The sequence below is a fragment of the Choristoneura fumiferana genome, chromosome 18, assembly GCF_025370935.1.
Source record: "Choristoneura fumiferana chromosome 18, NRCan_CFum_1, whole genome shotgun sequence".
In the NCBI taxonomy this organism is placed as follows: domain Eukaryota; kingdom Metazoa; phylum Arthropoda; class Insecta; order Lepidoptera; family Tortricidae; genus Choristoneura; species Choristoneura fumiferana.
This window is the reverse complement of record NC_133489.1, coordinates 2775267-2847355: the sequence shown is the minus strand read 5'-3', so window position 1 is coordinate 2847355 and position 72089 is coordinate 2775267. Positions and strand designations below refer to the sequence as shown.

Here is a 72089-nt window from a genome sequence, read left to right as displayed (position 1 = left end):
AAACCAAATTCAGTACTCAATCAAATGAATGCAAAATGTATTTCGTTTCGTTATTTACTTAGGCGTTTACCCGCGGTTCGCACGCGTAAATCATTCGATACAGCAGTTGAATTAAAATTCCGGGATTTTATTAAATTCTCGTGGGAATTCCCTAAAATTACATCGTGGTTTTCATTGACGTTAAATTAAAACAACCATGCCAAATTCCACGACTTTAAACCCAGCGGTTGTTATTTCGAGATTTTATCCCTATCTCGTGGGAATATTGGGATAAAAAGTAGTCTATGTGTTATTCCAGATGTCCAGCTATCTTCATACCAAATTTCATGACTCTAAGCCCAGGGGTTAGTTCGAGATTTTATCCCTATCCCGTAGGAACATCAGGATAAAAAGTAGCCTATGTGTTATTCCAGACGTCCAGCTACCTACATACCAAATTTCATGACTGTAAGGCCAGAGGTTGTTTTTTAGAGATTTTATCCCTATCCCGTGGGAATATTGGGACAAAAAGTATCCAATGTTGTAATCCAGGTTATAAACTAACTTTTTGCCGAATTACATCCAAATCCGGTGAAATTACTGGCACTTGAGGTATCCCATCTTAGACCTCTAGGTTGGCAACGCATCTGCAATACCCCTGGTGTTGCAGATGTTTATGGGCGGTAGTGATCTCTTGATCAGGAGACCCACTTGCTCGTTTGCCATCCAGTCGAATAAACAAAAACCGTCCAGCGGTTTCAGCGTGAAGAAGTAAACATACTCACTCACTCACTCACAAACTTTCACATTTATATTATTTATATAGTAGGAAGTAGGATTGTACAGTGCTGATATTTTTTTTTCACTTCTCATGCTCGTAAAGTTAAAGGCGACATAAAATGACTATTTTAGGTCACAGCTCAATACATTTTATAAATGCCACAAATGTATTGTAGGCAGACGTAGTTATTATGATACAGCGATCCGGAGCATTCATTGCCAACAAAATAAATAACTATCATGGGACACTTGACACCAATTGATCTAGTCCCAAACTAAGCAAAGCTTGTAGGTACTATGGATGGCAACGGATAAACATACTTCAGATTATAAGATCAATACATACTTAAATACATATTAAATATCCAAGACCCGAGAACAAACATTCGTATTATTCATACAAATATCTGCCTTACTGCCGGGACCTTAAGCTTCGTAGTCACGTTCTCTAACCACTTGGCCACCCGGTCGTCACCACTTGGCCACCCGGTTGTCACCACTTGGCCATCCAGTCGTCAAAATACAGAACAAGTAGAACAACACTACAGCAACAACAACAAAAGCATTAAAAATCAAAACAATTGAAAACGTAATAATAATAATATTATTATTTTTTTTTTATTCGACTGGATGGCAAACGAGCAAGTGGGTCTCCTGATGGTAAGAGATCACCACTGCCCATAGACACTCGCAACACCAGGGGGATTGCAGATGCGTTGCCAACCTAGAGGCCTAAGATGGGATACCTCAAGTGCCAGTAATTTCACCGGCTGTCTTACTCTCCACGCCGAAACACAACAGTGCAAGCACTGCTGCTTCACGGCAGGATTAGCGAGCAAGATGGTGGTAGCAATCCGGGCGGACCTTGCACAAGGTCCTACCACCTGCCAGGTTGCCTGCCAATTATGCCAGGCGGGCCTTCATATGCGAACACGAACTAAGGCGAAGCGTTGGCAGGCCTCCCACCAGGTGGACTGACGACATCGTGTGAGTTGCGGGGAACCGGTGGATGCAAGTGGCGAGTTGTCGTTCATTGTGGCGTTCTAAGGGGGAGGCCTTTGTTCAGCAGTGGACGTCTTCCGGCTGATGATGATGATGATAATATTGGACCCTCATAGAAGCTTGGTGGGCCAAATGCGGCCCGTGGGCCGCAGGTGTAGTATAGCTGGTTGATATTATAATTCATATTTTCCATTGATTAAAAGATAACTTTTGGGTAGGTAAACATTTTTATATTGTTTGGTGATTCGGTTTTAGTGAGTCACTTTTAGTGAGTCACTTTTATTATTTTGAAATCCAATATAATTATTTGATGATTGATATTCATCATCATCATCCCAGCCTATATACGTCCCACTGCAGGGCACAGGCCTCCCCTCAGAATGAGAGGGCTTGGGCAGTAGTTCCCACGCGGGCCCAGTGCAGATTGGGAACTTCACACACATCATTGAATTGCTTCGCAGGTTTGTGCAGGTTTCCTCACGATGTATTCCTTCACCGTAAAACTCGTGGTAAATTCCAAATATAATTATCCGCACATGAATTTCGAGAAATTCAGAGGTGCGAGCCGGGGTTTGAACCCACGATCCTCGGCTTGAGAAGCCATAGGTCAAACCACTAGGCCACCACGGCTTCATGATTGATATAATTTCCAAGTAATTTTTAATTCATATTTAGGTAAGCGTGTTAATATTATTCGGTGATTCAATTCAGGTGACAGATACTATTTTAGGAACAAATATTATTTATTTATTATCAGTGTTAGTGGAATATTTTGTTTTCATGTTTGGTTCACGTTATCATGGAAAAAGCGGCTCCCAAAGTTAACTGGACAGTGAAGCATCATCAAAGGTAACTGAATTCGGTTTTTTTTTTGGCGTAGAAACAGCGAGTGCTCTCCCATATGGCCATACTCACCAACGATCACGCGTTACAATAAGTACCTACCTGAGCTTGCTCGAACTAAAACTCGACAATAAGCGTTTTCTCGAACGCTAGATACGCTAAGCGATAGCTCGACGATAAGACCAAGCTAGATCGATTTGTCATCCTCGAAAACCCCTACATGCCAAATTTCATCTAAATCGTTGGAGCCATTTCCGGGATTCTGATTATATATGTAGAATTATGTAGAAGTAGTATGGCCCTTGTATGGTCATTACCATGCGTGGTTTATTAAGGATTGGCATTATAGCACTTACGAAACGCCAGTGTTGCCATGCGTGGCGCGCTTGACAGAGCCTGAGATCTGGACGCGGGAAAAGCGATCGTCAATTGTCAGTTTGTAAAAGAAGTCTGGCCCGAGTCGACAGTCTCAGGAACTGTTACGCGTTTCTTTATTATTAACTAAGCTTTTCCTTAAGTTACTGTGAATCGGTAGTTGCATTTCTAAGATTTCAGTGAATGAGTGTCGTATTGTTTTGGTTTTATCTTGACCACAATTAGTGGACTTTTGTTAGTTCTTCAAAATTGTTTCATTCTCTGCCCGAATCCCACTTATTATGCCCACATTGATCATGTCAGGGCCGGATCCCGACTCCCTAAGTCATATCTTACGACATAATATACAAGAATGGTACTATCGAACCGATCTGATGATGGAGCTGGAAGCTAGACAATGGATCTCAAAAGCCCTGTTTGTGATTTTTAGAATACTCCTAGGCTACACTTTGACAAAGAGTGATATCCAGGGTCTGCCGATGGAACAGTCAGCCAGGTTTACTATTTTAAGACTTTGCTCAGTTGCATCTGAGTCACCTTCTCTTAATCAGGGATCATAAAATGCGGGCAAAATTCCTGTTCCTGTTCAAAATTCCAACAAAACAAATAGAGACGGCATCACATTTAACCGTCAGTTAACTCTAATCAATGGATGGTGAAACAGCCCCCAAATCTAACCAACTGCAAAAACGAAACTTTCGTGTCGAAATGAATGAATCCAATAACACAAATAGGTAGAGATTTGTTCAAATTTCTAATTTAGTCATTTCCCTGCAACTTATACTCAGCCTGCAAGCCTTTCTTTCCTGGTCTCTACAGTAATGTACTATTATTCAATTTAAGCTATATGTTCACCTAATATCGTTATGTTTAATTGCATGTTACGAATATATTGCATCCTAATACCTATACCGTATAGGTAATATGCTTCCCTGTATTATAGTGTTGAATTTTCATCGCTAATTCATCCTCCGTTATCATCCCCCCAATGGTTTTAAAATATCTATCAAACGATACCCCACACTATAGGGTGTCGAGAAAAAAAATCACCCCCATTTTAGTCTATAGGAGACATCCTAAAATTTGTTTTTTATTATTTTTTAATTTACCACTTTGTCGGCGTGACTGATATGTATAATATTCATGCCAAATTACAGCTTTCTAGTACTAATGGTCTCTAAGCATAGCCGCGGACAGACAGACGGACGACATGGCGAAACTATAAGGGTTCCTAGTTGACTACGGAACCCTCAAAAAAATCTACCATCAAAAATCCATCTCCTCCAGAACCAGTCTGGCAAAACCATTACATTTCCTTTGGCCTATTATGAGTGCAACTTCCATACGTATTTAGTACTATTATTTATTCTGTGGGTATGCGGTGACCTTATTAGCTCTCTGACGTATTCATATCTTCCTAATTCGATCTCCCTAGTAAATATACGAGCACAGCCCTCATAGCATAGGATTTTCATGGAGTGCACAAAATCTGGGGCCCACCCAAATACACTTGGGAAGTTGGGACCCACCAGGATCACGACAAGTTTGAGAAATGCTGCAATAAATTAACTACTGCGTCATTATTATCAGGGCAAAATAATTGCTATTTATATGAGGCGTAACACAAATTATAACATTCGACTGCTGACTCTTCAAATGAAAAGACAAATACTTTTTAGTTTCAAAAGTTGTGTACATTTTCTAAAGTTATTATGAAGTTTTTCATGCTGATCATGGCTCTAGCCATCAACACTGGTAAGTGGGCATATATAATATATTTTATTATGTATATATATTCAAAGGTCTCGGCCTTGAATTCAACTTTGTTCTATTTGGGGTATTCGGGGGTGGGGCAGCACGGAACGCTGAGGACCTGGGTTCGATTCCCAGTGCTGGTCTCTTTTTCTGGTTTTTCTGTGCATCCATGTCTCAGTTTGTATTTACGATATAGTTTCACGGGATACCCGTAAAAGTAACAAATTTGGAGTTGAAATAAAAAATACAAAATGACTCCAAAAAACAATCATAATTTGATTGCTTAGTAGCGACATCTCTTGTCGTAAGCGGTTTGTTCTGAAAGAATGTGAGGTCTGTCGACGCAACATAGATGTCGCTAGTGCTGCTGCTTAAGTTGCATAGTAGAAATAAGCAACCTGAGATATGTAACATAGGAAAAATTCGTGTCTAGATTCCTGTCCAGTAGTGGTGTAGGGGTTATAGCACGCAGCACGGAATGCTGAGGACCTGGGTTCGATTCCCAGTGTTGGTGTCTTGTTCTGGTTTTTCTGTGCATCCATGTCTCAGTTTGTATTTACGATATTGAGACATTAGGTCCGTGGGGACCAGCGCAAAAATTGGTTATAAAGAACTTACAAAACGGTTGTCGGATACCACAGGGGACCGAAGAGCTGACAGCTTCCTCGGACACCGTATCAGCATTGCAATACAGCGAGGAAATGCTGCCAGCATCTTTGGGTCCATGCCGCGGGCGGGTCGGGTAAAAATTAGTATCCTCCTTTACCAACTTTTAACGAAGGAGGTTTATGTTTTACGAGCGTGGACATGTATGTATGTATTGGTATGTAAGTTCTGCTGGATAGATTTTAGCATATGAGGTATCATTAGATTCGTCATAACTGTCGGAGTGACATAGAGTATATTATAATACTACGAATAAATAACAAGTTAGGAAGCGTAACTCAAAGCAAATTCTACACAAAAAGCGTCCTTTAAACCAAAACGCCTTATGATTCAAATACGAATCATTTTCGAGGTTGCAAATTGCTTGTTGATTGGTTAAAATTCAGAAAGAAAGCAGGGATTGGTTTGCGCGCGTGATCACAGTAGGTACCTAATTATATAAGCTAAAGCAGTAGGGAAGCTACGAACAAATCGATCGAAACGAGACACTCACACAGACGCGCGCTCTACACGGCCCCGAAGGGGGGTCTCGCGGTACTGCAGTCGCGGGTGACGCGTCGAGACGAGTGGCCGTGCGCTCAGCTCAGCGTTGTTTCCATTTCGTGCGCCCCAGACAGGCCGCGATATTAAAAACCATGTCTTACCACACAGTGACATGTTCCTTTTTTTTGTCAAAATCATTTTATTGCTAGAATAAAAGCGTGTTATATTACGTTGTGCAAGCGAACGTTTTCCTTTCAAATTGTAACCGTAACCTTATTTCAAGTTGCTCCAGCAGGGCTACTACGAAACTCGAAACTCGAAGTTCGTGTCGTGCGGTCTCTCTGACACTTATACTGTTTAATACGAGAGCGAAAAGGACCGCACGACACGAACTTCGAGTTTCGTAGTAGCCCTGCTGCACAACACAATACACGTTGAAATGATAATTTAGAGAAATGTCCATAAAAACATTTGTAATCTATTATACCTGCCGTATTTCAGATTAACTGATTATTTTCTCAAATGTTTTTCATTGTCAACAGTATCTTCTGATGGCACGTGTACAAGCACGAACTCTCAGATCAGCCGAAACTCCAGGTGCGTTAAATCGACGGTGACCAACTGCTACATCGATAACAGCCAGGTCGACACCACTACCTGTACAGGGAGCCAATACAGCGGCGCCAATGTAATGACTGCAGTAACGACCAACTGCAACATTCGTAACAGCTATGCCTACAGCAATACCTGTACAAACAGCCAATACGACGGCATCTATATAACGTCTTCAACAACTACTGGTTCACGTATTTCAGGCCCTGGATGCTCAATTTCCCATTGCACTATCACCAGAGGTTCAGCTGCTCCAGCTCCTGCTTGCAAGATCTCTGGATGTACACTGAGTGCTAATTAGGCCATGAAAGTAGCCTGAGACTGACTTTGTCCATTTCGTGTGAAAGTAGTGTCCTGAAAAATCTAATGAGTCCCGTCAGTTAGAATATATTGAAAAAAATATTGGACATGTAATTATTCCATTACCTATCAATTAAACAAAAATCGGTCAAGTGCGAGTGCGAGCGACTCGGAAGTTCATGGAAGGGTTCCGCACCTCCGTACAATGTTTTAAAAACAAATAGTTCAGTAGTCATTTTTTGTAAAAAAATCCAATACAAACTTTTTTGTTGGCGGCACTTTTTGCACTTGGTTACGGTCAAGACGAATCAAATGAGACCAAAATCGATGCGGTCGTGTCGTTTTATTACAGAGTTCCTATGGCCAACATCTAACTTCATCATCAGAACAGCTCTACGTCATAATAATATTGCATTATCATCGGATTTATACACGGATGCAAAATTTCAGCTCAATCGGTTGAAGATATCCACTTCAAATTTAAGTTGAAATATTTAATATTTTATTTAAATTATTTAATTCCACCTGACAAACATATTTACATTACAAGTTAATAAAAACATATCAACAAAATGTAAGTACTAGGTGCAAGTATTTTGAATGAAGACCACTTAGATGAATGATTGGTCTCGCGCGCTCGCTCGACTACCTAGATACCGCGCGTACTTACCTACTTGTCAAATGCGGCAACAAATAGTACGCCTAATTCGGCGTACCCGAGCCCGAGTCGAGTCAGTCGCGTTGCAAACTGCGTAAGGTGCATGTACCGAATGTTTTGTTAAATTTTGGTTATAAACCGAAGTAAAATGCCAGTTTGCGCAGTGAAACTGTGTAAAAATAATACTCCAAGAAATAAGAAGGGCACTGGGATCACATACCATCAGTAAATATCGTATAATTTCGAAATTACAAAATAAAATAACATGAACCCTAAACGCCATTCTGTGTTGCCGCGCACACAAGAATCAAATTCCCCGTGGTTGAGATTTTAATAAATTGAATTTTATTGTTATCATCATTAAATGATGATAAATTTTAATAACTTGAAGTATCTAACGTACCTAGTTCTATATTATTTAATGTTTATCTTTGTGATATTATATACACTGAAGGTGTATAAATTGTTACCCGACACTATTTAATTAAGGGGTGAATGTGTCTTAAAATTAAAAATGTTTTTCGTCTTCCCATTCAAAAAGCCCAATCAGCTGATTAACTTAGGTATTATGGGAAACGAAAAATTTTTTTTTCTTATTTCTACCCATTTTCCTGAAATGTTAACTTTTTACCCGACTGCCCGAAGGAGGGTTACGTTTTTCAAGCGTATGTATGTAAGTATGTATGTATGCATGTATGTATGTATATTTTGTAAACATTTATTTATTTATTTTAGTCTTAATTAACCTGTACATCATGTTAAACCTAATGGTTTAACTATAGGTTCAACGTGTTATCTTAACTACGCAAAACTTCTTAGTTGGTGACTCAGTCCATGAATTTTTAGTAATAATTTGTAAATATTTAATGTCTTTAAATATATATTTTTTTAATTAAAAGTGAGGCCTGATCATTGATATACCTACATCATACCTTCCATATAAGTGCTTTATTGAAGTTGGCTTTTGTGAAGTGTGTGTAGTGTGTGTCGGAGGTTTGTGGATCATAAATTGTTATTTAGTTTTAATCACCATAATACTAACTGTGACGGATGCATGTAATATTATACTAAAATCCATTCTTTTTTTAAATGTTATGAACATATAGGTAGGTACTATCAGTGATTTAAAGTTGATAGGCTTTAAATTCAAAGAAATGTACATCCATCCTAAACATTTTTAGTTTAAGTTATACTTTCTTGTCTGCAATAATAAATTAAGTAGTTAAAACTACTAAAATACAAAAAAAAATGGGACACGTTTGTCAGAAGTGTTTTTATAAATCGATTAAAGACAATTCTGGTCCGACGAAGACGATCCTGGCCGGACTAGATTATTGTATTGTCACAAGATAAACATAAGTATGCCAAATCTACAGTCCTTAGGTTAATTAGTTTAGCTTGGTCATTTTAAGATTCAGTTAGTTTATAAAATTCTCTTTACCTAAACGTTTTACTTATCCCGTGGGAATTTGGGGAAATCTTGAAACAGTTTTTACCTGTTAGTTTTATCTACCTGCATACCAAATTTGAGGTCTCATATTTATAATTACGGAGTTAAGGCCGTTTTGAAGCGAAAATATAAATCCCATTTATTCGCTATCCCGTGGGAATTTCGAAAAATTCCTTTTTACCTACCTACCACTGTAACTCTCTAGAAAAAAAAAACGCTTATATAATCGTGTATAAAAGATAACCCAGGCCAATTTACGACTGATGACACCGTGATTTTCTGCATGGTTTGTGAAAATAAAATGTGAAAATAAACGTTAATTCTAATAATAAATGTTTTTTTGATTGTGCATATTTAGTGCATATTTCGTCCTTTTTAGTGCATATTTTGGCATTTTGATATAGTGCATATAATTCGATGCCTAATAATAAGCATCTTAAGCCCCGAGGATAAATTGGTCAAACGGTAACGAGTCGCAGTGGGTCAACGTCACAAATCACAGTCGGTCCGGTATCGGGCCGGGGCTGGTCGCCGGACATCCTGGGTTTCCCATACCGGGCTTCCTGGTGGATTTAATTTACCAACTGCACACTTGAAGTAGGTATCCATGCAGAACATTACCTAGGTATCTCTCTTTTAAACAATGTGAAAACAAGGTGGCCCGCGCCGCGCCGAATTTATTTGAAAATCGAACTTACTAAAATCGAGCTGGTCACGTCTCACATTAGAGCAACGCAGCTTCTTACCGGAAGGGAGTAGCCGAGTAGCCTTAGCGGTAGATTACCTTTAAAATAGTTCTGGCGCTTGTTGCGGGGGGAAATGTGCACACAAGTGCAGTTCCGCACACTTACGAGTACATGCAAAAACAAAACTGTCAACTGACTGTAATGACGACGTTAACACATAAATAATCCAACAATACACTAATAATTCGTGTAGGTACAGATGACTCAAAACTCACACATTGACAGTAACATCACTAAGTTGTTCATCGGCGAAAAGTCGGATTTAAATCCGTTTGATCGATCAGAAATTAGTACGGATTAGCGAATTCAATGTTGGTAAACGAATCCGACAAATAATCTTTTTGCAAGCTTGATGTCCCAGATCTCTTTTTACAGCAGAAAACCTGAACAATGCCGCATTTTTAGCACTGCCGCGTTCACTCGTGCGACTCGATTCGGTCTAGTGTGAAATCCGAGCGCGCCTTGTTTTATAAAATTCGTATGCCCAGTTGGGCTTGTACTTTGACAGAGGGGAACGCGGCGTATGGTTACTCCCTTCCGTAGGAAGCCCGCGTTGCTCTAAGCGTTTCACGCCACGGCAAACAAAATCTGCGATTTTAAGTATCAAAACTGCAAAAGAAGATAAAACATTAAGAAAATGTCGACTGACGAAAGTGATTTGACTCTGAAGTCCATTAAATTAGACTCCTTAGGCATTGTTAATAATCGAAAAATATAATATAATTAGAAATGAATATAGTATTTTAATAAGTATAATACATGGGTGACCGAAGTTTACTCGGGCTAAAACTCAATAATAGGTAAGCGTTTTCCCAGAAATAAGATCAATCTAAAACGATTTGTCATCCCCGATAACCCCCACATACCTACCAAATTTCATCGAAATCGTTGGAGCCGTTTCCAAGATTCTGATTATATATATGACGTAGCGTCGTTACACTGGCCACACCGGTGACTGTTGGAACAGCTGTTTATTTTAATTTAAGATCGAATTATCATTAGTCAACTTTGATGATTGTTTAATCACATTCATTTCAATTCAATTCAATTTTTAGAAAAAATATTCCGCCAATCGAGGTTGAAAAAGACACTATCGGTTGGCCGTTGTACGGTAGCTTCACAATCATTTAAATGCTTCTTAATTGTTGTTTTTTTTTTTCAAATATAGCTCTGTCCACTGGAGGACAATTTTGCCAGTGTCTAGTAGATTTTGCCGTTGTGCGGTAAAAAAAATCTATGAAACGAAATATGAGAGGTAATGGTGGATGAACTGATGTGCTTAATTATTATTGCTTAAATTTTGCAGGTGGTAGGACCTTGTGCAAGGTCCGCCCGGATTGCTACCACCATCTTGCTTGCTAATCCTGCCGTGAAGCAGCATTGCTTGCACTGTTGTGTTTCGACGTGGAGAGTAAGACAGCCGGTGAAATTACTGGCACTTGAGGTATCTCATAAAACTCTCTATAAAACTAGTCACGTTTACGTGTAGCTGTCTGATTTTCGTGAAACTAGTTCACGATGAGTGCAAAAAAATATTGCATTCATATTTATTTTATTTATATTTTCATATTCTGTACATAACAATTACACGAATTAACCCAATTCTGTTCGAAACCATATTAAGTGCGAGGGCAACAAAAGAACAGACGCGACCTTGTACAATTATTCATTTTGTGACCGTCAGAGATCGTAGGCGCGTCAATTTAAAAATGCTAGAAAACTAAATATTTGTCCGAATTTACTCTTAAGTTATACCTATGTTTTTATTGATTTACAGCCCTATCCTAAACCAAAACGTTGGTGCTGAATAATAACGACTTTCGCGCGCAGCACTAGAGTTCAATGTTGCTTGGTGGTGCGCGGTGATTTTGCTAATAAAAATTACGTAGGCATATAAAATGGCGGCTTTCGTCAACATCAGAAAAGAACACCTTCTGTACTTGTACTATTACTCATTCTGCGCCCGGAGAAGGACAAAAGATAGGTTTTATCCCGGAAAATTGCATAGTTCCCGCGAGATAACGATAAACGGATTCTGCGCGAACGGAGTCGCGGGTAACAGCTATGTTACGTCATTTATTAGAAGTGCAGAATAAATAATAGGATATTTTTTATCCTGAAAAAAAAATTGCCGTTCCCGAGGGATGACCAAAAGTTTGTTTTGTATTCTAACCGCTGACCGACCGATCAAGAATTATAAATGCGCATTGCACGAACGTTCTTCAAATACATAATGTGTTAAAAACGGGTTCTGGCTTGCACTATTTCTTGCAAATTCGCATGCTCACTTGCAAGCTTGCTTACTTGCATGCTTGCTTGCGTGCTTGCTTGCCTGCTTGCTTGCATGCTTGCTTGAATGCCTTCTCGCATGCTTGCTCTCATGCTTGCTCGCATACTTGCTTGCATGCTTGCTTACTTGCATGCTTGAATGTAGCTTTGCTTGCACTATTTCTTGCATAATTACATGCTTGCTTGTATGCTTGCTTGCATGCCTGAATGGATGCTTGCTTACACTATTTCTTACATAATAACAAGCTTGCTTGCTTGATTGCTTGCGTCTTTGAAATGTTTATGGTTTACGTGAGCGAAGATTATGAAAAGCATGTACCTACCATAGTAAAGCAATCTGTTCCATATTAGCTGGAGTTATATGGTTTCTCAGTTTGTACAAACCTCATTTATGTGTGGAGAATGATCTCTGTATATCCACTGATGTTAACGTAGTATGATTCAGAATTTGAGTATGTTTTCTATAATCAACCATGACTCTCACTTACCTACTTACTTAACTTGTTGGACTTCTATTTAATACACATTCAAACTTATTTTGTACAGATTAAACTCCATGATTTCCATGCGAGTTCAGTATACTTCTTACAATGCCACTTATTAGGAATGATTCACGGATCGAAATATGTGTACACTCTGCTTTATTGACTCTGGTATAATTTCATAGAAATCTTTAATGAAATTCAACATTTTTCAAATTTACATTGCCAAATAAAGCTGGGACTTCTATGTTAGCGATATCATCTCTACTCTTTAACCGCATCATAACTCAATGTTTTTTATGTCTTCAATGTTGGTAGCATTATAAAAATTAGCTGTAACCAGGTGCCCCATATAGTGATTACTGGTTCTGGTGGCGATGGTATGTTCAAAGCAAATTGCCTAAAGGGTGATATTTTACTATTCTGAAAATACAAACTGAAATATAGATGCACAGAAAAACCAGAAAAATTAGACCAGCACTGGGAATCGAACCCAGGTCCTCGGTATTCCGTACCGCGTGTTATACCGCTACACCACTGCTGGTCAACCATGCCACCACCAACCATGCTGGTGTGGATTTTGGTTTTACGGGATGACCGTAAAAGTAAAAATTTGGAATTGAAATAAAAAATACAAAAAGATTCCAAAAAACCAATCTTAATTTTACTATTCGTCAATGATATAAGAGATACAGGTACTTGGTCAGTCGAAAAAATCAAAATGTAATAAAATATTATAATTAGTAAATCAAACTCATATTTTTTACCAATTAGTCATTCGTTCAGTTATAAAAGTATATAATGGCGACTTCACTGCATTTCTTGTGCTAATGCCACGAGAAGCCTAACCCTATTATATAAGATAAAATGATAACAATAAAAATGTTTTACAAAATGTTATGTCTGTTGTTTATGATAGTTGCATACTTGGTAGTTCTAGGAGATTGATTCAACGAGTTCAAAACGCATGTGCTCGTTTTTGTTTCAAAGTCCCTCCTCGGTCCCATGTCACCCCGTACTTGAACGCTGCCGATCTGCTAAAAATGCACGCTCGCAGGCGCTTGCACCTTGCGACCCTTTTGTTTGGTGTAGTGCGGCACAAGACGCCTTCGTACCTCTTTGAAAAAATCACATGGTCAAAAAGTGTGCGCAGATCTAAGGCTATTGTGCCGCCGCACAGGACGGCGGCGTTTCGGGGCAGTTTCAGATTTGCAGCGTCTAAGTGCTGGAATGATATTCCCCCTCCCATCCTCGGAGTGACTAGCAGGTACACCTTTGGGCGAAAGCTTAAAGGCTATTTGTTGGCATTTCAAAAATCCTAATTCCTCTCCTTTCCAGCACTATTTCACAAAACTGCTTTTTTGTTTTTTCGATTTCTTTCTTTAATTTAATTTTTCTTTTTAGCCCGCGTTAGGGTGTATACTTGGCAAGTGAGTGCATAATAATAATAGTTAATTATGTATATCTACGTACCTAATACATTTATTTTTATGTTTTTAAAGTCACACAATAAATTAATTTTATAGTTTACAAAATATCTATTTATTTATGTAGTTTTATGTAGTTAATGGTGTGTAGTATGTCTTTATAACGGCCCGAGGGTTGCCGACGGTGCTGGCTGAAAATCAGCGCTGGGGTGTTTTTAACGCTTCAGCATTATGCTGAGCCAGTGTCCGATTCACAACCGCAATGACACATACCTTTGTGTTGTTTTTTTTTGTACATAATAATTTTGTTGTCTTGTGTTGTGAATAAATGTATTTTCTTTCTTTCTTTCTTTCTTAAAATTCTATGTGACACGTTTGCCTGCACTAGTGTACCTACTTGTGCTATTACTAATTCTGTGACTAGGGTTAAGTTAAGTACTAGAAAACTCTGTGTCGCGGCTTAAAAGAGCTAGCATAAAGTAATATACCACTAATAATATAAATGCGAGATTAGTAAGTCTGTCATTTTGTTTGTTTGCTAATTTATCACGTCTTAACTGCTGCACTGATTTAGATAAATTCGGTAAAAAATAACCTACTTTGAGTCCCGGAGGGTTGTTTTTATCCCGGGAAATTAGACAGTTCCCGCGGGATAATGATAACGGAATTCTAAGCGGACGGAATCGCGGGTAACGGTTAGGTAAAAATAATTATCTAAGCTTAACAGTGCAAATATGTAGATATTATGAAAGTATACAATATGTTACAATCCGTCCAGCCGTTCAGGCTGCAGCGAGGACCAAAGAAATGGACATACATACCCACATACATACATACATACATACGCTCGAAAAACATAACCCTCCTTCGGGCAGTCGGGTAAAAATGAAAACAGTAAAAAGGTAAAAAATAGTATCTATAATAGAAGAGGACACGACACCTGGAAGATTGACCTTTACCCATCTGATAACATAACCAAATGAAACATATTTTTGTATTAAGTAAATATTATTTATTTACGAACACGTGTATGATAGCTTGCTTATCTAAAAATAGCCATAGACTAGAGAGACTCCTTAACTCAAAAAAACTTTTTGTTTAAGATTAGAAGCTAAGGTTAATCAAGTTAATTATGCATTTTTTTTAAATAAACCTTTTTTCATATTAATTGATTCGATGAATATAAGTTTGTAACGTAAAAATCAATGCTTACGCCCCCTCGCGGCGAACCATTAGCATCACACGCGTAGTTTGGCGGTAGTAAAGTTCTTTTAATAATAAATCGATCCTCCTTCAAAAGCAATAGTTTCCTAAAATCGCCGCATATATACAGCGCCACCATCGAATTTCTGCATTGTCAACAGCGGCAGCCGAGAGCCAAGAATGCTCACCTCACCATACACAGATACGTTCTTATAACGATCATCATCATCATCATCATCATCAGCCCGAAGACGTCCACTGCTGGACAAAGGCCTCCCCCTTAGAAGGCCACAACGAACGACAACTTGCCACTTGCATCCACCGGTTTCCCGCCACTCTCACGATGTCGTCAGTCCACCTGGTGGGAGGCCTGCCAACGCTTCGTCTTCCGGTTCGTGGTCGCCACTCGAGGACTTTTCTCCCCCAGCGGTTATCTGTTCTTCGAGCGATGTGGGCTTATAACGATGGTTCTAAATAAAACCAACTTCAATTCTTGGGGTTTAGGGTAGGGTACAGCCTTCATAACATAGGACTTTCATGGCGTGGACAAAATCTGGGGCCCACCCAAATACCTACACGTGGGACACTCCACAGGGTGACGACATGTTTGAGAAATGCTGCGATAAATAAACTAGGTGCTGCGTAGTTATTATCAGGGCGAAAAATTGCTATTTATATGAGGCGTAACACAAAATATAACATTCGACTGCTGACTCTTCAAATGAAAAAGACATATTTTTCTTAGCTTCAAAAGTTGTGTATTTATATTTTTCTGAAGTATCATGAAGTGTTTGTTGCTGATCATGGCTCTAGCCATCATCAACACTGGTAAGTTGGCATATTTAATATATTTTTATATTTATATATTATTTGATATATTATATATATATTTTTTTAGGGTGGTCCTTATTTTTTCAAAGTGATAAATATCATCGGGGCACCCTCTTATGATGTTATCTGTGCTAATATGAATACAGATTTTTATTTATTTTTTTAATGACGCTTAGGGGTCGCGACCGACATTTCAAAATTAACTAACCTAACCAACTAAAAGTTGGAAAACTCTCGACTTTGTCAATTCAAAGTTCAATATCTAAAAAACGGCTAAACCGATTTTGATAAGACATGTCTAAGAACCATCGCTAGAAAACCTTTAAGAGTTACGGTGCCACAGACAGACACACATAGCGGTCGAACTTATAACACGCCTCTTTTTGCGTCTGGGGTTAATAAGTTGATCACCATTAATGAAGAGCAAAAGCAAAGAATTTAGAAAAAATATCCTTACACAACGAATAATACCAAAATTCAAGTCAATCTGATCACTGAGAGTGGATAAAAATTAATTTGCAAGATTTGAAACAAACACATAAAATTATACTGGATGAAGATTAATAATTGCTTGTGAAAAACACTTGAATGTTTTAGTGAAATTACAGATATCTGTGTTCTTGTCCGTGGAAAAAATCTATATATGTTTAGGAAATAATTTGACCCCTAGGTACTACTGCCGGTTATGTACTTGAATATTTTAGTGAAATTACAGATATCTGTTGTTCTTGTCCGTGGAAAAAATCTATATCCGTTTAGGAAATAATTTGACCCCTAGGTACTACTAAAGCGCGAAAGCGGCGAAGGGGAAGTATGTAGCGGAAATGAAGGTCTTGCGTAAGATCCTGGGACCTGTCAAGAGAGACGACGGCACGTGGAGGATCCGTAAAAACAGAGAGATCCAGGAGCTGGTGGCTGAACCCAACATCATCGGCGTAACAAAATCACACAGACTTCGCTGGTTCGGCCACCTACTACGAATGGGAGAGGATCGGGCTGCCAAAAGAGCGTACGTGGGACGACCGGCTGGTCGCCGCCCGGTTGGGCGACCCAGGTGCCGCTGGGAGGACAGTGTCCAGGCGGATCTGCGACGTCTCCAAGTCGAAGACTGGCAAGAGGCTGCGCACGATCGGGACCGATGGCATGCTCTCGTTTCGGAGGCCAAGACCCTCTTTGGGTCCCTGAGCCAAATTAGTTAGTTAGTTAGGTACTACTGCCAGTTATGTACTTGAATATTAATTTTATTTTAATTTAATTATACAAATAAATATTCTGCGAATATTTCAAACGTCTACCTGTTGCCGTTATTAATATCGAGCTAAAAACGACAAAAAAATCACGTCTTTTGTATAGGAACATGTGAGCCCCCCTTAAATATCTATTTTATTCTGTTTTGAGTATTTGTTGTTATAGCGGCCACAGTAATACATAATCTGTGAAAATTTCAAGTGCCTAGCTATTACGATTCAAGAAATAGAGCCCTGTGACAGACGGACGGACGGACAGACAGACACACAGCGGAGTCTCATTAATAGGTGTCCGTTGGCACCCTCTGGGTACGAAACCCTAAAAACACAGTGTGATGACAACAACTTCACTGTACAGCCATAATACCACACGTTACCGTACGTTAACACGTTCACTGCGTTGCAAAAAATGTTGCTTACTTTATACTAAGGTCTTTACGCCTTCACTGTACCATGTTAACGGTGCGGTTTGGGGCCTTAAGACCGTTCAAGCAATCGTGCACTTCAAATGCATTTTTTTCTGCGAAATTTTCAAATTTTCACATGAAACTTATATAATAGTATTGCTAATGGACTATCCTGTCTAGTTCTGGCGTCGCTCACGGTTCTGATGTCAGAATATGCCAAAATAGCAGAAAATAATTAGGAGGCATTTATAGCACAGAATTCAAGGTACATTTGTAGCTACTCCTAGTGATGTCTCTAACAAAAAGGCAATTTTATAGATAGTTTTATAAAAAAAACTTTTTTTGATTGAGTTGTTATATATAACCCGATAAGCCCGTACTACCTATATGAGGCTTGTAGACATCCTATCCGCACTGAACGATCACTTTTCACTCTCAGTGTGACGAGAGGCCTAAAATCTTCTTTCGAGTTTAAAAATCTTAAACAAATATACGTTTAAATAGAAATATAAATCGAACCATATAGTGGTCTCTTTTATAACTAGCATATTCTACAACCTACGAGCTCCGCACCTGAGTGAATCCACTATATTTTCACTCGCACAGCCCGGGAGTACTAGGAGGAGGCCTATAGACCCCTTATCGCAGCGAACGTGTTGTCGCTCGGGACTCGTCGGTTTTCTTCGTTTTCCTGAAGATTCAAGTGAGATAGAAAAAGAAAACCGACCTTTTGTTTCGAGCTCCGAAGTACATTAGAAAACTAAGTAGTTTAAGTGTACGTGGGTGATATATTGAAGTAACCCAACCATCTCCCTATTGTTTTGTGCTGTGCAATAAAAACATTTGTTATCTATTATATCTGCCGTATTTCAGATTAATTTTAAATCACATTATTTTCTCACGTGTTTTTTATTTTGTCCACAGTATCTTCTGATGGCACGTGTACAAAAACGAACTCTTGGATCAGCCCAAACTCCCAGTGCGTTAGATCGACGTTGACCAACTGCAACGTCGATAACAGCCAGGTCTACAGCACTACCTGTACAAACAGCCGATACAACGGCATCTATATAACGTCTTCAACAACTACTGGTTCACGTATTACAGGCCCTGGATGCTCAATTTCCCATTGCACTATCACCAGAGGTTCAGCTGCTCCAGCTCCTGCTTGCAAGATCTCTGGATGTACACTGAGTGCTAATTAGACCATGAAAGTTAGTCTGAGACTGAGTTTAGCCATTTCATGTGAAAGTAGTGTCCTGAAAAATGTAACAAGTCCCGTCAGTTAGAATATCACAAAAATTTTGGACATGTATTTATTCCATTATCAATTAAACAAAAAAATATGAAGATACAGCCAGTTGAAGTTCCGTCCGACGTCACACAGTGAGACACTAGCACGGCGTGACGTCACCGGCCCCCCGCTTCTGAACTTTGACGCGCTGCTTCCTTGTAATTTTTTGTTTGCATGATTTTAGAAAAAATATATGTGCAATATTAAAATTTTCTGATATTGTTCCTGGCGAACTTTTCCTCCCTGACGAGAGCTTTTCTGTTTTTTTGCAAATGCAATTTATTTAAGTTGATAATTGTAAAACCACGTCATTTTCTATGCTGGTTGCTCTTTAATTATATTGACGATGACGATTTCATTTCATTTCATTCCCGGCCGGGGCATATATTTGTATGAATAATACGAAACATTACGCTCTCGGGTCTTGGATGTTTTATAATATTTATTTTTGACGACCAGATGGCCTAGTGGTTAGAGAACCTGACTACGAAGCTTGAGGTCCCGGGTTCGATTCCCGTGTCGGGGCAGATATTTGTATGAAAAATACGAATGTTTGTTCTCAGGTCTTGGGTGTTTAATATGTATTTAAGTATGTATCTATCTATATAATTATATTTATCCGTTGCTTAGTACCCATAACACAAGCTTTGCTAAGCTTACTTTGGGACTATGTAGGTTAATTGGTGTGAATTGTCCCGTGATATTTATTTATTTATTTAAGTATTTATTTATCTATATAAGTATGCTTATCCGTTGCCTAGTATCTATAGTACAAGCTTTTCTTAGTTGCGTTAGGTCAATTCGTGTCATGTGTCCCATGATATTTCTTATTTAAACCTATTTAGAATTGTTTTATTTCAATTTTCGTCTTAGTCGGTGTGAAAAGTTGTGTGAGTCACTCGGGACTTTAACATAGTATAAAAAGAAACTATCTACCCAATTGTCACTGTACTGTTTTTAATTATTTTGAAATACAGAAATTGTAACCGTATAACCTGTATTTTGCTTTCCTCCATTGAGCTCATTATTATCCCTCTAGTGAGCCCATCCCTAAAAGTAAACTCGACAACCCGAGTTTTGCCAAAATTATACCAAACCAAAGAACCATGCAATTTAAAAAAGAAATAAATTAAAATTAAAACCAAATCCAGTGTTCAATCGCATGCAAAATGTATAATCGTTTTAAATTCAATTCCCCTACTGATGCTACAAATTTAAGATGCAGTCACATTGGCGCTGTAGGCGGTTGTTTACTTTGAGGTGGTGTCATCAGTACATCGGTACATTTTGCAGGTGGCAGAACCTTGTGCAAGGTCCGCCCAGATTGCTACCACCATCTTGCTCGCTAATCCTGCCGTGAAGCAGCAGTGCTTGCACTGTTGTGTTTCGGCGTGGAGAGTAAGACAGCCGGAGAAATTACTGGCACTTGAGGTATCCCATCTGAGATAATTTATTGAATCAGGCGTTACTTTGCGGAGTTCCATATCAATGAACAAAAAGAATTTCCTTGCTCACCCGCGACCTTACGATAGCTAAGCTTATGCAAAATATGCGTGTTCATGTAGTTCCTCCACCTCCACACTGTAAGAACACACACAAATCACACAAACCCATCTATCACCACCAGCACAAAAGATGAAGATGAGCTCTGGTTGAGTTCGAAACGCGTCAGTGTAGTGTGGTGGTGGTGATAGATGGGTTTGTGTGATTTGTGTGTGTTCTTACAGTGTGGAGGTGGAGGAACTGCATGAACACGCATATTTTGCATAAGCTTAGCTATCGTAAGGTCGCGGGTGAGCAAGGAAATTATTTTAGTTTATCCCATCTTAGGCCTCTAGGTTGGCAACTCATCTGCAATCCCCTGGTGTTGCAGGTGTCTATGGGCGGTGGTGATCTCTAACCATCCGGCCCAGCCTTACCAGCAGACCCACTGCTCGTTTAGCTTCCAGTCAAATAAAAAAAAAACATAGAGGTCAATGGCATTATTTCATGCTGTTTGTTTTCCTTAATAATAGTACATTACTGCAGAGGCCATGAAGTAAGGGATTGATGGACGAGATCGGGATAAAACGAGTCCAGCAATCCCTGTTCTGGCCGAGGTTTGTATAGTGCTTTTCTCACACAATGTGAGGAAATATTTCATCCATCCAATCCATCCATTCGAAACATGTCGGGCTAAGCTCGATTTAAGACGTGAGTTATTCGGGTCAATATATTTAATATGAACTCTACAATACCTGAATGATAGAGTGCTTGTGCCGTTATTTTTGACCACCTTGGCCACTCCGAAACGTTACCAAGACACAGAATAACTATCTAATAGTACCAAGGCAACAAGTTTGTAAGGAAAATTAAAGCTCATTTCTTATTTTAATACTAGCTTTTGCCCGCGACTTTGTCCGCGTGGAATAGTAACTTTGGGAAGTATTTAATTCATTTAGGATACCTATTCTGCCAATAATAGCACATAGAAAATTCTACGGTTTACTGAAAATAACCTATTTTAATACATTGCTATAAATATAAACTATCTCTTTTTGTTTTTCCATCCATCCAAGAACATGGAACATGGTAATACATAAATATTTTGCGGGTAGCCACATTTTAGCAATACGACGTGTATTCTACCCTGCCAACACAAAAGGACTAATTCTTCATAGTGAACTCTGGACACCTTACGTCCTTTATTTTAAGTTAGGAGGGTAGGATTATAATTAAGACGGCATCTTTACTAAGCATAGCTACACATATTTCCGATAAATATACTAACAGTAAATTTGTTTGAAATTCCTTACGAACTTTCATCCCCATACATATTATTTTCAAGTAAATAGGTCGAAAGTTAATAAGCGCCGGAACAAATGTTTTTTAGGGTTCCGTATCTCATAAGGAAAAAATGGAACCCTTATAGGATCACTCTGCTGTCCGTTCGTCTGTCTGTCTGTCAAGCGCGCGGAGTATCGGTATCGAGTTGAAATTAAAATCCCAAATCAGGTCAAGGTCCTGAAAGCTGTGAAAAAATAAAACTTCTAAATCAAGGCAATCAAAAGCTACATTCATTAAAAAGGTGTTTTTATCTTTGACAATGACGACCTTCCATATGAAGTTTCATCCCCTATTTCACCCCCTCACAGGAAGAATTTTAAAAATCGCGCGAACAAATATCCTATATATCTCTCACGTGCCCAAATGCCAAGTTTCATCAGGTTTTTCGATCCCATGGGAATTTTGAATTTTCCGAAAAAAAAAGTGGCCTATGTCAATCGAGGATAGTCATATTATATCATACTAGCTTATGCCCGCGACTTCGTCTGCGCGGACCTAGGTTATCACGCAGTGGCGCCCTCTACCAGAATAAAAAGTATCCTATGTTGATCCTTGGGGCTTAAACTATCTCGATACAAAATTTCATCAAAATCCGTTCAGCGGTTTCGACGTGAAAGCGTAACAGACAGACAGACAGACAGACAGAGTTACTTTCGCATTTATAATATTAGTATGGAAGTATGGATAGTATGGAAGTATGGATAGTATGGATTGATTGAATTTTTAAAAGCAGTGCCAAAGTTGAATTTACTTATTTCTATCTATTTTCAGTTTCCCGGAAAAAGTATCCTATGTCAATCAGGAATACTGTAGATTACTTTTGGTGAAAGAAATTTTCAAATCAGACCCGAAGTTGAATTCACTTATTTCTATCCCGCGGGAATTTTTGAATTTTCCAGAAGAATAGTAGTCAGGAATAGTGTAGCTTTCATTGGAGTAAGAATTTTTAAAATCAGCCCCGAAGTTGGATACAGTTTTTTCTATCCCATGGGAATTTTGTAATTTCCCGAAGAAAAAGTAGCCTTTGTCATTTGGGGATAGTCAGTCATATCACATAATATGTACGATTTTTTTAAATCAGCTCCCAAATTGTATTAATTTATTTCTGTCCCGAGGGAATTTTGCATTATCCCGGATAAAAAGAACAACGTAACCTAGCCGTGTTTGGGCTTTTTAGAGCCTCAGTATGATACTTTAACCAAGAATGGTATTCAAGGGTCTGATGATGCAGCAGTACCTAAGGTGGACGCTGCTGCACTGGAACTAAGACAGAATAATGTAACCTAGCCGTGCTTGAGCTTCTTAGAGCCTCAGGGTGATACTTTAACCAAGAATGGTATTCAGGGTCTGATAATGCAGCAGTACCTAAGTACCTAAGGCGGACCCTGGAACTAAGACAAAACAACGTAACCTTGCCGTGTTTGGGCATCTTAGTAGTCTTAGGGTGTAGTTTGACCACGAATAGCATCTATGGTCCGAACATAGGTACTTTGCGTGTACGCTCACTCAATCAGTAGTCAACTCACTCATTATACTGTGCCCTTGGTGTAAGTTTTCGATTACAAAATACGTCTCGATCGCGTTCGCGTTAAAATCTCAATTTGTACGCAAACACGAACAGTGCCCTTAGTGTAAGTTTTCGGTTACAAAATACGTCTCGATCGCGTTCGCGTTAAAACTCAATTTGTATGGAAACGCGAACATCGCAAACGTTCCGCTAGAGGCGCTGTTCATGTTTCCATACTTAATTGAGATTTTAACGCGAACGCGATCGAGACTTATTTTGTAACTGAAAACTTACACTAAGGGCACAGCGCCTCAAGCGGAATGTTTGCGATGCTCGTGTTTCCATACAAATTGAGATTTTAACGCGAACGCGATCGAGACTTATTTTGTAACTGAAAACTTACACTAAGGATACAGATGGCAAGTGACAACTTTACGTAACGTTTGCTTTAACGAGCTCCTCACTTAATATTGCGATGCGAATGTGAGAATAGATACTGACACTCTTCCCAAACATTACGCAGTCAAAGTGAGTTGCTAGTTATTCTATTCGAAAAGTGTCCCGTATTCACAGTAGGAACGTAGGTACGTATCTACCGACCATCGACTGTTACGTATCGACGATCGCACGATCGATTTACGTCTTCGAATAGCGAACGAATGTTTGTTAAAACTGCCTACAGACATACATACTGAGCGTCCGGCTAAAACCAGTAAGTAATTCGTTAAGCGCCTAGGCTTTAGACGATTTCGCATTTGGACCATTATAGACCCTGCTTAACTCGATACTCGATACCAATGATTTGTTTAAGTACTTGTGCGAGTAAGGCGGACTAAGGTATCGACGTATCGACTACTCAGTAATCGCTATCAAAAGTATCGATACTTACCCGGTATCGAAAGTGTCATTCGAACCCTAGCAGCAATATAACTACTACGTATCAGGGCAATTGCTATTTATATGAGGCGTAACACAAATTATAACATTCGACAGCTGCTCTTCAAGTGAGAAAGACATATTTTTTTTTAGTTTCAAAAGTTGTGTACATTTTTCTCAAGTATCATGAAGTGTTTAATGCTGATCATGGCTCTAGCCATCAACACTGGTAAGTGAGCATATTTAAATACTGCCATCGAAACGCAAAAGGGCACATTTAACATTTTGCTAAACTCGAGAAAGTACATGTTGCATTTTATTTTGTTTCTTAAGTATAACCGCTAAGGTTAATACTTTAAAAATACAACATATGTAGTTTAGTTTCTTGTTAACCTTAGCGGTCCCCCGACACTGACGACGTTTTACATAAAAAAATATTATAATAATAAAATTAAATAAAATATCGCGGGACAATTCACACCAATTGACCTAGTCCCAAAGTAAGCTTAGCAAAGCTTGTGTTATGGGTACTAAGCAACGGATAAATATAATTATATAGATATAGATACATACTTGAATACATATTAAACACCCAAGACCCGAGAACAAACATTCGTATTTTTCATACGAATATCTGCCCCGACACGGGAATCGAACCCGGGACCTCAAGCTTCGTAGTCAGGTTCTCTAACCACTAGGCCATCTGGTCGTATAAAAACCTTAAATTACTTAGGTACTTATGCTAAATTAGCTTAGGCTAATTTTGCGGGAAATCTGCATAGTCCCCGCGGGATAGGGATAAACGAATTCTTCGCAGATGAAGTCGCGGGCAATAGCTAGGTAGTGCATAATTATTATTTACTTTTAAGTTGTCTTTTTTGGCAGCGTTTTTTGTTGGCGTTTTTTTTCGGGCGTTTTATTTTATTTTTACTGGCGTTTTTATTAAATCTTAAATCCGCCATGGTTCCTAAGAACAGATTTCGCTATCTCTCATAGTTTCTGACTTCTCCCTACTGACCCATTGGGATTGATCATCCTGCATAGTCGGAATATTTACGATAATAATATAGTAACTTGCAATAGGTACGCTCTACAGACTAATATTTTCCACTCACAAACATCGTAAACATCACAATACAAATTTAAATCACATTGCAAGGCAGGAAATTTACAGCTGCTATGTTTCTATTTATGTTGCTTGTATGTTGAATGTTTCGTACCGGCTCGGGTGGCTATATGAACGCCTCGGGTAAAATGGCTCGTTTTATGCTCTTGTTGTACAATTGAATATTTCTCAAACATGGCATGAAATATTAACGTTGAGTTACAAATAATAGGCTGGGAAGTATGCGACCGTCTTTTGTTCCAACGCGAGCACGAGCAGCCGCAGCACCACCGCACCGCAGCCGCCACGCTAGCCGAAAGCGCGACGCACAGAATACGTTCCGCCAGCTTGATTTCTTATTTTTTTATTTTATTTCATGTCATGTTTGAGAAATGCACTATACAAGCCTCGGCCGGAACGTAGGGTTGCCGGCCTTGCATCCCTATCCGAATATATCTGCTTGGCCGGAAACCCCCTACTTCCCGGCCTTTACAGTAATCTACTATTTTGCAAGTCACATTGTCGTTTTTTTTTTAGATGCCATTGTATGCACACGCGACAACACTGTGTATAGACACAGTTGCGAGTTGCGTTTCTAAACAGCTCGGCTTAACGTTCGATGTAAACAACCTCGGCCTCGCTGTATTTTTCCCAAATTATTTGACGCCTTGCGCATTTTAATTAAAGTAAACATTTGCTTCTTTTTACAAGCTTTTATTTAGTTGCACCTGTCCCGTTGTCTGTCGGTCTGTCTGTCTGTCTGTAATTAAATCTTACAAGTTAAATTTGCCTAACTTCCAGTAGTCAGGTTGACTTGAAATTTGGAATACTTACATAAATCACGTGACAATACAATAATCTGGTAGTGACATCCTGGTGTCCAGCCAGGATCGTCTCCGCAGGACGGAACTCTTTAGTTTTGGTGACAATGCAAGTACAGTTAGCAAAAATGACAGTCAGCAAAAAAAGCTTGTATTTATTAAGTAAAGGATTTTTTTACCAAAAATTTGCAAGTTAAATTTGATACACTTGCCGGTTTCGGATTGAGCTGAAAGTTTGCATGCATGTGTAAATCGGATGTCAATGCAATATTATTATGCTATGACATGGAGTTGATCTGATTATGCAGCTGCAAGGTGGCCAAAAGAACTACGCAATGAAACGACACAAACCCATCGAGTTTGGGTTCGTTTGGGTGGTCTTGACGAGTACTTTGGTGCTAGATAGTAGCTATGTGTCGGATGATGGAGCTGGAAAACGCTGCTATACGTACGACTACGCCGTACCTAGTAAATTTTGCATCAAAAATACTAAAAAGTTTTATCAAGCGTTACTTTTGGAGGTCCATCAATGAACGAAAATAATTTCTTTGCTCACCCGCGATCTAATGATAGCTACGTTTATGCAAGATATGTGTGTTAATGCAGTTCCTCCACCTCCATACTGTAAGAACACACACAAATCACACAAACCCATCTATCACCATACCACACTACACTGACGCGTTTCGAACTCAACCATAGCTCATCTTCCGAGTAACACAACCGAACACCATGCTACCATATGTTAGACTCCACAGATACACAGATGGTGTTAGGTGTTGTGTTTAGGTTAGATTGGTTAGTTTAGGTAAGACTTACTACCACCCTGTTTCTTTTTTTTTAAATTTCCACCCAACAGTAGATTTTAGGGAGGGGGGGGGGGACACGCTCGATTTAAATGAAAATTTGCACTTTAAAGTTTAATATTTCGCAAACAGATCACTGAATTGAAAAATCGTCTTGGCCACCCCTCTATCTAACGAGAAAAAAGGTCTATCTAACGATACCCGACACTATAGGGTTAGTAGAGAAAAAAAACATCCCCAATTTACGTCTACTGTAAAAAAAAATGTTTAGTTCTTTTAGCCGCGGGCGGACAGACAGACAGACGGACAGACATGGCGAAACTATAAGCTTTACACCAGGTACAGCCAGAATGTTAATGTCGCTCGGGACTCGTTGGTTTTCTTCGTTTTCCTGAAGATTCAAGTGAGAAAGAATAACCTAACAACACAAAGTGGGCAAACCCCCGATATTGTCACTCCAAAGTTCAATATATCAAAAACGGCTAAACCAATTTTTATAAAACATGTCTAAGAACCATTGCTAGAAACCCTGCTTTCAAATAAAAAAACCGCATTCAAATCGGTTCACCCGTTTAAGAGCTACGGTGCCACAGACAGACACATTGCGGTCAAACTTAGAACAGCCCTCTTTTTACCTCGGGAGTTAAAAAGAAAACCGACCTTTTGTTTCGAGCTCCGAACGACATTAGCAAACTAACCACATCCCCGTCACTACTGTTTTGTGATGTGCAATAAAAACATTTGTTATCTATTATATCTGCCGTATTTCAGATTAATTTAAAATCACATTATTTTCTCACATGTTTTATTTATTCTGTCCACAGTATCTTCTGATGGCACGTGTACAAACACGAACTCTCAGCTCAGCGCAAACTCCAAGTGCGACAAATCGACGTTGACCAACTGCTACGTCGATAAAAGCGAGGTTTACGGCACTACCTGTACTGGAAGCCGATTCGATGGCGTCACTATAACGTCTTCAACATCTACCGGTTCACGTATTTTAGGCCCTGGATGCAAGATTTCCTCTTGCATTATCACCGGGGGTGTACCTGCTCCATCAGCTGCTTGCAAGATTTCTGGATGTACTTTCAGTGCTAATTAGGCCATGAAAGTCGTCCGAGATTGAGTTTGGCCATTTCATATGTAAGTAGAATAGGCTAGTGGCTTAAAAAATGTAATGAGTCCCGTCAGTTAGAATATCAAAAAACATGTATTTTTTCGGTTACCTATATAATGATTCGCCGACAATTCTTACGCAGATTATTGATTGGCAGACAACGTTTCGCCGAGTAAAGGTACGCTGATGAATTTGAGCGCAGATGTATTGTTTCGCGTACTAACGTTTCATTGACTATTTATTCATTCAGTTGGCTTATGGGTCAGTAAGCCGAGCAACTAATAACAGAAATTCGTTTAGCCGATTAATCACTACACATTTTGAACGTTTCCTCAAACAACTTTTCGCTTTAGAATTTGTGATTATTTTAAATTTAAAGTCAAAACAAACCACGTCGCGACACGCCAGCAGTTCGGTTATTGTTTGTCGCAATTCTACCTAACACTCCTCCTCGCTGACGCTCGTCGTTGCACCTAACTATATTTCGGTGCCATGTGATAACTCTGCTTATCATGTTCCGGCGAACAGTTGTTCGCTTAACTGAAACAATTACGAACCAAACAATCGAATAAACGTAAATCTGCATACCGCAATTCTTCCTACCGACTACTCGGCGAAATGAATAATAGGCGTAACAATATTATACCAAACGTTGCTCGGCCAAAAGAAAAATCTGCGTAATCAAACTCGTCACCATTTTTCTATTATCAATTAAACAAAAAGTTATGAAGATAGAGCCAGTTAAAGTTCTGCGTGACGTCACACCGTGAGACACTAGCACGGCGTGACGTCACCGGCCCCCACTTCCGAACTTAAACGCGCTTCAGCCTTGTCATTTTTTATTTGCATGATTAAAGAAAAAATATGTGTGCAATATTTTCTGATAACCAAAACAAATAGGTAATCGATTCTGATTCTGATTCTGATTGATAAAACCAAAGTCAGAATCGCCGGCTGGAGACGATTAAAATAATTTTATTTTTTATAATTTTTACTATAGGATAGTTATTAGTTCAGAACACAGCGTTTATATTAACAAGTTCACAAATCGCAGACCCGTAATAGAATGATTCCTTGACTTGAGATCGGTTCCTGGTAGGTTTAATATCCCCACCCCAGAATATTTAAAATGTCGGGAACCGGAAATACAGTAACCGATTTCATGTCAATTATATTCTATTATCCTAATTAATATTTACTGTTTATATTATCACTGAAATAGATGGCCGTACATTGTAATCTATTAATTTAATCGATTTACATGTTTATATAATAGAATAATAAATATTACTTAACATTACTTAGTATTAAATGATAGTAACATATTTTAACACTAGAGGGCTAGAAAATTAAAATAAAGCTTACATTATGCTACTCTAATGACGGACTAAAAAGTTTTTTTTTTTCCCCAATTACCACTGTACTTACTGTTTTTAAATATTTTAAAATACAGAAATTGTAACCATAACCGTATTTTGCTTTCCGCCATTGAGCTCATTATTACCCCTCTAGTGAGCCCATCCCTAAAAGTAAACACGAGGACTCGAGTTTTTCCAACATTATACCAAACCAAAGCACCGGGCAATTAAATAAAAAATTAAAACCAAATCCGGTATTCAATCAAACGCATGCAAAAAATTGTCTCAATTTTAATACCGATTACCGGTTACTTACTTACGAGAACATTGGCGCTTACTTACTTATTCTGTGGCTGTAGTCGCACTGTTTACTTTACAAAATTATCATACCGAACGACGTCCTAACGAAAGTTGTACTAGTAAAACCCGTATCTGCGACTCTATTCTCTGGCAGGGATTGGGTTAATTTTCCAAGATTCGGGACCATCACAGAAAGCTTCCTTCAAAAAAAAAAGAAAAATCCTTTTGGCATCACACTACAGCGCAACGTCTCTAATTATTCTAGAATTAGCCAATATAATTGAATTATAAAAGGATTTCATTTACTTAAAAAGCAATGTGTGTTTTGCATTAAGAGGCTTTAAAAATGGAACACCGTTCACATTGTATTTTAAAACCTTTTAACAAAAAAATTAAACCGGCCAATAATAAACCATTCTCTCCTATTTAACCTTAATCTAGGTAGTGCAGCAAAACTAAAAGCCCAAGAGCACTTAAGGTGCCCGTACCTTAATCAGGCCGGCATAAATTAAACAACGTAGAATTTAGTTTTAAATATATTATTTATTCAACTTTAAACAGCACAATACAGGGAAAAAAATCAAAAACACAATATAATTTTCATAAAAAATCAAACCAAAAGTTATATAAAAAATCACATTCAAGGAACACGTGCTGCGAGGCGGAACGGTAAGGATATGAAGTGGAAAAATAATTGAGAATTTTTAGGTTAAAGCCAAACAAATTTACTAACCGAATAAGACCTAAAAACACTTAGGAGCGCTTGTGCGAAGCCTCGATTTGAATTTTGAAAATTAATAAACCCAAGTACAAATACGCAAGGTACTCAAAAATATGGAGCAAAAATAACCCTATCCAGTAAATCCTAACTGTAAAGAACTAGTTTGGGTACACGTACATGCATACACCTAGTAGGTAACTAGCCTACAGCTTGGGGCAAATAACATAGCTCAAACTGAAGAAATTCAGAGTACATTAAGTATAAATAAAAAGTACTAATATACCTACTGAAAAAAAGGTTTAGCGCAAACAGTAAAATTCGGCACTCATCACAATGCGTAATCGAACCAAAGCGGGATTCTTTAGGTATCCTTTCCACTTGCAGGTGGTAGGACCTTGTGCAAGGTCCGCCCGGATTGCTACCACCATCTTGCTCGCTAATCCTGCCGTGAAGCAGCAGTGCTTGCACTGTTGTGTTTCTGGAGATTAAGACAGCCGGTGAAATTACTGGCACTAGAGGTATCCCATCTTAGGCCTCTAGGTTGGCAACGCATCTGCAATACCCCTGGTGTTGCAGATATTTATGGTCGGTGGTGATCTCTTACCATCAGGAGACCCACTTGCTCGTTTGCCATCCAGTCGAATAAAAAAAAAAGAACTTGCACGGAACTGGAATGCCAGCGTAGAAAAACCACAGTGCAGAGGAATAAGCGCACTCGTATCCTCCGCGGTCAAGCGGAGGGGAAATCCAGGCAGTTGATGCCTACATCAGGTAGGTCGGGGTAAAGGTCGGACCGATGAAAAATCGGCAATGCTGATTAAGTGCCCTTTAGCACGGGCGATGTAGATGAAGATGTAGTGACAAAAATTGAGAAAGGTATGCTGAGATGGTTTGGCCATGTCGAGAGAATGAATGAAGAACGATTGACGAAAAAAGTGTATGAGGCGAGTCTGAATGAAAGGGTTGGAAGGGGTAGACCTAGGCGGACGTTTCGAGACCAAATCAGGGACGTCTTGAAAAAAGGCCAGGTCAAGAGTACCCTAAATCGAAGAGCATGTATGAAGGGAATAATGAAAGTGGACGAAGCGAAACAAGTATGTAAGGATCGTAGCAAGTGGAAAGAAGTGGTCTCTGCCTACCCCTACGGGAAAGAGGCGTGATTATATGTATGTATGTAGCACGGGCGAGCAGGAAATACGAAGATAAAAGGTTGTGGCGCCAGCTAGCGGCACTTTCACACAACGACTCCACAAAGGCACTGGTAATATAGCACAAAAACCAAGACTGATCACTGGAGATTATTATAATAAAAATTTCACTTCAATAGCGATGTATGCTCCGCGCTCAGCAACAAAAGTTCAAGGAATGAATCGGAAACAAAACGCCAAAAAAACAACCAAAACACAGAATTTAAATTTCAAAATTCAAACCAAAAATCAACTACATAGCATTAAAACGTTAACAGCCAGCACAAAACCGGCCAGTGAAAATGCATGGAAAACGACCAAAAAGTATGCAACACGTAGGTACTAAATAATACTAATTAAAATAACAGTACATTACTGCAGAGGCCGGGAAAGAAAGGCTTGCAGGCCGAGTATGTATAGACGGATAGTACGGATGTGCATACGAGGCTGGCATGTTCTTTCACGCCGAGGCTTGTATAGTGCTTTTCTCAAACTTGTACTAAAAGGAATAAAAACTCCTAGAAATCAATGTTTTATTCGTAAGACAACTAAAATTGTACCAGACTCAAATTATAACTACCAACTTTTAAAACGTTAAAATAATTCCCAATAAAATCAAATTGCTATAAAACATGTAGATATAACGGACTGCAACAATAAATAAACACGTTTCTAAACGAAACTTTTGAAATGAAAATGGAACTTACTTGCAAAATGGCTAAAGCCCAAGTCCAGTCAATCAAATAAAAAAAACAATGACACTTGTAAATTTTCTCGCCAAAACTTTTTTTTATTGTTTTTGCTGTTCGGCTTTTAGGGCCATTATACACGAACTGCAGCCCAATTAATCAGCTACTACATTAATACTTTATTATGTAAATTTAATTTTAATTTGACGTAAAACGCGTCGGTAATATTTATATATTTACGTATAGAATATTCATGGTCCTGTGAATTTATTCAGTAACTAATAAATGAACCATAGAAATTCAGATTATTAATTTCAAGTCGTGTAAGATAATGGCCTTTATCGTGGATATTTGACGTTTTGCATTGAAACAAAAGACTGTTGTCTTGCAGGCCTAGGCCTGCAACAGTATATTTTGAAGCCTGTTTTATGGAACACAACATAAACATTACATAGCATGTTTGAGAAAATACTATTTAAATTTAAAGTTTTCTCAAACATGACATGAAATATTGACGTTGTGTTACAATAAATAGGCCGAGAAGTATCGCGCTGCAGGCGCTGCGGCTCAGCTGCGTGCGCGCGGTCACTCTAGCGGCCTGCAAAGAGATTTCATACAACATTGCAGGCCGCTGGCCGGCAATGCGACCGTCTTTTGTTTCAACGCGCGCTCTCGGCCACGGCCTACGTCAACAGCACCCGCTCCGCAGCCGCCGCGCCAGCAGCCAGCGCGACACGCGCGCACGCAACAGGGTGACCAGACTAGCGTCCCGCCATACTTGATTTCTTGTTTTTTTTTTTTATTTTATTTCATGTTATGTTTGAGAAAAGCATTTATACAAGCCTCGGCCGGAACGTGGCGTTGCCGGCCTCGCATCCCTATCCGCCCTCGTTAGGCTCGGCCGTCTATATCTGCTTGGCCGGCAACCCCCTACTTCCCGGCCTCTACAGTAATGTACTATTGTAGGACGACACAAAAACACACACGCCTTTTTGAAATAAATGGCTTCTTCACACACGGCTTACAGCCTGAGGCTTAGAGCGAGAGAGTGACATCTGTCAAAAACGATATCCGTCCGATTCCATTCAGAGTAGAACATAAATAATACGAGTAAGCCTACTTTTTCCAACAATTCCCGAAATCCAAATCCCAAAAATCAGTTATTTTTTGGTTTTCATTCATTCCGATTTCTTTCATTTGTACCACTGCTACGACTGCCACTAAAGGTTAGGAAATCGGCTTCCAAGACCAAGATCATTCCTGTCAGGAGCCATGTTCACGCTGCTGTTCGACGCAGCGACTTGACGCTACTTTCTTTATAGGGTCACGTGACCAGATTTGTCGCTGCAAACGAGCGATGAGCGGCTGCATGAGGCTGCACCTTATAGCGTGCACACACCGGCCCAACGAGCGCCAAAGAATGGGTTTCGTTTGTCCTGTCTGGCTTAGCGAACGCCAACGATCGATCGCTGGCGTGTGCCGGTGATTCGAAGCGTGTCGTTAACATCAAAGGAATCGTACCATTATGTTACATCGAACTCAGTGTGGACGGTCGCCGAAGGCCAACGAACGAACGGTCAGTTGAAGCGAAAAAGCGTAGCGTGAGCGTGCAGACGTCTGATTTATCCCTCTCGTACACCTCGTCTATATTTCACGCCATACACGTCGCTTAAGTATTCAAAGCTCATTACGGTATATAAAACTAGCAATTATAATCATAATCGTCGTCGTCCATTTTTAAATTGGGAATGCAAGCCGGAATCAGGGTGCCAGCGATCGTTTGCTTGACCACTAAATGTATTTTGAAGCACCTTCGAAGGCCAACGAGCGTGCGGTAGCTAACGTAGAATATCCTTCGTTTGGGTTCGTTGGGCCGGTGTGTACCCACCATAATAAGTACTTGTGCGCGGACTATGGTATCGAGTATCGCTATCAAAAGTATCGATACTTACTCGGTATCGAAAGTATCATTCGAACCCTAGCTGCAATAAATTAGTTGACACTATTTACCGGCCCGGATAATACCGACATGGATATACCGACCCGATTTTTCGTGTACACGCCAATAGAAACTCATGTCGAAACTGACTCGAGTTACTATGGACGTGTTCACGAAAAATCGGGTCGGTATTTGCATGTCCGTATTATCCGGGCCGGTAAATAGTGTTACCTCAATAAACGAACTACTACGAAACTGCAATGCTATTATCAGGTCGGATAATTGCTATATATACCCACCTATGAGGCGCAACACAAATAATAACATTCGACTGCTGACTTCAAATGAAAAAGACGTAATATATCTTTAGTTTCAAAAGTTGTGTACCTACATTTCCTGAAGTATCATGAAGTATCTCATGCTGATTATGGCTCTAGCCATCAACACTGGTAAGTGAACATATTTAATATATTTTAATAATAGATACTGCCGTTGAAACGCAAAAGGGCCATTAAACATTTTCTCGAGAAAGTAGGTAAATGTGTTTTTTTTGTTTCTTACTAAAAATATATAATCTGATTAGGTACTATATATTTTTTGATGAAATCTATACGTTATCAATAATTCTATGTTACCATATTATATACATACTTTTTGATTTTGATATTTTTTTAAACCATATTTTTTGTTCTTACTTAACTAAATAAATAAAGTACAAAAAGTCATACGACGTAGTATAGGCATAGGGTACTTATCTAAACAAATGCGCACTTTTATTTTAACATTTTAAAAGTAGATACAATGTTAGGAAAAAATAGCATATTTTCTACTATTTACATAGGATGCCCTTTGTTTTTAGTATCACTTAAATGAGCCTTTTTAACTAGGCATTACTTAAAAAAACAATAAGGTTACAATATATCGAGCAGTTGTGCCCTTTAGCTTTACTTGTAGCTGTACTTGCCCTGTATTTGTACGTACTATTACTATTCTGCGGCTTTACGATATCTCCGAAAGTTTTTTACTAAAACAACAATAAATCAGACGGAAACGCATTTTTTCCCGATTCTCAATATGTATTTAACTGGATTTCATTAAAAAAATTAGTTGTGCCCGTTTTGTGACGACGGCAGTATATAAGTCTCGGGTCAGAGGGGCTACTACGGAAATCGAAAATCGAATATCGCTCAGTCCTTTTCACTCGCGTATTAAATGACATAAGCATCAGCGGGACGGCAACATACGAAGTTCGAGTTTTGCACTTCGTAGTATAGCCTCCTGTGCCCTTAGTGTAATTTTCGGTTACAAAATACGTCTCGATCGCGTTCTCGTTAAAATCTCAATTTATATGGAAACACGAACAGCGCCTCTAGCGGAACGTTTGCGATGTTCGTGTTTCCATACAAATTGAGGTTTCAACGGGATCGCGATCGAGACTTATTTTGTAACCTAACTTACACTAAGGGTACTGGTCCTGGGTCCTCGCGTACTTTATAAAGGACCAATTAACACTAAGAATAACGGCCGAATGTACTTTATAAAGTACAAATTGTTCATTGATTAAAGAATACAAAGAATTTTGAAATAATATCAAAAATAACAAAGCAGGTCAACGAAGTTCAGGTCTTAAGCACTAAGTTAGTTAAAAATGTCAGGACCCAGGAGGGAGGCTAGCGAGCTTTCTTCCTTTCGGGGTTGAGACCTTAGGTTCGTGGGAGCCCAGCGCATTTTTTTTTTGTAAATCCCTTCCCCTCGAATCTCGGTTAGGTAGGTATGCATTATAAAACTTTCTTTCAAATTAATAATCAACAAAATAAAAATAAAAATTTAAAAACAACTTTAATTATAAGAAAAGAAGTGTGAAACATAAAAATTTAATAATACCACTGTCATTATTCCCACTAATATTAAAAATGCGAAAGTTTGTCTGTTTTTTTAACCGACTTTAAAAAAGGAGGTCATCAATTTGGTTGTATTTTTTTTATAGTTGATATCACAGAATTACGTCATTTCATTTCTGAACCGATATGAAAATTTTTTTTTCGTTCTAATATGAATGACTTCGATTAGGTCCCATAAGGACCAAATCAGGATCTGTTGATTGGATCCTAAGGAAATCGAGGGAACTCTTCAAATATTGTAGGGACAACTATGGTAACTTGGATATAATTTAGTAGTAACTTGTGCTTTTGAAAATCATCGTTTGGTGAAGTGGAACTAATGATGAAGACCACATTTGACCAACGGAGCTACTACTCAATAACAAGTAGGTACTTCATGGATTGAATTTCAATTACTAACACAGTTGCTAAGCAATTTATGCTCATCGTAATGCATATGGTGAAATGGAACGGATGGTAAGCACCAGGACTCCTCAATAATGAACGTCTCTGCATCGGAAAAAGCAATCGTTCGTAAAAGGTTACGACCCTAATAATCGTGAAAAAAAAATTATAACAAAAAATTTTACCGACTACAAAAAACCATGAAAATAATTTTCTACCAGTATGAAGTCGGTGCCTCGTGTCGGGAGCAGATAGTGATGAAGCCGAAAAATACGAATGTTGTTCTCGGGTCTTACAATTTAATATGTCTTTCAGAGTATGTCTAAATTATGGTATATTAAGTTATACGCTTTATCCGTTGATATAGTAGTATAAAGGTAGCTTTGGTAACCTTGGCTTTGGAGATTCAACTGGTTAAATTTTTCTGATATTTCTTTATTTATTTATATTTATTATTTATTTATTTAATAATCGTAAAAAAAAATATAACAAAAAATTTAACCGACTACAAAAAACCATGAATATAATTTTCTACCAGTGTGAAGTCGGTGCCTCAGCACGAGGCAGCAGGAGTGATTGAAGCCGAATATCACACCTAGATGAAAAGCTTATCAACTCAAAATAATACATCATCCCCCCATCATCCCAGCATATATACGTCCCACTGCTGGACACAGCCTCCTCTCAGAACAAGAGGGCTTGGGCCATAGTTCCCACGCGGCCCCAGTGCGGATTGGGAACTTCACACGCACCATTGAATTGGTTCGCAGGTTTGTGCAGGTTTCCTCACGATGTTTTCCTTCACCGCGAAGCTCGTGGTAAATTTAAAATGTAATTCCGCACATGAATTTCGAAAAACTCAGAGGTGCGAGCCGGGGTTTGAACCCACGACCCTCTGTTTGAGAGGCGATAGGTCAAACCACTAGGCCACCACGGCTTACTAATAAAATAATACACCATTTTATTAAATCTTTCAGAAAGTTAATAAAGAATAAATTAAAATGGTGTATTATTTTCAGTTATACGCTTTTGATCTAGGTGTGATATAGATAAGTATGTAGGTAAGGTAGACAATTATAGGTCCACCCTGCTGGCTCGTGCTGAGACACCGACTTCAGACTGGTAAAAAAATATTTTCATGGTTTCTTTTTGTAGTCGGTTAAATTTTTGGTTGTATTTTTTTTTGTTTTTTACCTCTACGTCTCAACCGCTCAACCGATTTAGATGAAATTCGGTATACATATAGTTTGAGTCCTGAGGTAATACATACATTGGAGAGAGATTGGGACATCCTTTTATCCTGGAAAATTGCATTGTTCGGAGGCGCGGGGAACAGCTAGTAATGTATATATAGTCGGAATATTGACGATATAAAAACTAACAATAGGTATGTACCTACTGATTGATATTTGTACAAAATAAAAATGTGAATCACATTGCAAGGCAGTAAATTTACAGCTCGTAGTTTCCATACCAGAATGTGTTCATAACAATAACAAGGTCATCGACATCTATAGCACGCTTGCTTGACCACAACAAACACACAAGGTCGAAGTTAAGGTCTGTCTCCTTGTGCGGATGGTGCTGTGCTTTAACCAATATCTGAATACTACTACTACTTTCAACTTTGCCCTCTGGCCCCAACATTGCCTGATTCGATTTAGAGTCGATGACTAGCACCCTTCTAGGTTTTTAAACTTTTATCCCACCGTAATAATAATTCCCGTGTAGATAAAAGTTTAAAACCTATAAGTGCTAAGTTATCGACTCTAAATCGAATCAGGCAATGTTGGGGCCAGAGGGCAAAGTTGAAGCAGTTTACGGTATCACATTTTTTTCAGTCGATTAAAACGGATAAATAACTCGAATCCTATCCTACTAATTTTATAAATGCGAAAGTTTGTGTTGTGTGCGTTTGTACTTAACCCCTTCACGCTAAAACAGCTGGATGGATTTGAATTAAATTTGGTAAGTAGACAGCTGAAAATCTGGAATAGCAAATAGGCTACTTTTTATCCCGATATTCTCACGGGATACGGATAAAATCTCAAAATAACCACCGCTGGGCTTAGTCATGAAATTTTGCATGGCTATTTTTAATGCTACGTGAATGAAAATCAGTATTCAGTATTCAGTATTTATTTATTGCAACACTTTTACAAAAAATTATAAAAAATGATGCCTGTTGGGCGCGCGCAATTTTAAAATTAATTACATGAATTAACTTATACCTAACATTTTATGCTATTTTAACCTCATGTATTTTTTAGGAAGAGGTTTAAGGAACACTTATAAATTAACTTTATATAATTAAGGTATCTAAATAAACTACTTATACATTTATCTAGAATAACACAAACTTAGAACTTATGTGGTATCACAGAATGAATAGATAATAGGACAAGTAATACCTAGTGTAATGAGATCACCTTAATGATAATAATAATAACAGTATAACTATTTTTCTTTATTCTTCTAAATATTCATTTATACTGTAGTAACATTTCTGAGTTAAAAAATCCTTTAGTAGTCCTATAAATTTTTTATCTTTTGTTTCTGATTTTATTTGGGTAGGTAATTTATTGTATACTTTTACAGACATGGCGTAAGTACGATGTAATTTTCGGAATTCCCATGGGAATTTCAGTTTGTTACTTCTTCACGCTAGAATGGTTGAACGGATTTGGTTAAATTTGGTGTGTAAATAGGTGAACATCTGGAATAAAACATAGGCTACTTTTCATCCCGATATTCTCAAGGGATAGGGATAAAATATTGAAATAACAATCGCTGGGCTAAGTCATCAAGTTTGGCATGGCTGTAACCGAAATTACGTTAAAAAAAATCACCCAATAATATTAAAAACTCAGGTATGTATGACCACAACTTTACAGTAGGTACAGCCAGAATATTAATGTCACTCGGGACGCGTCGGTATTCTTCGTTTTCCTGAAGGTTCAAGTGAGAAAGAAAAAGAAAACCGACCTTTTGTTTCGAGCTCCGAACGACATTAGCAAACTAAGTAGTTTAAGTGTACGTGGGTGATCTATTGATTTATACCAACCATCTTTCTACTGTATTGCGCAACTGTTGTACTCGTATAAGTGAGGCTTTAAGGCAGTTGTCTCACCGCCGGCGAGGAAACGATTGGCTATCGACTATTTTCTCGCTCAAAAAACGAACAAAAGATATAAGATCCTGTGTGAGTAAAAGAGACATATATATTAATAGTTGATCGCTGGCGGTTCACACTGCCGGCGAGAACTCGCTTTAAATCTTTTGTCGCAGCGACAAGAGCTATAAAACTCGCTGAGCTATACTCGCTCAGCGCTGTTAGCTTGGCGGCCGCCCGGCTCGAGCGAGTGGAGCGAGTAATCGCCCGTCGTGCTCGAACACTCGCTTTTCACTGCTCGCCCACTCGTTTCTAGTTACTCGCTCTGCTCGCTTCTCGCTCATCGTCGGCGGTGGGACAAGTGCCTAAAACGCGAGTTGGCGTGGGTAGCGATATGAGATGAGCCGCAGGTGAATATCGCTATGAAAGACGCCACGAGCGTTTTAAGACCAAGTTATGCAACGTTGTATACGATACTTTTTCTACTACTACTTTAAAATCATCATCATCATCATCATCATCATCATTATCATCATCATCATCATCAAGCTAAAGACTTTATGTAACTTATCTACGTGGCACTGCTAACACAATCAACACGGTAAGAAAATATGAATGAAGCGAATTAGGAACGTTTCCCGCCAATTCCGGGAATGACATTTGACATAGTTATTTTGTTTAAGGCTATTTTTTTATTCACGCTAACTTGCCAGTGGCACGATCACTTTTAATAATTATTATGACAAACAACACTTGAAATTAATGGAAAATGCTCAATTTACATAGACACCTAGTAAAATATAATATTCTTTTCACCACGGCAGCTCAAACAGGCAGGTTTTGCTTTTTGCTATTGAAAATCAGTGAGCAAAGTCGCATTTTGCTCACTCCGTGAGACAAAGTAACTTTTTTTTTCATTCTAGACAGTGCTGGGTCTACTCACTGAATTCCAAATATTTGAACTTCACTTTGATCTGTCTCTTTCACTTCAACATGAAAAAAGCGAGAGATAGGATCAAATGTGTTGATTACAATCTTAAATTAAATTAGTAAGTATTGAAAATATATCGATAACAAATTACATGAAAACAAAATATTTCCAAAATATCAAAATTTTCCCGCTCTCATAATAAAGTATGCATCCTCGTTGCACAAAAGCCGCTGTTCATGTTTTTTTAAATAAAAGCGTTCCGTATACTGCCTATATACCTCTTAGTTGGAATAAATATTTGTCAAATTGAATGAATTTACAACTAATCTATGATTATTTAATAGAACATACATACATACATAAAATCACGCCTCTTTCCCAACGGGGTAGGCAAAGTCTACATCCTTCCACTTGCTATTTAATAGAAATCCTAATAAAATCATAGTTAAAGGTTTACTAACATTGATAATAAACTATACGTTTATTGTTCAACCTTTTTAATGACCCAAAGATGAGGCTTTTTGTAGTATTAAAAAATATGACATTTTATTTTACAAGTAGTTCTAAGTTCAAATTACAATGCATGTTATGAGTATGAGATTTGTATTGTACCCACTGGACACTTTTTCTTTCCGAATTCAAAACCTCTCTACTTACCGCTTTTGATCAACTTTTGGCTGGCATTCTTAACTCTAACTCAAAGATGTAATGGTGACTGTACGTATCATTTTTGAGTAAAGGTTTTAAATTGTTATATTGTTTGTTTTGTAAATGGGTATATTTGGTTTTATTCTAGCTTTATGTTCTCGCTGCTGAGGTAAAAAGACGTATGTGTCACGCGAGAACAAAGTTTTTTTGCATCTCGTGTGTTTGAATCCCTCGCTGCTCTCAGGGTTCTAACTTAGAATCATTCGCTACGCTCGTGATTCAACTATAGATTCCTTCGCTTCCTCGAGATTCAAATTGAACACTCGCAGCAAAAAACAACTTTGCTCTCTTGTTGAACACATATATATAACTATTGTTTACAAAATATGGATCGGATACTAAATTTTATTTTTGAACGATTATTGATTATGATTAGTAACAGAATAAAATGTTGAGAAATAATTTAATGTAATGTTGGTAATACTGTATTTATTCAAAATAGAGGTTAGGAATCCTAAATTTAAAAAGTTAACTGTCAAACGAAGGTCATTGAACTGTATTATTATGAATTTCCAAGCAATTTAAAAGCATCCATAAGACTTTTTCCCGGACTTATTATGTATAATTATCATTATTGTATTCGTGTTCGTTGACCTTTAGTTGTCAAATAAAAGTACAGGAGTAGAAAAAACATTAATTTGTAATCCATACTAATATTATAAATGCAAAAGGGTGTGTGTTTGAGTGTTTCTATGTTTGTGTGTTTGTATGTTAGTCCGCTTTCATGTCGAAACGGAGCGAAGTATTGACGTGATTTTTGGCGTAGCTTCCTGCTGCCGAATGTGCAATAGAATGTACACAATAAGTTCAAGGGAATTAGGAATCTATGACAATGTAAGAAAGTAAAAATTCATTTGTTTTTCTATTGTTTTATACCATGGCAGTTTGATGGCAGTTTGACTTTATTCTCGAAACAATTAGATTCTAATTGCTTTGTAAATTTTTTTGAAACTATTTATATAGTGGGCTTCAGGAGGGTAGAGATAGTTTATGGGCCAGAGACTACTTTTTATCCAGAAAAATGCAGAGTTCCCGAGGAAACAGCGCGCGATACCCGAATTCCAAGCAGGCGAAGCCGCGAGCAAAAGCTAGTTTATTATATCTGCCGTATTTCAGATTAATTTTAAAGCACATTATTTTCTCACATATATTTTATTCTGTCAACAGTATCTTCTGATGGCACGTGTGTAAGCACGAACTCTCAGATCAGCAACTCCAGGTGCGTTAATTCGACGGCGAACAACTGCTACATAGATAACAGCCAGGTCGAGACCACTACCTGTGCAAGAAGCCAATACAGCGGCGCCAATGTAATGATTTCAACAACGAACGACTGCAACATTGTTAACAGCCAGGTCACGCTAACTACTTGTGCAAACAGCCAATTCAACGGCGTCTATATAAAGACTTCAACAATTAAGGATACACGTATTTCAGGCTCTGGATGCTCAATTTCCACTTGCACTATCACCGGGGGTGTACCTGATACATCTAGTGCTTGCAGGATTTCTGGATGTTCATTGAGCCCTAATTAGGCCATGAAAGTCGTCCGAGACTGTGTCCATTTTATTTGTAAGGAGAATGAGCTAGTGTCCTAAAAATTTAATGAGTCCCGTCAGTTAAAATATCAAAAAATGTAGGATAAAAAAATATAAAGATCCGGGCTGTTTCACTACCCATTGATTAGTGTAACTGACGGTTAAATGTGATGCCGTCTCTATTTGTTTTTTCGAATAGACGACCATGATACACTTTGCATTTGCGTGACTAAAGAAAATAAATTATGTGCAATATATTCTGATACTCTAATTGACGGACTAAAAATAATAATAAGTTATATTTTACCCAATTAATTACAGTACTGTTTTTAATTATTTTGAAATACAGAAATTGTAACCATAACCGTATTTCACACGACCCAATGACACATACTATCCTACTACCAACTATACAATTAATCGATTAATCCATGTAAAATTATCGAGAAGTCATCGATTAATCGAAAAATTAAAATAATCGATCTAATCTAAACAATAATTTTACACCGATTAATCGATATTTTACGTTTTTTTTTAAGTGAAATAAAATCGGTGACACTATTTCCCGGCCGTAAAATACCGACATGATATTTGGTGTACACACGCCCATAGAAACTCTTGTCAGTTTGACACCAGTTTTAATGGGCGAGTACACGAAATATCGGGTTGGTATTTCCATGTCGGTATTTTACGGCCGGGAAATAGTGGCACCCATTTTATTTCAGTTTAAACACATTTAAACTGTAAAAAGTTTGAATTCGCACCTAGTGTGCCGTACCTCCTTATAAAAGGCATCTGGCAACACCGTAGGAATGTTCGATATCGATTCGATTAATCGACTAATCGATACCATGAGCGCCCTTAATCGATTAATTGAAATCGACACAGTTAAAATAATCGATTATCAATTAATCGATTATTTCGCCATCGATTACCATCCCTACTTAATAATATTGTTGTGTCTTGTGTAGTGTTGTCTATTGTTGTGTTGTGAATAAATGTATTTTTTCCATCTTTCTTTCTTGATTTTGCTTTCCGCCATTGAGCTCATTATTATTACCCCTCTAGTGAGCCCATCCCTAAAAGTATACTCGAGGACTCGAGTTTTTCCAACATTACACAAAACCAAATCCAGTATTTAATCAAACTTATGCAAAATGTATTTAGTTTTAAATTCAATTTCCCTACCGATGTTACAAATTTAACGATACAGTTACATTGGCGCTGTAGTCGCACTATTTACTTTGAGATGGTAAGTGGAAATAAAGTTCCAAATTTTGTCACCGGCACGTTAAATTTGTGGTAGGTAAGGCTGTGTGGACTGTAGAATGCATTGATTTATATGGTACCTAGTATAATAATTATAATAAATTGGACAGTATTTTTAGTTCGAAAGCAATCAAGTTTTGCGTTGTACCTACTAGAAAAGGAACCCATTAATATAAGATCACTCGTAAGTCTGTCTGTCTGTCCGTCTGTTGCATCAAATTTGTTCCAAAACAACAGTAGGTCCAATACAGCGACTCTTTATTGTACACCAAAAATAGTAAGCGATATAGAAAACAGGACACAAAGAGGAAAATACAAGGTAAGCAAAAGGCGGCCTAAAGCCCGGTTTAGACCTGCATGTAAAATCGTGCAAGTTGCATTACATTGCGTAGCCGTAAAGCCAACGAGTTTGTAGTGAATGTAATACAACTTGCACGATTTTTCTTGCAGGTCTAAACCGGGCTTTATCGTTTTTGAGCGATCTCTTTCAGACAACCTTTTTCAAAAGAAAGAAGTAAGGATTAGATTACAGCAGGTGGTAAATTTTCAGTAGAAGATTAGGATATTAAAACGCAACAAAAAGACATCATACTCGCATATATGTATAGGCAGTGGGATAAACAGCAACATATAAATAAACTAGCATAAAGCTAACTATTACAAGATGACAGATAGTGCTATTTACGCATAGGCTTCAAGACTGGAGAAGATTATGCGCGTCGTAAGTCAACAGTCGCATCCGGTGCTACTACCTGGATTGACCAATAGGAGTCATAGGAGCAAGCAGGTTTCTGGAAGAGCAAGGGCACTCGGGAGCAGATTCTCAATCGAAAATACAAACTGAGACATCATCATCATCATTCCAGCCTATATACGTCCCACTGCAGGGCAGAGGCCTCCTCTCAGAACAAGAGGGCTTGGGCCATAAGTTCCCACGCACCATTGAATTGCTTCGCAGGTTTGTGCAGGTTTCCTCACGATGTTTTCCTTCACCGCAAAGCTCGTGGTAAATTTCAAATGTAATTCCGCACATGAATTTCGAAAAACTCAGAGGTGCGAGCCGGGGTTTGAACCCACGACCCTCTGCTTGAGAGGCGATAGGTCAAACCACTAGGCCACCACGGCTTATACTGAGACATGGATGCACAGAAAAACCAGAAAAAGGTTTTCAATGTCAAGCAGCTCGTTGAGAAGGCATACAAGTTTTATACGCCAGTGGCAATGTGTTTCGTCGATTACAGCAAGGCTTTTGACTGTGTCAACTGGGGGTGCTTAGAAAGTCCTGCAGGAACTTGGGTTTCCAAATCGTCACATCGCTCCTACTTAGCACGCTTTATGGCTCAAGCCAAGGAGGCGTAAAAGTCGATAAAACAACCTCAAAACCCTTTCAATTTCAACAAGGAGTACGCCAGGGATGCATTTTATCGCCCATCCTGTTTAACGCCTATGGTGAGCGAAAAAATTGTCTGGAACTGATCGCTCTTAAGCGATATGGCCGCCTATTGCTTACCTTGTAATTTTCTCTCTGTGTACCGGTTTTCTGTATCGCTTACTATTTGTTGCGTACAATAAAGAGTCATTGTAGTGTATTGTAGTTTGGGAACAAATTTGCTGCGACAGACGGACAGACAGACAGACTTACGAGTGATCTTATATTAATGGGTTCCGCTTGTAGTAGAACGTAAAAACTTGATTTCTTTCGAACTAAAAATATAATCAGCACTGTCCAATTTGTCATAATTATTATTATTTTTTTTAAATTTATTCTCAAAAAAAAGGTACATAATTTTATTTAAAAAACTAATTTCGCCAAACTATTGACGTTTATAGGCGAATACTGCGCTCACTTAGGACAATTGTACCTACTTAATTAAACTTAACTACTTAATGTTATGCTCTAGCAAAAACTTTTTTAGTTATTCTTAAAAACTTTAAGACTATTACAATCATTTTCCAGAGGAAATTATTAAATAATCGTGGAGTGATGTATATTCTCGTTCTCTTACCGTAATAATTGTTAGCTTTAGGTTCAACATACCTATGACGTGACGTGGCTCTCAGGTTACATGTATACGTCCTGAGTATTTTATGCTCCGTTGCTTGATACTGATCGATTGCTAATAAATATTTTACTTTCTCATGTACCGCCAGAACATTTAATTTACTAAATAACCTCTTATAATCTCCATTACATTTTTCTCTCGTTTTCTATCTACTATAACCTTTAATATTCTGATACTGATATTGATTTATACTAACATATAAATCAATGAATTATTCAGTCCACACATTCTTACATAAGTACCACAAACTTAACGTGCCAGTGGCAATGTTTGGAACTCTTTTTCCACGTACCATGTCAAAGTAAACAGTTCGACTACAGCGCCAATGTAACTGTATCGTTAAATTTGTAGCATCGTCAGGAAAATTGAATTTAAAGCGAAATACATTTTGCATGCGTTTTATTGAATTCTGGATTTGGTTTTAATTTTTAGGATCACTTTGTTGTCCGTGTGTCTGTCCGTCTATCTGTCAAGACCTTTTTCTTGGGAACGCGTGGAGGTATCAACTATCAAGTTGAAATTAACACCTAATACTTAAATGCTTGCGGCCCCTTGAAGCTTTAAAAAAATAAAGTTTCTACATTAAAGCAATCAAAAGATCAAGAAATTTGGCAAGAAGGAAGGTCTTACAGCACAAGTAAAGGAAAAAAATCCGAAAATCACTAATTTCTTGCTAGGTACATCACAATTGGTTTTTTTTATTACAAACGTATCTCATTCGAAAGCGATGGTTTATTTCGACTGTCTCTGCATAGATCTTTGTGGTACACGCGTGGACTACGGGGCGCGACGCGACACCCCGAGTTTGAATCCTAGAATAGTAATTTTTTTTTGTTCTCATTTATTTATTATTCTTTTTCCATTGTGTTAAATATTTTATATTTGAGAGGAAAAAAATAATCGGATAAAAATCATCGAGACTCCATCAACGATCTGTTTACATACAGTACGGAATCCTCGGTGCGCGAGTCCGACTCGCAATTGACCGTCTTTCTTTTAATTGCCCGGTGCTTTGGTTTCGTGGAAAAACTTGAGTCCTCCAGTTTACTTTTAGGGATGGACACACTAGAGGGGCAATAATGAGCTCAATGGCGGAAAGCAAAATACGGTGGTTACAATTTCTGTATTTCAAAATAATTAAAAATAAGTACAGTGATAGTTGGGTAAAAATACATTATTCTTTTTAGTCCGTCAATTAGATCATTAGAAAATATTGCACATATATTTTTTCTTTAATCATGCAAACAAAAAATGACAAGGATGAAGCACGTCAAAGTTCGGAAGCGGGGGCCGGGAAGGGGTGAGACACTAGCACGGTGTGACGTCACGCGGAACTATAACTGGCTGTATCTTCATACTGTTTTGTTTGTTTGATAATTGATAAACAATACAAGTCCAATATTTTTTGATATTCTAACTGATGGGACTCATTACATTTTTTAGGACACTAGCCTATTGGCTAAACTCAGACGACTTTCGTGGCCTTACATAGCATTCAATGTACATCCAGAAATCCTGCAAGCAGCAGCTGGAGCAGCTACACCCCTGGCGATAGTGCAAATGGAAACAGAGCATCCAGGGCCCGAAATACGTGTACCAGTAGTTGTGGAAGTTGTATTGGACGCTTGTATTGGCTGTTTGTACAAGTAGTGGTGTATGTAGACGAGAATCCGTATTGACTAACGCGAGGACGCCTGTTACCGCATTCCCTTTCTTTCTGTCTAACGGTGTAAGATGGTGACAGAAAGAGATGGTGCAAGCGATGGCAAGTAGACATGGGTAATCTCGACTCAAGGGATCTGATTCACTAAATCCAGCTCCGGTATCGGTACCGAATCCGCTTATTGACTCCGGTTCTTCCGAGCGATTATTAGTTTGTCTGTCTATGGCGGATCCGGCTCGGTTCGGTACTGACTACTGAGGTACTGAAGTAACGATTCGTCCTAATGACTCCGGTGAGTCACTCCTTTCGGATCGGATATGCTTACTACTGGCGAACTAGCTCCGGGGAGCGGCTCTGAAATTGGTATCATGCTATCCCTCTTCCTATCATAATAAATGCTATTAGCGTGAGCGGGACGGCACATATCCGATCCGATCCGACGTGATTGAATGAAAGCGAAGTGAGTGCTGAATCCCGATCGCGAGTCGCTTGATCCAATAGGTTGGTCGGAGTTAGTAACTCCCCGGAGTCGATAAGATTTGAAAAGAGTCAATAAGGGATTCGGATCCGCTTGAGGATCTGACTCTTTTGAATCTTCAGATCCGGATTTCATCACCATCATCATCATCATCCCAGCCTATATACGTCCCACTGCTGGGCACAGGCCTCCTCTCAGAACAAGAGGGCTTGGGCCATAGTTCCCACGCGGGCCCAGTGCGGATTCCGGATCCGCATTTACCCATCTCTAATGGCAAGAGCCCGCGCGTTAGACAAGGCCTCTGGCTGTTATCGATGTTGCAGTTAGTCGTTGTTGAAATTATTACACGGGCGATGTTGTATTGGCTCCCTGTACAGGTAGTGGTGTCGATCTGGCTGTTATCGATGTAGTAGTTGGTCGCCGTCGATCTAACGCACCTGGAGTTTGGCACGTGCTATTAGAAGATACTGTTGACAGAATAAAAAACATGTGAGAAAAAAATATGGTTTTAAATTAATCTGAACTACGGCAGATATACTAAATACAATACAAATGTTTCTATTACACATCACAATACAATAGTGATGGGGAGAGGGTTTGGTTACTTCAATAGATCACCCACGTAACACTTAGGGCCTGTTTCACCACTGTCGACTAACTTTAAGTGTCAGAATGAAGTAATGCTATCTTTGTTTATTCGGACAAAACAAACGAGATGGCATCACTGATATCCGCCACTTAAAGTTAGTCGACAAGGTGGTGAATCAGGCCCTTAAACTACTTAGTTTGCTAATGTCGTTCGGAGCTCTTAAACAAAAGGTCGCTTTTCATTCTCTTTCTCACTTGAATTATCAGGAAAATGAGAAAACCGTCGAGTCCCGAGCGACATTAACACTCTGGCTGTACCTACTGTAAAGCTGTTGTCATCACATCCCTGTGTTTTTAGTATTACTATTGTTCATCAGTTTAAATTTTCCTAATATCTGTTATATTTACAGGAAAATCGCGTGGCTTCCCTTAACGATTATATCCTGTATATACCAAATTTGAAGTCAATCTGATCACTGAAAATGAATGATAATTAAATTCCAAGATTTGAAACTAAATTGAAAATACAAACTGAAATATAGATGTACAGAAAAACCAGAAAAATAAGACCAGCACTGGGAATCGAACCCAGGTCCTCGGCATTCCGTGCCGCGTGCTATACCGCTACACCACTGGTGGACAACGGTACAGACACGAATTTCCCCTATGCACCACATATCTCAGCTTGTTTGTTTCTTATTTAGCCACTTAAGCAGTGACGCTAGCGACATCTATACCGTAGCCCTCATCGAGAAACTTTCGGTATTCCATTGGAACTGTACGCGATGGCCGTAAAAGTAAAAATTTGGAATTGAAATAAAAATACAATAAGATTCCAAAAAACCAATCTTAATTTGAAACTAACATATAAAATTATACTAGGTGGTTTAATAAATGCTTGTGAAAAACCACGTGAATGTTTTAGTGAAGTGACAGATATTTGTACCACCATGACCGTACTCGATAGCGACGGCGTAAATTATTTTGTAGAGGCGCTGTACAATTCTCCATATACAAATAAATTTACGCCGTCGCTATGTAAACTCATGGTAGTGGTACTGTATCCTTGTGCGTGGAAAAAATATCCGTTTAGGAAATAATTTGTCTCTTACTAGTATGGAACTAGGTCAATAAGTGTTAAGTGTCCTAAGATATTTATTTATTTACTATACAAATGAGATAGTCTAATTATTAAGATTTTCCCTCGCAACTTGACGTGACATTGGCAAAGTGCTTTCAGCAATGTCGCATCAGCAAAATAAAGTATAATAATAATAAAAACAGGGATGTGATCACAACAACTTTACAGTAGGTACAGCCAGAATGTTAATGTCGCTCGGGACTCGTCGGTTTTCTTCGTTTTCCTGAAGATTCAAGTGGGAAAGAAAAAGAAAACCGACCTTTTGTTTCGAGCTCCGAACGACACTAGCAAACTAAGTAGTTTAAGTGTACTTGGGTGATTTATTGAAGTAACCCAACCATCTCCCCATCACAACTGTTTTGTGCTGTGTAATAATAGTACATTACTGTAGAGGCCGGGAAGTAGGGGGTTGCCGGCCAAGCAGATATAGACACCGGATAGAGATGCGAGGCCGGCAACCCCACGTTCCGGCCGAGGCTTGTATAGTGCTTTTCTCAAACATGACGTGAAATAAAATAAAAAAAAACAAAAAATCAAGTTGGCGGGACGCTAGTCTGGTCGCCCTGTTGCGTATTGCCAGGGCGGCTGCGAGCGGTGGTGCTGGGTGTGGGCGTGCGCCGTGTCGCGCGCGCGCGTTGAAACAAAAGACGGTCGCATTGCCGGCCAGCGGCCTGCAAAGTTGTATGAAATCTCTTTGCAGGCCGCTAGAGTGACCGCGCGCAGGCAGGCGAGCCGCAGCGCCTGCAGCGCGATACTTCTCGGCCTATTATTTGTAACACAACGTCAATATTTCATGTCATGTTTGAGAAAAAACATTTGTAATCTATTTTTCTCAAAAATGTCCGTAAAAGTTGTCATTATTCTTTACATATCAGAAGGTGAAGTGCATAGTTTATGGTCAGCGAAAAATTAAAAAGTTAAAAAGATTGCAGGCGCGCTAGCTCGACAATAATGAATTAGCGCGCCTGCAATCAGTCACATTTTTTTAATTAAAAAGGCCATGGAAATGTTGGCACAAGTCGTATACACATGAGTATGGCTGAGTAGCCAGCAATTGCCTACTTCCAGGCCACGACAGTAATCTACTAATATCTGCCGTATTTCAGATTAATTTTAACACACATTATTTTCTCACGTTTTCTATTCTGTCAACAGTATCTTCTGATGGCACGTGTACAAACACGAACTCTCAGTTCGCGAACTCCCAGTGTGTCACATCGACGTTGACCGACTGCAACATCCGTGACAGCCAGATCTTCAGCACTACCTGTACAAACAGCGAATACGACGGCATCTATGTAACGACTTCAACAACTACTAATACACGTATTTCAGGCAATGGATGCTCAATTTCCAGTTGCACTATCACCGATGGTATAGCTGCTCCAGATGCTGGTTGCTGGATTTCTGGATGTACATTGAGCGATATGTATGGCTATGAAAGTCGTTATGGCTAGAATGAGTTTGTACATTTCATAATGAAAGTAAAATAGGCTAGTTGTTCTGAAAATTCTAATGAGTCCCTTCAGTTTAAAGTATACCCAATTATTTTTAATTATTTCGAAATACATTTTTTTTTACCAAAACCGTATTTTTCTAGCCGCCATTGAGCTCATTATTTCCCTTCTAGTGAGCCCATCCCTAAAAGAAAACTCGAGGACTCCAGTTTTTACCAGACTGCCCGAAGAAGTTATGTTTTTCAAATTCAAATTAATTTATTTCACTTGATTTCAGGCACAAAACGATTACATAAATTGCATTGAGTTTCACTAGAATCTACCGGATAAGGCATGTGAAATTCAACAAAGTAAGCATCGCGCAAAGGGATGCAGAGGTGGTTTCAAATTTGCATCGTGAAAGTATCTCTTAGCCTACTTTTAAACACAAGTTCCAAACGTCATATATCAATATCACTATCTTGGTTTGGATCGTTATTTAACGAAATGTAAACAAAACAACGTCAATCGGTGTCATAAATATTGAAATTCCCCCAATATACTAAAGACTGTCCACGATAAAATCATATCTGGTGTATCTTTGCAATGAATGCAATACTCAAGCAGAACTTTCTAAGTCAGTACCTAATTAGTGGTTATGAATCAACAAAATAAAATATAATCATAATAAAAAGTTAGGGCGTCTGCGAGTTTTAACTTTATATATTACACTGTGCCTAAATTATTTTGTACAGCGTCTTCTGACGGTATACATATATACTTATATATATACCGTCAGAAGACGCTAAATAGGACAAATATATATTTAAATTGGACAATCCACTTTATAGCTTATTACATTGACTTTTCACAACAAATGCTTGCACATTCAGCCAACAGATTCAAACTGGAAAACTATTTAAAACTAATCGGACTATATATATGTATGCATAATAAAATGTATACATCCTTAATATAATTAAATATGTTAATTTTCGTAATCATTAATTGTGTTTCACGAAAACAATTTTTTTTAAATCTATTTGCAGAGTTGTCATTTTGAAGTTATTTCCACGCCATAAAAATTGTCTCATACCCATAATACCCAATCAATAAAAATAGCGATAATCCTCCATTCACAAACACCGTAACTGGCTGTTTAGCACAACGCAAACCACTAACTTCAACCAAAATTACCCCTCGTGTAGGGGCCAAACTGAAAATCAGCGCTGGTCGCGTCATGTGATCAGCATTATGCTGAGTTTGGTACCCAGTGCCAACATGACTATAAACATGAATATTTGTAAACATTATCAATAGAAATGTGTAAATGTATAAAAATGTAACTTGATAAGTATTAATGTTAGGCATTAAAGTTTCATTTCATTTCATTTCATTTCATTTAGGGGTTTCCAGAGAAAATTAAAAAAAAAAAAAACTTTAATCCCTAGAGATTAATAAGGAGCTTTAGTCCCGATATGCAGAGACTGAAATAACATTTTAAGAGCATGAGAAGTGAAATAGTGTTTTATGCAACTGTATCGTAATAGGGGTCCTTAAAACACGAGTACTAGCCGAGTTTCATAATAGGGTCACATGAGTGTTTTAAGGCCTAATTACGTACAGTTGCATACAATATTTTATCTATATCCATATATTAAATCCTCTATCATGTGTTCAAGAACCATTGAGAATGAACTGCATTAACGAGAACTAGGTAGGTATGTCTGCCCCACGAGCTGCGCCCGCTGCGCGCGCGGCGACCTGCTGCTGCATCGTCGATGTCGTAATGCTGGTCATTACCTATGGTTTTTGAACGCATAATTAAGGATTTACTATATGGGTGTAGACAAAGGTATTTTATAACACATCACACACACACATACACACACACAAATATCACGCCAGTATTCCCAAATGGGGTAGGCAGAGCACACAAAACGTTACCGCTTCGGAGCCACTTTTAGCAATATTAATAATACCTACTATTTGTGTTGGTATTTAATAATTTTAATGACTGTTTTAAAAAGAGACTTGATCTATGGCAGATATGCTTAGTGAGAGTCGGAGGCAAGATTATTTAAAAAAAAAAAAGTCTATTGTCCGTTTGTTTTCACGGGTAAGGCTGCATTTCCACCAAAGATGTGTGAGGATGCGTTGCGACGAATTCGTTTGTCATGAACCTATAAAAACGCTTTATTTACCTAGCCTCGCTCCACAGAGCTGTTTCCACTAGAGATGAGCTGAGCGAGGATAGATAAACAACCTAAACTAACCAACAGAAAGTTGGAAAACCCCCGACTTTGTCACTTCAAAGTTCAATTTGTCAAAAACGACTCAACCGATTGTGATAGAAATATCTAAGTACAATCTCTAGAAAACCTGCTATCAAATAAAAAAAACCGCATTCAAATCGGTCCACCCGCTTAAGAGCTACAGACACACACACACACAGACACACATAGCGGTTAATTTTAGATATAACACCCCTCTTTTTGCGTCGGGGGTTAAGAAGTATTTTTATTGGTTCATGATACACACATTCCTCGCAAAACGCTTGGCTGATTTTGGTAAAAAGGACATACGCTACTTTTATGCTGGAATTATTATTATTATTGTGTTTCACGCGAAAAATTCATTGAACGCGGACGAAGTCGCGGGTGGAAAGCTAGTAGTAATATATAATAACTAGCGTTTACCCGCGGCTTCGCACGCATAAATCATTAGATACAGCAGGCTACTACGAAACCCGAAACTCGAAGTTCATGTCGTGCGGTCCCTCTGACACTTATACTATTTAATAAGAGAGCGAGAGGGACGGTACGATACGAACTTCGAGTATCGAGTTTCGGAGTAGGCCTTCAGCAGTTGAATTGAAATTCCGGGATTTTATTAAAATTTTATGTATTAGTTTGTGCCGTTTGATTAAATAAATAAAAAAAACTCGTGGGAATTCCCTACAATTACATCGTGGTTTTCATTGATGTTATAATTATAACAACCAAATTTCACGACACTAAGCCCAGCGGTTGTTATTTCGAGATTTTATCCCTATCCCGTGGGAATATCGGGATAAAAAGTAGCTTATGAGTTATTCCAGATGTCCAGCTATCTACATACAAAATTTCATCACTTTAAGCCCAGCGGCTATTAGTTCGAGATTTTATCCCTATCCCGTGGGAATATCGGAATAAAAAGAAGCCTGTGTTATTCCAGACGTTCAGCAACCTACATACCAAATTTCATGACTGTAAGCCCAGCGGTTGTTATTTCAAGATTGTATCCCTATCCCGTGGGAATATCGGGATAAAAAGTATCCTCTATTTTAATCCAGGTTATAAACTATTTTTTTGCCAAATTTCAGCGTGAAAAAGTAACAAACATACTCACTCACTCACTCACAAACTTTCACATTTATAATATTAGATAAAATGGATTATAATCAATTTTTATCAACTTACAAAAATGTCATATGAATCGAAACGACAGACACAGTCACAAGACTGCTTTAAAAAAAATTAAGACATAATAGGTAACGGTTTACGTGATAAATTATTATGATAAAATATTCAATAACTATGCTTTAAAAAAATGTAACATACTCGTAAGCTGTGTTTAGGAAAGCGAAATATTTGTTTTTAAATACTTAACAAGCCCTAATATTGTTACGGACCCAATTTTATTTATAATTTCAATTGCTCGTGCGCGATTACGTTCTATGGGCGTTGACATGTGTCAAAAAGTTGGAAATTAGATCTCACAAACTATTATATCGAGTACTCAGTATCGAGTCTCGCTGTCAAAAGTATCGATACTTACTCGGTATCAAAAGTATTATGCGAACACTACCTTGCTGCAATAAATTAACTCCTGCGTAGTTATTATCAGGGTAAACAATTGCTATTTATAAGAGGCGTAAGACAAATTATGTCATTCGACAGCTGCTCTTCCAATGAAAAAGACATAAATATTTTTTTGTTACAAAAGTCGCGAACATTTTTCTGAAGTATTTTTTCATCTCTATCTATCATGGAGTATTTTTTTCTGCTCATAGTGCTAGCCATCAGGACTGGTAAGTGAGCATATTTAATATATAAATATATATGTGTGTGTGTGTGTGTGTGTGTGTGTGTGTGTGTGTGTGTGTGTGTGTGTGTGTGTGTGTGTTTGTCCGCCTTTCACGTTGAAACGGTGTGACGGATCGACGTGATTTTTGGCATAGAGATAGTTTATGGGCCCGAGAGCGACTTAGGCTACTTTTTATCCCTGAAAAATGCACAGTTCCCGAGGGAACAGCGCGCGATAATCGAATTCCACGCGGGCGAAGCCGCGGGAAAAAGCTAGTACTGAATAATATCTAGCTAGATAATAAAATATATCACAGTTATGCCTCACTACTATTACTATAACTATTGAGCGCGACATATTCCATCACGTCTTATACTGTGACGAAAAATCAGGGAATCCCCTTTCTATAATTTAATTAGATGGTACAATAATAACATCTAGTAAACTATAGTTTTTGAAACCTAAATAAGAGGGCGGCAAAATTTTCCTCCGCCCCAGGCGGCTGATCCCCACGCTACGCCACTGTATCGTCAACAACAAAATAAAAAATTAAATCACATTGCAAGGCCGGAAATTTACACATTGTAAGGTATGTTTCCATACCAGAATGTGTTCATAACAATAACAAGTTAGTAGGTACAGTCGACTACAAAGAGATGTTTACCCCCTAAAGTTACAAACATAATATGTATACACAACCTTAAAGTTTAGTTAGTAAAGTCGTGTAATCGACTGTAACTACTTCAAAAATCAACTCTGGGTCTAGAAGCATGTTTGCTTGACCACAACAAACAAACAAGGTCCAAGTTTACGTTTAGTGTGTGTGTGTGTGTGTGTCTGTGTCTGTGTGTGTGTCGCTCTCTCTACATTTTGAACTGAAACCTATGGGATTTCGTACACTTACCCACTGCGTATGTTTACCCAACATGACTAACGTCAGTCGTAGACGTGCGACCTTGCTTATGAACGGCTTCGTGTGTAGGTGACTCATGCAAGTGAAGGACGATGACGAACTGCTCTTGAAATTTAATACGGTAATGTAGTTTGGTTAACAATGCAAGTATAGTCAGCAAATAAAGATTGTATTCAAAGGGACTTTTTAACAAAAACTTATTTATTTAAATACCTATGTGACAGGACAGGTGAGATATTATTATTTTTTAAAAGATAGATATTTTAGTCTGGTGCCCTTCGCAAGCTCTAAATTTTTTTTTTCTTAAATCTCCTGGTCGAAATTGTTTGGTATCATAATTGTATGGCATACTTATTTTTTGTATAAAGACTTTTGGTCTATAATTGTTTTGTCTAAAAATTTTATTATACTAAAATGCTAAATGCATAAAATTGTTAGATCTAATTATTATTCAGTCTAATATTCAATAAACGTGTAAAAGTGCCCATTGCGGTCTATTTACTGAATAAATCATTTGAATTTTTTTTCAATATATCGGGATAAAAAGAAGCCTATGTGTTATTCCAGACGTCCAGCAACCTAGGTAGGTACATACCAAATTTCATGACTCTTAACCCAGCGGTTATTATTTCAAGATTTTATCCCTATCCCGTGGAAATATCGGGATAAAAGTATCCTATGTTTTAATTCAGGTTATAGGCAAACTTTTTGCCAAATGTAATCCAAATCCGTCTAGCCGTTTCAGCGTGAAGAAGTAACAAACATACTCACTCACAAACTTTCACATTTATAATATTATAATTAGTAGGATAGGATTCTATTGTTATTACACCTTTTTCTTTGCTCACACTTTTATACTAGGCACAAAATTTATCAGCGTGAAGTAAGAAACATATTTTTAAATACTACGAAGGTTTAGAAAAAAAAAAGAATATTTGATACTTGGATAGGCGAAACAGTAAAAGGGGACGGGGGGGGCGAAGCCCCCCGCAAGGGGGTCTCGGGGGCAGAGCTCCCCGCAATAAAGAAAACCCAGGTAACATGATTGCTCAACTACAGGTCAGGTTAGGTTAGTATTTTGTCAAGGCGCGAAGCGCCTTAAGTATGCGGAATAGCAGCTCCGCGTAGCGGAGCTCAGTCGACTTCGCCTCAGAGCCGTTAAATTCATATAAATATTTGCTTTCCAGACATAAAATTAGTGGTACTTAACATTGTTTGGAATAATAATTTTATACCTATATTACAATCGACAAAACAATGTAATACCATACAAATATTATACTAAACAATTTATCGACCAAAAAATTTTAGACAATTCAATCTTTAGACAAAACGTTGTTATGCAAAAAATATGTTACGAAACAATTTTATGCAAAAGAATTTTAGACCACCCATTTTAGTCACCACAGAGTACCACTCTATTTTTACTCGCACGATCTCTATAATAGGCTAGACAACTAAAATAAACTGTTTAGTCCGTAGTAGACAATTAATAGTAGATTATTGTCGTGGCCTGGAAGTAGCCAATTGCTGGCTGAGTATGAGTATTAAACGGACGAGCTTGCGAGTCCATTTAATAATACGAAGCCAGCAATTGCTATTCCAGCCGAGACTAATATAAAGCTTTTCTCAAAAATGATGACAATTCAATGAACTAGACTTTTTCAAAATATATCATAACATTCAATTTTATTCCAATTATTTTTCTTATGCTTTCCCGCCTTTTTTCATTAAAAATAAACTGCAGGTGTATTTTTCCGTCGAAAACACCACAAGCTGTTTCAGACCCAATAAAAAAAGTCTGAAGTTCCAACAAAATATCTGATACCGCCCATTAGATTTGGCTGTATACGACTTGTGCCAACATTTCCATGGCCTTTTTAACTTTTTAAAAAATTTGTGACTGATTGCAGGCGCGCTAATTCATTATTGTCGAGCTAGAGCGCCTGCAATCTTTTTAACTTTTTAATTTTTCACTGACCATAAACTATGCACTTCACCTTCTGATATGTAAAGAATAATGTCAACTTTTACGGACATTTTTGAGAAAAAAATATTGTGCACGTATTTTTTCTTTTGTTTGACAAACAAAAAATGACGAGGATACAGTGCTTAGAAGTTTCGAGTTAAGTCACAATTATGGTGCGATTTTTACCTAATAGTGACGTCAAAAGCCCCCACTCCGGAAGTTTGATGATCTATACCTTTGTCGATTTTTAATAATTTGATAAACCAAAAAATACGTGTCCCATATTTTTCCATAATCTAACTGTCGGACTAAATAGAATGATATATTTTTAACCCAGTCGTCATCCCTATTTTCGAGCAATGCGTTTAGCCTATTGAAGAAAATATAATTTATTGAATCAGGCGTTACTTTGCGGAGGTGTTGCGGAGTCAACCATCTGATAGCATGGTGTACGGTTGTGTTGCTCTGAAGATGAGCCCTGGTTGTGTTCGAAACGCGTCAGTGTAGTGTAGTTTGTGTGTGTTTATTACAGTGTGGAGGTGGAGGAACTGCATGAACACGCATATTTTGCATGATCTTAACTATCTAAGGTCGCGGGTGAGCAAAGAAATTATTTTTAACCGACTTCAAAAAAGGAGGAGGTTCTATGTTCCATTGTTTGTATTTTTTTAATGTATGTTCGCCGATTACTCAGTCAATTGTGAACCGATTTTCAAAAATTTTTTTTTATTCGAAAGGGTATTCTTCTGAGGTGGTCCCATTATCACCAAGTCAAGATCTGATGATGGGATCCTAGTGAAATCGAGGGCAAACCTCAAATTTTATAGGCACACATATAGCGATTTTGGCATTTTTAGCATTAAGATAAGCATTTACATTCAGAAAGTATCATTTGGTAAACTGGACCTGATGAAGAAGACCATAGATGACCAATGGAACTCGTCAAAGCTAAGTAATGCTCGCTCGTCTATAAACGATCATTATTAATATACCTAGATAAGCGACTAAGAAGGAGCTTTAAGTTAATGATTCTTTCGAACTGATCTGATGCTGAAGCCGGAAGGTAGGCAACGGAACTCTTATAAAACAGCGTAATTAAGCCGTGTTTGGGCTTCATGGAATCGTTGTGAGATGTACTTTGGCTACGAATCACTAAAAAGTGAGAAATAAAGATTTTTTTTAACAAAAAAGTAAAAACGACTCCAAAAAAATAAAAAATAACAAAAAATGGAAACGACTTGACTTTGAAGGATGGATTGAAACCCATAATATGTAGGTGTGGTAGACGACTATTGTTCCATTCCTGCTGGGTCGTGCTGAGGCACCGACTTCGAGCTAGTAGGTAGCTAGTGCTAGAAAAATATTTGCAAGGGTTTTGTAATCGGTTCCATTTTTTGTTATTTTTTAATTTTTTTGGAGTCGGTTTTACTTTTTTGTTAATCGTTCATTGATATGGACCTGCGCAAAGTAACGCCTGATTAAATAAATTAGCTATATTTACTGTCCCGTGATATTTATTTATTTATTCACCAGAGATTCAACAAAATAAATAACTCACTGCGAATTTAAACTTTATTTCCGTTAACGGACATACGTCTACAATCACTGTTACCTCAAGAATAAACAAAAAACAATCTACTATATACAGGGTGGAAAAAATCAATGGGCCCTGGAGGGCAAAAAAATCTACATCCGTTTAGGAAACAATTTGACCGCTACTACTGCTGATTGAATATATACGGGCTGTTAATAAAATAATACCACTGGGTTCTTAAAGTTTCTAGAGCATTTTGATCTCTCTACCAATGAGACAGTCGAATTTTTAAGATTTTGCCTTGCAATTTGACGTGACATTGGCAAAGTGCCTTCAGCAATGCCGCATCATCAAATAAAGTAGGTAAAATAATATTAATAAAAACGGGGAAGTGATGACAAAAACTTTACAGTATCTAGGTACAGCCAGGATGTTAATGTCGCTCGGGACTCATCAGTTTCCTTCGTTTTCCTGAAGACTCAAGTGAGAAAGAGAATGAAAACCGACCTTTTGTTTAAGAGCTCCGAATAACATTAGCAAACTAAGCAGTTTAAGTGTACGTGGGTGATCTATTGAAGTAACCCAACCATCTCCCCATCACTACTGTTTTGTGCTGTGCAATAAAAACATTTGTTATCTATTATATCTTCTCACATGAAACTACCGTGAGACTCACTCATATTAAATATAATGACCCGGATAACTCACGTCTTAAATCGAGTTTAGCTCGACATGTTTCGGGTTAATCCGTGGCCCTTCGTCTTCGGAGCAACGCGACTCAGCGGCTGCTGCAACACGCGTTCTGCGCGCCGCCGCTCTGCTCGCGCGACTACCCGACGAAACTGACACCGGCACACAACTACCCGCGTTTTCATCATCATTACAACTGTCAAATGTAGGGTAGCACACAACACTAACAACATCGCTCTGTAAAGATACGTTCACACGAAGGGCTACGGATTAGCCCGAAACATGTCGAGCTAAGCTCGATTTAAGACGTGAGTTATCCGGGTCATTATATTTCTTTATTCTGTCAACAGTATCTTCTGATGGCACGTGTGTAAACATGAACTCTCAGATCAGCAACTCCAGGTGCGTTGATACAACGGCGACCAACTGCTACATCGATAACAGCCAGGTCGACACCACTACCTGTACAAGAAGCCAATACAGCGGCTCCAATGTAATGATTTCAACAACGACCGACTGCAAAATCTCTAACAGCCAGATCTTGATCTCTACCTGTACAAACAGCCAATTCGACGGCATTTACATGACGACTTCAACAATTAGGGATTCACGTATTTCAGGCTCTGGATGCTCAATTTCCACTTGCACTATCACCGGGGGTATACCTGCTACATCTACTGCATGCAAGATTACTGGATGTTCATTGAGTGCTATGTAAGACCATGAAAGTCGTCTGAGACTGAGTTTGTCCATTTCAAAATTATGTTAGCAGAATAGGATTGAGTCCCGTCAGAATATCAAAAAAAATATTGGGCATTTATTGTATTTTTTACATTATCAATTAAACAAAAAATTATGAAGATACAGCCAGTTAAAGTTCCGCGTGACGTCACACCGTGACACTAGCACGGCGTGACGTCACCGCCCCCCACTACCGAGATTTAACGGCTTCATCTTTGTCATTTTTTGTTTACATGATTAAAGAATAAATATTGAACATGAAACTACCGTGAGACTCACTCATATTAAATATAATGACCCGGATAACTCACGTCTTAAATTAAACATGTCGAGCTAAACTCGATTTAAGACGTGAGTTATCCGGGTCATTATATTTAAAGAATAAACATATGTGCAATATTTTCTGATACTGTAACTGACGGACTAAAAGTAAAACAATCAATTTAAAAAAATCAAAACCCGACTGCGTTAAAAAATACTTAAAAGAAGAAAACAAGACGTGGACGTAGTGGTCTAGAACTCTGTTAAGTAGCTAACTTAAAACAGTCGGGACCCATTAGGTACTAAGAATATTTGAGCTGTTCGCGATTTGAATAGGTCCCGACTGTTGAAGTTTAAGTTAGCTACTTAACAGAGTTCTAGACCACTACGTCCACGTCTTGTTTTCTTCTTTTAAGTATTTTTTAACGCAGTCGGGTTTTGATTTTTTTAAATTGATTGTTTTATTTTATACTTTTTTGATATTTCTGTGAAAACGGTAAATGAAAACACATGACTTGTGTATATTTTTGTAATCTGTTTTTAAATCCCTTAATTTTGATACCCTACTCGATAGGTATGAATAAAAAAAAATTTAACACAATTTGGCGCCAAAAATCCGCCATTTTAATTTTTAAACAGTCATGTACCCAGTGTCACTCCCGTCATTAAGACGAATCCAATGACGTATCATTTATGAAAATTGGTTCAGCCGTATAGTAGTTACGAGAGGACATAGGAATAAGTATACATACATACATACGGGTCAAACACATAATGATATGTTTTTTAACCCAATTAAGTATTATAAGTCAACCTTGAAACTAACAAATTATGGATTTAATTGCTTGAAATAATTGATATATATATATTTAAGTATCACTGTACTGTTTTGAATTATTTTAAAATACAGAAATTGTAACCGTAACCGTATTTTGCTTTCCGCCATTGAGCTCATTATTACCCCTCTAGTGAGCCCATCCCTAAAAGTAAACACGAGGACTCGAGTTTTTCCAACATTATACCAAACCAAAGCACCGGCCATTTTAATAAATAATATGATGGGACACTTGACACCAATTGACCTAGTCCCAAACTAAGCAAAGCTTGTACCTGCTATGGATACTAGGCAACGGATAAACATACTTATATAGATAAATACATACTTTAATACATATTAAACGTCCAAGACCCGAGAACAAACATTCGTATTATTCATACAAATATCTGCCCCGGCCGGGAATCGAACCTGGGACCTCAAGCTTCGTAGTAAGGTTCTCTAACCACTTGGCCATCCGACAAAATAAAAAAAAAACAAATCCAGTATCCAATCAATCGCATGCAAAATGTATTTCGTTTTAAATTCAATTTGCCTACTGATGCGACAAATTTAACGATGCAGTTAAATTGGCGCTGTGGTCACACTGTTTCCCTTGAGATGGTTATGTGGAAATAAAGTTCCAAATTTTGTGACATGCAGGTTAAGTTTGTGGTATGTAAGGCTATGTGGACTGTAGAATGCATTGATTTATATTTATGGTAGTACTAGCTCACCCGGGAAACGTTGTTTTGCCATATCAATGAGGAACGGGTGAAAATTTTAGAAATGCTTGATTTTTTTTAATCGATAGGAATAATAACCTTCCTTATTAACAGAAAAAAATATCAGATTTTTAGGTAGCATCAATTAATTTTAAGAAATGAAAGAGTTTTCTTTACCACCAAATTACGATAGTCCGGTTGGTTACATGTTGTTCCATAGCTCAGAACAAAAAATTAAAAAAATGTGTCTTTGACTCGTTCGTTTTGACAGGTGACACTCTTTACCAGTCCGGATAATACCAACATGGAAATACCGACCCTGTTTTTCATGTACAAGGCCATAGAAACTGAAATGAGCTTCTATGAATGTATTTTTTTCTGTTAATTAGAAAGGTTATTCCTATTGATATAAAAAGTTTTACGCGTTTCTAAATTTTTCAGACATTCCCCATTATTTTAAGTGAATACTTTGCCAGTCAAATATAAAATAACTTACTTATTGTAAGTGTGTGGGGATGTGGTCTATGACTGAAAGACGTATGGAGCGCTATGAACGATGACGGCCTTTAAAAATAACAAAACACTAAACATCCATAGTCAATAGTGACCACGGCAACTGTAACGTTGCCGAAACGTCGAGGTAAATATTACTCGTGTAAAAATAGCGTGATAAGTCCCGTTTATGGTATTTTGACTATGAGTGAGAATCACGAAAGTTTGAAACGTTATACTAAACATCCATTTTTTAATTCATTCTACTTTATTATCTTATTTAATACCGGGCGTGGCCTGTAATACGAGCAAAAAATTTAAACATCGTCCTCGTCAAACTAAACAACATTAGTTCAGCGACTTTTGAAAATAATGCAGTCTTTGAATTTACCTTTTTTCTTACAAATTAAATACTGCAATCAATGCACGCCGTCCAAGAACACAACTGACGTCGCCTGTCACGCAAAACACATCAAACATTTTGCTTTACATTGCTTCTTCGAATAAACTTAAGTGTAATAAAAAATAAAAAAACTATTATTTTTAAAAGTCGCTCAACTAATGTTGTTCAGTTTGAGGAGATGATCTATGTTTAAATAATTTGCTCATATTGCAGATCACACCCGATATATTTAAAATGATATCTTTGTCACTAATTATAACATCTTTAAGACGATATACCGAGTGTTTCCTGTAACACGAGCAAGTAATTAAAACATAGATCGTACTTGTCAAACTGGACAACATTAAAAAATAAAATGTATATATTATGTCATTAGTATTAATCATTCATTTATTAAAAATAAATTTTACAATGTTATATTATACACATAACCTAATAAACTAAAGATAAATCCAAACTAATTAAAACAATGTCAAATTAAATTAATAACAAATCAAACCTGAAATATACACAAATAATCAAAAGAAACCAAACAATGTCAAACAAAATTAAATAATTAATTACAACTACAAAAATAAAAATACATAATAATAAGTAATACAAAAAAATAATTATATAAAAAAACACAAAATACCAAAAAAACCTAAACGAGAAAAAAAAATAGTAATAAAATAAAATAAATATCATGGGACACTTGACACCAATTACCTAGTCCCAAACTAAGCAAAGCTTGTACTACGGATACTATACAACGGATAAACATACTTATATACATAAATATATACTTAAATTTTATAATAATATTTTTTTTTTGTACATAATAAATTTGTTGGCTTGTGATCAGCGACTTAAAAATAATAGTGTCTAGGTTTTTCCTTTCCAGACAACCTTTTTTAAAAGAAAGAAGTAAGAATTAGATTACAACAGGTTGTGCATTTTCAGCAGTAATTTAGAATCCTTGTCCGACTTAAAAATAATCGTGTTTAGGTTTTAATTTCCAGACAACCTTTTTATATACAGGCAAAGGTAATAATAACTAGTTTCTTTCCTGGTTGTGCATTTTCAGCAGTAATTTAGAATCCTTGTCCGTGGAAAAAATCTATATCGGTTTAGGAAATAATTTGACCCCTACTGCTGGTTATATACAGGCAACATGGGTAATAATACCACAGAGTTTCTTTCCTGGAGCATTTTTATCTCTCTGCAAAGGAGATAGTCGAATTATTAAGATATTGCCTCGCAACTTGACGTGACATTGGCAAAGTGCCGCATTAGCAAAATAGCAAAATAAAGTGTAATAATTATAAAAACATAGGGATGTGATGGCAATAACTTTACAGCACAGCCAGAATGTTAGTGTCGCTCGGGACTCGTCGGTTTTCTTCATTCTGCTGAAGATTCAAGTGAGATAAAAAATAAAACCGGCTTTTTATTTCGAGCTCCGAACGACATTAGCAAACTTAGTAGACTAAGGGCCTGTTTCAGCACTTGTCCACTAACTTTAAGTGACGGATATCAGTGATGCCGCCTTTGTTTGTTTTTCCCAAATAAACAAAGACGGCATTACTTTTATCTGACACTTAAAGTTAATCGACAGGTGGTGAAACAGGCCCTTAGTGTACGTGGGTAATCTATTGAAGTAACCCAACCATCTCCCTACTGTTTTGTGCTCTGCAATTAATACATTTATAATCTATTATATCTACCGTTTTCCAGATTAATTTTAAAACACATTATTTTCTCTAAAGCTTTTTTATTCCCTCAACAGTATCTTCTGATGGCACGTGTGTAAACACGAACTCTCAGATCACCGCAAACTCCCAGTGCGTTAAATCGACGGCGACCAACTGCTACATCGATAACAGCCAGCTCGACACCACTACCTGTACAGGAAGCCAATACAACGGCGCGAATGTACTGACTGCAGTAACGACCGACTGCAACGTCATTAACAGCCAGGTCTACATAACTACCTGCACAGGAAGCCAATACAACGGCATCTATATAAGGTCTTCAACAACTACTGGTACTAGCATTTCAGGCCCTGGATGCTCAATTTCCACTTGCACTATCACCAGGGGTGTAGCTACTCCAGCTGCTGCTTGCAAGATTTCCGGATGTTCATTGAGCGCTATGTAAGGCCATGAAAGTCGTCTGAGACTGAGATTGGAAAAATGTGTCCTGAAAAATCTAATGAGTCCCGTCAGTTAAAATATCATAAAATATTGGGCATGTATTTTTTCCATTACTAATTAAACAAAACATCACACACACCACACATCACACACACACTACAGCACAACGTCTCTAATTTTTCTCTATTCTCCTATTCTTCTCCTGTTTTTGTTGTCAATAAATGTTGTGAGTTTTAATTTGAAAAAATTCAATCAATCAAAAAAAATACGAAGATAATATAGCCAGTTGAAGTTCCGCGTGACGTCACACTGTGAGACACTTTAGCACGTCGTGACGTCACCGCCTCCCCACTTCCGAACTTTGACGTGCTTCAACATTGTCATTTTTGGTTTGCATGACTAAAGAAAAAAATATAATGTCCAATATTTAATACTACCGCTACTGTAATTTTATTGACGGACTAAAATAATGAGATATTTTTTAACCCAACTAATTACTGTACTGTTGTTAATTATTTTGAAATACAGAAGTTGTAACCATAACCGTATTTTGTTTTGAGCCGTATTGAACTCAATAACCCCTCTAGTGAGCCCATACTTAAAAGTAAACTCGAAGACTCGAGTTTTTCCAACATTATAACATACCAAAGGGTGCGTCCCAAGTTATATAAATACGTAAGATATAATTTCATATTATAAAAGTTCATAATGTATAATTACATTAGGTATGTATAACATGAAACACTATAATTTCATTAGTATAACAGTTGTTTTATATACTTTCATACGAAATACATGTTTACTGGCTAAATACATATAACTATTATTTAATATAACAAACGACTACATACGAAATATTTTTCTAGGTAAGTAGGTACGTACTAGCTCGAAGTCGGTGCCTCAGCACGAGCCAGCAGGATTGGGACAATTCACAATAGTCGTCTACTTCACCTACATACTATGGGTTTCAATCCCTCCTGCTGGGTCGTGCTGAGTCACCGACTTCGAGCTAGTACGTACCTACTAACCTAGAAAAATATTTTCAAGGGTTTTGTAGTAGGTTCCATTTTTTGTTATTCTTTTATTTTTTTGGAGTCGGTTTTACTTTTTGTTAAAAATGTTCTTTATTTCTCACTTTTTAGTGATTCGTAGCCAAAGAACATCTCACAACGATTCCATTAAGCCCAAACACGACTTAGTTACGTTGTTTTATAACAGAGTTCCGTTGCCTACCTTCTTGGCTTCAGCATCAGATCAGTTCGAAAGAATCAATAACTAGTCATTAATTAATCATTAGCTTCTTCTTAGTCGCTTATCTAGGTAAGTATATTAATCATGATAATTTAAATTTAACCCGTGAAATACTTGTTATTGATAGTAGTAGTTCCGTTGGTCAAATCTGGTCTTCATAATCATTGCAACAATTGACATAATTTTAATTTGACATAATGCAATTTATCTTAAAAACAAAACTAATTTCTATTGTTATTAATTCGATTTGATGTACATCGTATCATCGTATCATGTACATTGGGTTAGGTTAGGTTGGGTTTATTTTATAAAAAAGTTCCGTGAAGCTATCCTTTGAAATTATATCAAATGTCGTTATACCTACCGATCATTACACACCCCTTACTTACTTACTTTTCTAGTAACCCAGGCCGAAGGTGTCATATAAAATTTAGTGCAACATTGTTATTGTTATTTTGAGCCGTAAATTATTGGATAAATTATCTCATCTTATCTTATCTAAATAGGGTTAGGCTTTCGTGGCATATAGCACAAGGAATGCAGTGAAGCCGCCATTGTATACTTTTACAACTGAACGAATGACTAAATGATAAAAGTATGATTTTGATTTTCTAATATCATATTTTATTACAAACTTTACACAATACTCCATAGGAATGAGGTTAATATCCCGCATCGCCCGTTTCCGTGAGATTTTCGAAAAATCCCTTCAAACTGTCGCTTCAACTGAAAAATTTGATCACCATGTTTCACATCTATAATGCTCAAGGAATAAGATTTAAAAACCTCCCTTACTATTTGCCTACATCGAGCGATCCGAAAGATTGCATACCCACTATGTCTTTGGGATTGCAACCCACGTAGCGAAAGATTCGTTTTTTTTTTCGGGAAGGCAATATTTGTTGATGTTTTTTTTTTATATGGCTATGTCTATTGGAGGTCAATTTTGCCAGTGTTTAGTAGGTTTTGTCGTTGTACAGTCAGCGTCATATAGTAGGTACGTAGCAGTCAAGATCACCAAAAACTTGGAAACACACAAAAATAGTCATTACCAGTGACACCGACGCAGCGATTAAATTGTTCGAGACATTTAACGTACAAATATACCGGAGCACGCACGTCGCCAAACACTTTATAACATTAAAGCCGGCATTAGTACCGTAGCAGCCAAAGTATCCAAAAGTATGGGACACCGCAGGTAGGGTTTCACGATGCGATCCGATATTTTCAAGTATCGATACAACATCATACGATACATCGATATTTTATATCGATACATAAGAAGTCAATTTTTGCTTGGATCGATACGATCGGAAACCGATGACACCTAATTTCTTATCACATACCTAAGTACTTATGGTCACGCTTAGGTATTGCATAAAATAATTACGGGACGGGTACCTTTTAAAATCTTTACAACTACACATCTCATGTTACAATAGCCCCGGCGCGGTTCGGCATAAATTTTCGACTAAGGAATCAAAATTATGACTTTATTTATATAGGTGGGTAAGTTTCTTGTAGTTTAGAATTGAATAGCTGACACCTTCACCTCGCTAAATAATTTGATTCGTATTGTATTCAGTACTGTGACAGCATTTTGTTTCATATATATTTTAATAGTTTTACTTTCTGTGCTAGTATATGATTTTAGCCACTAGGCTCTACCAAATATAATCGAAGAAATCGAAGACTGCTTGTCAAGATTTATTATTCCAAAAGAGCCTACGATTCGAAAATTGATTTTTCTAGATATTTTCTATTTTCCCCGAAATTACAAGTATGATGGACCTAATTATATATGTATATATTACCAAAAAAACGTTACTTAATTTAAAAGAGAATCCCTTGATTTGATTGATTCTATATTCGATACGATATTTAGAGGATCGTATCGAAGCCATTCGATACAATCCCAGTATCGTATCGCATAGTCGCGATCCGGATCGATCCCTAACCACAGAAAAATTGACTTTATTACATACCGTGTTAGGTTTAATGATCCAGTTAGCTAATCCTCTTTAATACAATGTGAACGGTGTTCCATTTTCAGTCTTCTGGTGCCAAATGCACATGTTAATCATGTCATTACCTTTTTAATTAAATAACAAGTTGGTACTCTTTTCGGTGATAGTCAAAAAGAAAAAGTCGAATCTTATGACGTGTTAATTTATTTCGCACTCAATTCGAGATTAAACCTTAAAACCTTTTAAATAAAGCACAGTTTTCTAGTGTGTGTCCCATACTTTTGGATATTATGGCTGCTACGCTACCAGTGGTGATGTGCGTGCTCCGATTTATTTGTACACGATGGATGTCCTGAGCAATTTAATTGGGGCGCTTTGATTGGGTCAAAGTTAATGACTATTTGGATGTTTCCAAGTATTTGGTGATCTTGACTGCTACGTACTATATGACGCTGACTGTACGGTAAAAATCTAGAAAACGAAATATTAGAGGTAATGGTGGATGAACGATGACAACGCGAAGGAAAGAAGGCATGGTAAGAGCGTTTTCAGATTATCCGATCCGATATCGGTATCTGACGCCGATAGATATCGGGGCAAGTAAAATGTATGAAATATGATCCGATATATCGGATTGGTTAATCTGAAAGACTGGTACATATTTCATACATTTTACTCGCCCCGATATAAACTGGCATTATAAGAAGTATCTGAACTCACATTGAATTCAAAATAAGTTTGAATGTGTAGATAGAAGTCCAAAGAAGTGAGAGACATGGTTGATTTTAGAAAACATACCCAAAATCTATCATGCTACGTTAACATCGTTGGATATAGGGAGATATGCATTCTACACGCATAAATGGGTTTTTGACAAATTGAGGAACTAAGTGCTTTGGGGTAATTCCACCAGGATTTTTGACGAGATGATGTGACGTTTACGTCAATCAACAATTACACAGAGTTGGTACATTATATTTAAAGTCTAACCCCCTTATTCATAAAACTTAACAAGCCTATGTTAACTAACAAATGCTTTGTCCCTTTCTAACAAATACAAATGTCGAAGTGACAGATAAGGACAAACGAATTTTAGCGGCATTTTAACCAAAATAGGTTTGATTGTCGTTTATGAATAAGGGGGTTAGTCTATTTCTGTCGTTTCCACTAATCGACGTTATATACTTTATAAAAAAGTGTCTAAAATATGATCGAGTTATGGAAATATTGTACCTATTAAAAAACTAGTTACTTATTTTTTTCCACAGAGGATATTTCGGAATAAAGCGGGGTTATTCTGGATGCTATTGAAAAGGCTTTTGTAAAATTTGGCTTAAGGATCAAATTTCTTTTTCGGCTGAATTTAGCCCATTCATTTATTTGATTTTATTCCGTTAGTAATATCGATAATTACTTATTTTATTCCGAAATAACCCCACAAACGCAATTTGGTTCTCAAAACATTGCCGCAAATATTCCCTTGCGGTAAATCTACATACATACAGTGTAGTCCGTTAAGTACGACTTAAGAACAAGGCCGGATTAGTTACGACACCATTTATAATTCGAGAACAGCTGGACCAATTTATATGACCTTTGATTTGTGGAGTTTGTCTCCGCCCCGATTTTTTTTTATTTGACTGGATGGCAAACGAGCAAGTGGGTTTCCTGATGGTAAGAGATCACCACCTCCCATAAACATCTGCAACACCAGGGGTATTGCAGACGCGTTGCCAACCTAGAGGCCTAAGATAGGATACCTCACGTGCCAGTAATTTCACCGGCTGTCTTACTCTCCACGCCGAAAAACAACAGTGCAAGCACTGCTGCTTCACGGCAGGCTTTGCTGAATTGTTTGTGAGATAAGTGAAAGACACTGGGGGAGGTCTAAGCAAATTTATTACAGAATTAAATTAAAAATAAAATTGTTTTATAAGTATTAGGTAGTAACTATGCTCGGGGTTTCTCTGCGGGATAGAATCAGAAATGATGATATCCGCAGTAGGACTAAGGTTACCGACATAGCCCGAAGAATTGCGATCTTGTTAGGATCGCGGGGTCGCGGTGGATGCGGAAAGCACAAGACCGGTCTGAGTGGAGAGCCTTGGGGGAGACCTATGTCCAGCAGTAGACGTCTTTCAGCTGACATGATGAAGATGATGATATCAAAAAAATATTCACAACAACGACGCCACTGCTCTTTTTTCAAACACAAACATCCCAACTTAATCAGTGTTTGCGGAAAAAAATGATTTCATGTTTGGTTCACGTTATCATGGAATAAGCGGCTCCCAAAGTTTACTGGACAGCTCAACAGCGATCATCATCAAAAGTAACTCAATTCAGGAACCTTTTTAAGGTTCACGAGCCAAAATGGCAAAAACGGACTTATAGTTTCACCATGTCTGTCTGTCTGTCTGTCCTGTCCGGCCGCTCAGGGACTATCATTGCTAGAAAGCTTTAATTTTGCACGGATATATATGTAAACTATGCCGACAAAGTGGTACAATATAAAATTCAAAAATATTTTTTTTAGAGTACCTCCAATAGACGTAAAGTGGGGGTGATTTTTTTTTCTCATTCAATCTTGTAGTGTGGGGTATCGTTGGATAGGTCTTTTGAAACCATTAGGGGCCTGGTAAGACAACTTTTCGATTCAGTGATTTGTTTGCGAAATTTTCAACTTTAAAGTGAAAATTTTTATTAAAATCAAGTGTGGTCCCCCCTCTAAAATCTAAACCAGTGGGTGGAAAAAATTGAAAAAATTCAGGATGGTAGTAAGTATATCAAACTTTTAAGGAAATCTATAATGGCTGTTTGCTTGAGAATT

The 72089-nt window shown here is 37.9% G+C and overlaps 4 protein-coding genes across 9 annotated transcripts; all 4 read left to right on the top strand.

The window, feature by feature from the left end:
* Positions 1 to 4617: 4617 nt before the first annotated feature.
* Positions 4618 to 9236, top strand: LOC141438241 (uncharacterized). Its single transcript, XM_074102033.1, has 2 exons — positions 4618 to 4734; positions 6426 to 9236. Exons 1-2 carry the CDS (start codon positions 4692 to 4694, stop codon positions 6794 to 6796), a joined length of 414 nt encoding a protein of 137 aa, XP_073958134.1. The 5' UTR covers positions 4618 to 4691; the 3' UTR covers positions 6797 to 9236.
* A 6509-nt stretch (positions 9237 to 15745) lies between these two features.
* LOC141438243 (uncharacterized) lies at positions 15746 to 19182 on the top strand. Its single transcript, XM_074102040.1, has 2 exons — positions 15746 to 15878; positions 18460 to 19182. The coding sequence occupies exons 1-2, from the start codon at positions 15833 to 15835 to the stop codon at positions 18738 to 18740; spliced, it is 327 nt and encodes a 108-aa protein (XP_073958141.1). The 5' UTR covers positions 15746 to 15832; the 3' UTR covers positions 18741 to 19182.
* Positions 19183 to 24121: 4939 nt separating this feature from the next.
* On the top strand, positions 24122 to 29358 carry LOC141438244 (uncharacterized). The gene is made up of 2 exons (XM_074102041.1): positions 24122 to 24267; positions 27595 to 29358. Exons 1-2 carry the CDS (start codon positions 24225 to 24227, stop codon positions 27873 to 27875), a joined length of 324 nt encoding a protein of 107 aa, XP_073958142.1. The 5' UTR covers positions 24122 to 24224; the 3' UTR covers positions 27876 to 29358.
* A 4246-nt stretch (positions 29359 to 33604) lies between these two features.
* On the top strand, positions 33605 to 66584 carry LOC141438242 (uncharacterized). 6 transcript variants are annotated; one of them, XM_074102039.1, is made up of 3 exons: positions 33605 to 33837; positions 34358 to 34533; positions 51016 to 51446. In XM_074102039.1, exons 2-3 carry the CDS (start codon positions 34491 to 34493, stop codon positions 51315 to 51317), a joined length of 345 nt encoding a protein of 114 aa, XP_073958140.1. In that variant the 5' UTR covers positions 33605 to 33837; positions 34358 to 34490; the 3' UTR covers positions 51318 to 51446. The 6 variants fall into 6 exon arrangements, with proteins under 6 accessions (XP_073958140.1, XP_073958138.1, XP_073958136.1 ...); XM_074102037.1 differs by lacking the exon at positions 51016 to 51446 and adding an exon at positions 42288 to 42842 and having other exon boundaries at positions 33623 to 33837; XM_074102035.1 differs by lacking the exons at positions 33605 to 33837; positions 51016 to 51446 and adding an exon at positions 65675 to 66584 and having other exon boundaries at positions 34271 to 34533.
* Positions 66585 to 72089: the final 5505 nt, after the last annotated feature.

Bases quoted from the DNA above. Each gene is read 5' to 3' on its own strand.
- LOC141438241 (XM_074102033.1), top strand. From the start codon at position 4,692: ATGAAGTTTTTCATGCTGATCATGGCTCTAGCCATCAACACTG. The intron at 4,735-6,425 runs GTAAGTGGGCAT...CATTGTCAACAG, and splicing joins GGCTCTAGCCATCAACACTG to TATCTTCTGATGGCACGTGT.
- LOC141438244 (XM_074102041.1), top strand. From the start codon at position 24,225: ATGAAGTGTTTAATGCTGATCATGGCTCTAGCCATCAACACTG. The intron at 24,268-27,594 runs GTAAGTGAGCAT...TTCTGTCCACAG, and splicing joins GGCTCTAGCCATCAACACTG to TATCTTCTGATGGCACGTGT.
- LOC141438243 (XM_074102040.1), top strand. From the start codon at position 15,833: ATGAAGTGTTTGTTGCTGATCATGGCTCTAGCCATCATCAACACTG. The intron at 15,879-18,459 runs GTAAGTTGGCAT...TTTTGTCCACAG, and splicing joins TCTAGCCATCATCAACACTG to TATCTTCTGATGGCACGTGT.
- LOC141438242 (XM_074102035.1), top strand. From the start codon at position 34,491: ATGAAGTATCTCATGCTGATTATGGCTCTAGCCATCAACACTG. The intron at 34,534-65,674 runs GTAAGTGAACAT...TTCCCTCAACAG, and splicing joins GGCTCTAGCCATCAACACTG to TATCTTCTGATGGCACGTGT.